Source organism: Spermophilus citellus (assembly GCF_964194105.1).
Source record: "Spermophilus citellus genome assembly, chromosome: 3".
NCBI classification, from domain to species: domain Eukaryota; kingdom Metazoa; phylum Chordata; class Mammalia; order Rodentia; family Sciuridae; genus Spermophilus; species Spermophilus citellus.
Window position 1 is genome coordinate 51,704,917 of NC_138184.1, and position 72,089 is coordinate 51,777,005.

Below are 72,089 nucleotides of genomic sequence, written 5' to 3' on the forward strand. Positions count from 1 at the left end.
GGGAAGTGCTGGGGACTGAATTAGAGCAATATATATCCCATGTTTTTGTGATTATGTAAAAATATGTGTATTTATATATGACTAAAAAGAATCAATAAAAAATAAATAATTAAGAGAGAAAGGATTCACAGCTTAATAAACAATAAAATATTTGAGAGGGATCCAAAAAGTTCTCTTTTCACTTTATATATGTGTGCCTAATTTACTTAGACAAATATATTTAAATGCATATTTATATACCCGACCATAAATATTTGTCTGTGAATGAATGACTATACATGTAGGGCAAACTAAATATCATGAGTGATTGCATCTAGTATCATTTTAATTCCTCTGCATATATTCACTCTTTCAGTCCTCAAAAGAAAGAAGCCTCTATGAGCATGAAGTCCTACATGAAAAAGTCGCATGAGAATACATAAGAACATGAACACAAGCCACAGAGACTCAACCAGGGGTGTATACTTTCCAGAGAGTTTATAAGGGCTCAGACCCCACTGTGTACCTGCTGAGTCACCTCAAGGATTAAGACTCAGCAGTTTTACTTTTAACAATTTCTCAGATAGTGCTAGTACTCACCAAAATTTATGAATCACTGTCTTGTACAGAAATTGTCTTATTTATTTCATATTATTTTTTCAATAGCGATTCTAAAAATGGTAGTTATGTGTTTCAGCATCATTGCATTCTGTGCTCAGGAGTGCCGCAGTCTTGGCTGGGCACAGAATCACGAGCCACTGAAGCAGGAACAAAACTTTATTTTGAAAAAGCCGCTAACACTCTTCGCGCCAGCGAGTCAAAAACCGGTCCTCCCACGAGGGTGTCCGACCGGAACCGCGCGTCCCGGAACCCCCCGTCTCCTCCGACCTCCTCCGGAATTCCCTCCTACTATCCTTCCCCAACCAATGGGAACTCTCCAGCAGTCCCGTAAAGTCCCGTAACTTGAGTCCGGTAGCAGGCCAAGGTGAACAGCGGGAGTCCAGTTTGCATATGAATGTAAATTTTAACATAATCATCTCAGTGGCTAGCTGGCGTCACTTTACAACCAAAGGTGCCATACATCGTATATATGCTTGTGGCTCCTAGCATCTGCCCCCTTCTGTTTAATTAAGCAACAAGCAATGTGGCTAGGGACCGTGCCTGGTAGGTTGTCCAATTTAACATATGGTTCTTACCCGTCATGGGAGAACTGACCTTTAGGCGTCAGCTTCCTGTCTTAGGTTGAATCCACTGTAATCAGAGCAACCCGTCGCTGACTACCGGTCCAGCATTCAGCCATGCTTGTGGATAGGCCTATGCACCAGTGGGGGGGTGAGGTTCTTGCCTCACCTCTGTTGGCCCCCAAATTTAGCCTTGGTGCCAGTGGGGGGGTGAGGTTCTTTGCCTCACCTCTGTTGGCCCCCAAATTTAGACCATCACTAGTAGAAGGGAGGAGGATACAGAAATGCCACGACACCAAGCCAATTGACGGCTCCTTTGGAAAAATTGCGTCACTGGTGACACCATCAGCAAAGATATGCCAGTATTACCACAATAAACATGGGGTGAGCTGGCAAGGAAATTGCATCACTGGTGACACCATCAGCAAAAATATGCCAGCAGTACCACAATTCGGTGCACCAGATGATATTTCACAATGTATGCAACTGATATATAGTCCAGGCAAGTTCTGCAAGCAGTTCAAATTGGAGGAGTCTATCAATATGTCCATATCCTCCCAAAGTAAATCAAGTCCTTGATAGCATTACTTGTTGAGTTATATTCATTGATGCATCAGTTTATACAGTTTACTGTGATAGCTATCATAGAAGCTGTAGTTTGGTTTTATCTCAGTCTTCACTGGAATTGGGATGGAGATGAAAATTCTGGCAATGATGGTAAAGAGACATTATCCTGAACAGAATTATTAAATATAATAAAAAGAAAAGGTGAAAGTAAACAAACAGATCTGTTAAACTCCTTTAAAAACAATCCTTAACAGCCGTTTACCAAATTTAAATTAGTAAACAAACAGATCTGTTAACCATCTTTAACAACAATCATAAACAGCTGTTCACCTAATTTAAATTAAACCATATAAATCACGTGAATAAAGAAAAAATTCGGATCCATTTTTTCATGAGCGCTCCTCATATAAGAAATATGGACATACACACATACAGACATACAACACAAAACAGAAGTGTGCACACAACATACAACACATAAGACAATAGTAAATAAAGGCCTTGTAACTATACTTAGGTGAAATCTCCATTGCAATGTTTAAAAACTCCACAGTCAAAAAAAAATAAATAAATAAATAAATAAATAAATAAATAAATAAAAAATAAAACACAGTCAAAAAATAAAACTGATCAGAAAAACATTAACCTAGGTTTGTATGAGCTCAAAAATAAAATAGAACTTTATGATGTGGAAAAATGCAATAATAAAATAGATACTGAAAAAAAAAAACCTTGGTTAATCACTGTCGCAGATGTAAGAATAGCCAAGCTGGAGCTCTGGATGTCAGCTGTTATGGATTTGAGTCAAATCATCTTCTTTTTCTGTAGAAATTGTTTTAGTTAATCTCTCTGGAATCCAAATCGGTTGCTGTTCATCCTGTGGGAAAACACAGACAGCGCCCCGATTCCAGACTATCACTGGATCCGGGCCTTTCCATTGTCCTGTTAGAATATCTTTCCAAAGTACCTTAGGCTTATGTACATTTTTGGGGTACAAATGTCTTTCCGCAGCACTAAGTCCCGATGAATCTAAATTTAAAAAGTTTAGAGTAAAAAGGGTTATTTTAAGTTTATCTTTGGGGGATATATACCCCTTTCCAATTCCCTCCTTTTGTTTTAATAAGTACATTTTAATAGTTTGATGAGCTCTTTCAACTATGCCTTGTCCTTGTGGATTGTATGGAATTCCTGTTATGTGAGTAATACCAAATGATGAGCAAAATTGTTTAAAAGAGGAGGAAGTATAACCAGGACCGTTGTCCGTTTTTAACTGTTTTGGAACGCCCACAGTGGCAAAATTTTGTAAGCAATGAGCTATAACATCTTTAGTTTTTTCTCCGGCATGAAGGGAGCCCATCAAAAATCCGGAAGAGGTATCAACTGTAACATGTAAATATTTTAATTTTCCAAATTCTGGCAAGTGTGTGACGTCCATCTGCCAAATATGGTTAGGTATTAGTCCTCTAGGATTGACTCCAAGATTAACTTGTGGTAAAAATGTCACACAATTTTGACATTGTTTTATTATATGTCTGGCCTGTTCTTTAGTTATTTTAAAACGCTTTTGTAAAGTATTAGCATTGACATGGAACCTTTTATGAAAATTTATAGCTTCTTCTATTGTGGAGAAAATATGTATGTCATGTGTAGATTTATCTGCTAGTTCATTGCCCATACTAAGGGCTCCAGGCAATCCTGTATGTGCCCTGATATGACCTATGAAGAATGGATCTTTTCGGTCCCAGATTAGACTTTGTATAGCGGAAAACAAAGAGAAAACAGTAGAGGAAGGGGAAATCCTACCAGCATCTTCAAGGGAATTAATAGCATTAACTACATACTGACTATCAGAAAATAAATTAAATACAGAATCTTTAAACATCATAAAAGCTTGTAATACTGCATTAAGCTCTACCTTTTGAGCTGATTGTTTGGGTACTAAAAATGTAAAAGTTTGATCAGGAGTAACTACTGCTGCTGTACCATTGTTTGACCCATCAGTGAATATATTTGGAGCATTTATGATAGGGGTTTTTCTTGTCATTTTTGGAAAAACTACAGGATGCTTAGACCAAAAAGACAACAAAGGATTAGATGGTAAGTGATTATCAAATGAAACACTAGTTTTACACAGGATTATTGCCCAAGTATTTAACTCATTAGCTAACTCATCAATTTGATCCATAGTATATGGAGTAATAATTTTATTGGGAGAAATCCCAAACACTCCCTTAGCTGCTTTTATTCCTTTGAGTATTAATTGTCCTACAGCCTCAGGATATCTAGTAAGAATAGTGTTAGGGGAATAAGATAAATGTATCCACAATAATGGACCTTCTTGCCAAAATACTCCTGTAGGAATATTTTTTGTTGGTAGTACAATAAATAATAAAGGCAAACTTATATCAATTCTATCCAAATGCATATTTTCCATATATGTTTCAATGATTTTTAATACTTTTCTTGCTTCAGGCGTTAACATGCGGGGTGAATTTGGATCTGATGGACCTTTTAGAATATCAAATAAAGGTCCTAACTCTCCTGTTGGTATGCCTAGATAAGGCCTTATCCAATTTATGTCTCCCAATAACTTTTGAAAGTCATTAAGTGATTTGAGTTGATCTACTCGTATTTGAATTTTTGGTGGACGGACCATGGTTGAGGATAATAGAACTCCTAAATAATTAATTGGAAGATTTAATTGTACTTTATCTATTGCTATCTCTAGATTATAATTTTTCAATAAATTTGTAAGTGTGGCATAACATTCTAGTAATGTGTTTTTATCTTTATGTGCCAGTAACACATCATCCATATAGTGAAATATTTGTAGTTCAGGATTTTGGTTTCTAAGTGGCTGGATTGCTTTATTAACATAAATTTGACACATAGTTGGGCTGTTAGCCATCCCTTGAGGGAGTACTTTCCATTCATATCTCTGATCAGGACCTTCATGATTCAGTGCAGGGATAGTAAATGCAAAATGTGGACTATCCTCGGGATGAATTGGAATTGAAAAGAAACAATCTTTAATATCTATAACTAAAACATGCCAGGGTTTTGGTAAAGCAGACAATTGAGGAATCCCTGATTGAGCAGGTCCCATAATAACCATCTCATTATTAATGGCTCTTAAATCTTGTAATAATCTCCATTTACCAGATTTCTTTTTAATGACAAAAATGGGAGTATTATAGGGGGATACGGAAGGTTGTATATGTCCTTCCGCTAACTGTTGTCTGACCAAGTCATGGGCTACTTGTATCTTTTCTTTAGTCAAGGGCCACTGAGGAACCCACACTGGTCTTTCTGATTTCCAAGTAATTTTGATTGTCTCAGTGGCCCTTTCTGAAAACCCAATTCATGTCTATTTATTTCTTGATCTATTTGAATAGGTGCTGTCATACCTTGTTCTTGTTCTCTTAATCTTTTTTCTTTCCTAAAGCCTTGTTTAGCCCTAGTAGTGGGCGCGTTAGGATTGATGTTATTTGTTAATGTCAATCCTAATTGATCTAGGACATCTCGTCCCCATAAATTTACAGGAAGATGATCCAATACATAGGGCTGTATAGTTCCTTCACATCCTTCAGGATCCCTCCAATCTAATACCATAGCACTTCTATGGGGATTTGTTGCCACTCCTAGGCCTCGAAGCGTTTGAGTGGCTTGTTGTAATGGCCAATGTTTTGGCCATTCTTGACGAGATATTATGCTGAGGTCAGCACCTGTGTCCAGCAGCCCATTAAAGTCATGTCCTTGAATTTTTAATTTTAGCATTGGGCGAGAATCTAAATTTAAAGACAGCATAGCCCAATCTACACCTGTGGAGCCTAATCCCTTGGAACCTCTTTCTACATTACAACTGGAAAATTTATCATGCAGGCTGGGTATTATTAATAACTGTGCTATTCTATCTCCTGGTGAAATTACTGATATACCTCTTGGAGAACTAGCTATAATTTTTATTTCACCTTCATAATCGGGATCAATTACCCCAGGACTTATCATAAGTCCTTTTAGTGTAGAAGAACTGCGTCCCAATAATAAGCCTACTGTTCCTTTGGGAAGAGGTCCTTTTACTCCTGTGGGAATGATTTGAATTCCCATCTCTGGGGTTAGTACTGCTCTGGCAGAGGCGCAGATGTCCAGCCCTGCGCTCCCTCTAGTTTGTCTGATGAGGGATTTAATGGATAATGCGTCCTGGGCACTACCTTGATGGGGCTGTTGGGTTCCTCCATTGCCCCATATATTTGTGGTTTGGGGCCCCGGGGCATTGGGCCCTCTAGTCCGTTTTTTGGCAATGGAGCTTGATACCTTTCTCCACGATATCGTGGGTAAACACTTGGTCCTTGTCCGTTTTTTGATAACGGAATACCCTCTATGGTGGTTTGAGAACGGCATTCATTAGCCCAATGTCTCCCTCTACGGCATCGTGGGCAAATACCTGGTATTCTATTCCTTTGATATCCAGCTTTGTTAAACCCTCCTCTTATGGGGCAACTCCTTTTAAAATGTCCTGTTTGATTACAATTATAGCATGTTCTTGGCCTGGCATCTAAAGCCTGTTGTACTGCTGCTAAGACTTGCCCCTGTTCATTAATGTCTCTACATAATTTAATATATGTGTTTAAATCCTCATGTCTCCATGGTCTAATGACCTCTCTGCAGCAACGATTTGCTTGGTCATAAGCCAGTTGTTTTATAAATGGCATTACCTGTTCTGTATTTCCAAATATCCTAGAGGCTGACTGAATAAGTCTATCTACAAATTCAGCATAAGGTTCATTAGTTCCTTGTATTACCTTAGATAATTGACCTTGTAAGTCTCCATGCCCCTGTAAAGTTTTCCATGCCCTAACTGCATCTACAGCAATTTGTGCGTATACGCCAGGGTCATATTCAATTTGCTGTCTTTGACCTTCATATGGTCCCTTTCCCAATAGCATGTCCATATTTCTTTGAGGGTACCCAGCTTCTGCATTTCGCCTAGCTGTCTCCATGCAAAATTCCTCATTGGCAACCTTCCATAACAAATATTGTCCTCCGTTTAGCACAGATCGACACATGTTAGCCCAATCTGCTGGTGTCATGTCCAAGTTGGTAACAGATTCAACCATGCTTATTGTGAAGGGAGCTTGCGGCCCATAGGTCGTTACAGCCTCCTTTAATTGCTTTATTGTTTTGAAATCTAAAGCACGGTGAATTCGTTGCCCTCCTGCCTGCTCAAGTACAGGGCATGCTAATCTTTGGGGTCCTGCCTCAGAATTCCGTCCATCAACTACGGTAGTTGAGGGCCGCTCAGCGGTAGATGGAGCTGTTGGCTGAGTTACGCCCTCTGGTGATAGAACGGAGTTGGTAGCAACCTCCTGTTGTAATTCTCCACCTGATGGCTGCTTGTCCTCTAAGCTTGCTTTCTTTAAATTCTCCTCTGTCTGACTAGCTTGAGAGACCTTCTCTTTTGCTTGACCTAGCGTTTTTTCTACCATAGTCTGGACCTCTAACAATTTACTTAACAGTTTTTCGGTTTGTTTTTTATTGGATTCTAATCTACTATAACCTAACCCAATAAGGTAGGATAAAACAAAGCCGAAGCAGAATGAAACAAAGACGGAGCAGACAATGGTTGTATCAATTTTCTCTTTCTCAGGGCTGAATAACTTCAAACCTTGAGCCAACCATTTTTTCCAGTTCGCCTGAGAAAATTCTAGGGCTAGGGAGCTCGAAATAAAAACAAAATAAATCAAAACAAGAACACATTGTTTTCTGAGAAGGTCATCCATCCTGTCGCCTTCCCTCAGGGGCGAGCAATTTACTCACCTCTAAGCTTCAGGCGTTCCCCGTACGGGCCGCCAAATGCCGCAGTCTTGGCTGGGCACAGAATCACGAGCCACTGAAGCAGGAACAAAACTTTATTTTGAAAAAGCCGCTAACACTCTTCGCGCCAGCGAGTCAAAAACCGGTCCTCCCACGAGGGTGTCCGACCGGAACCGCGCGTCCCGGAACCCCCCGTCTCCTCCGACCTCCTCCGGAATTCCCTCCTACTATCCTTCCCCAACCAATGGGAACTCTCCAGCAGTCCCGTAAAGTCCCGTAACTTGAGTCCGGTAGCAGGCCAAGGTGAACAGCGGGAGTCCAGTTTGCATATGAATGTAAATTTTAACATAATCATCTCAGTGGCTAGCTGGCGTCACTTTACAACCAAAGGTGCCATACATCGTATATATGCTTGTGGCTCCTAGCACAGGAGATCATGCTCTCAGTCACTCACTGCTAATATTTTCTCTAAGGACACTGCAGCTTCATCACTAGCTTGTGATCACTCATCTTTGCCTAGCACTATGGTCTTTATAGAGACTGGCACATCTTTTTGTCTGAAAAGATTTCCAGATTTACTTGTTCATAAGCATTACTTCATTCCTTTCTGTCAGGCTGTATCATACAGAAGAAAATAGACCTTTGTTATCTCCAGTACCGTGTTCCCTCCTCCAGCTGGTCAAAGCTCTCGGTGGTGTTCTGACACTTGGATGAAAACTTCTGATCTAAGAGATGCTCTATCTTGCACATCCCAAGGATCCCTGAGCTCTCTTTGCTCAGCATGATGGGAGGGTATTTTATCTGCCTTTTCAGATTTGGAAGAGAATGAGCAGCATCCAGGCAGGTTCACTCCTAGAAAATACAAACAGACATTTTCTCTATGATCTTTTTGGTTTCATTTTCAGATTTATTTTTATAGACAGCTTCATCATAGCATCTTTGGAAATAACTTTTAACAGTGAGATGCAAAAAATAAAAGATGTTTACCACATTTATATTGCAAGGTATAGAGTTTTAGAAGCTGATATTATAAAATATCAAGAATTGGATCCCACCTTTAATTTTTCATTTCCTTGATGCCATAATATTAAATGGAGTAAAATGCACATACATCTATTAGTATAATGTATAAATCTGAAGAAGCCCTATGAAGGTCATTCAAGGTTATTGTAATTTATAAATTGAAATCCTATATATCACATGTTTGCAGTCATCCTTAAATGGAGATTTGGTTAATTTATTACATAGCATATCACAGAATGGAAGAATTGAGATGGACATTCAGGAAAATCCATCCCAGTACCTTTATTTAAAGATGAATAAATGAAGTCTAAAGAAATTATATTATATACCCAAGTGCATTAGTTTAGATTTTGATGTACGACAGATGAGACTGGAAACCCAAGGAATTGTAAAGGAAGCAGGTTTATTTAAGCTGCGGTGGTCCAGAGGGACAAATGCCTAAAAATCTCTAGATCCTGGGTCTGGAAATCCTTTTAGAATCACACCCAGTGAGGTGGTTAGAGGACAGTGGGTGGGTATATAACAGTTATTCTTTGTCCCATATTTTTAGGCTAGATAGAGGTTTCACAAGTTTTTACCAAGAAAACAGAGACAGTATCTTCTGCACAACAACAACTTGATTGCAGACCTAGCTTTTACAAAAAAAGAGGAAGCTCAAACCACAATGAGCGCTCTCTGAAAAAAATGCTGCTAACATTCTTTGTAAAATCTAGTTGTGGAAAAGCTTAATTATGGTGAGGGTCCTTGGAGAAGCTTAATTATGGTAAGGATCTTTTGGGGGGGGCTACTTCAATATGAGGTGTCCCCAAAAGCTCACAGATGGGAAAATGTAAGAATGTTCAGAGGTGAAATAATTAGATTAGGGGAGGTATTAATTAATGAGTGAATTAGTTCACTGATAGGGATTAACTGGACAGTAACTGTGGGCAGGTTAGGGTGTGACTAGAGAAGGTAGGTCACTGATGGGGGAGCCTTTGGGGTTTAAATTTTGTCTCTGGTCACTTGAGCTCCCTCTCTGCTTCCTTATTGCCATATTCTGAGCTGCTTTCTGCCATGATGTTCTGTGTCACTTGGGCTCAGAGCAATGGAGTTGGCCAACCATGGATTTTACCTCTGAAACTGTCAGCCAAAATAAATGTTTCCTCCTTCAAGTTGTTTTTGTCTGATCTTTTGATCACAGAAATGAAAAGCTAACTAAAACACCAAGGTCACAGACACAGTTTAATTACCATTTCCATAAATATGATAAATCTGTATTTGTAAGTAGCACTCATTTCCTCACAGACAGAATGTATAAAAAAAAGCACTTTGTAATTCATAAATTAGAGAACATAGGGGCAATATGTAAAAAATGAAAATTGTTGCTAGAGAAGATTGAGGATATTTTCAAAGTCATCATTGGTGTTCTATAGTTTCATTAAAAATGTGAATTTAGAAGTTGTTATTTAAATATATCTATATAGATGTTTAAGTGAACAACTTTTCTGTGTAAGAGTTATTATTTTTTTGCGTAGATTTTGTTATACTGCATTTTGTTGTTGTTCTTGACATTACAGGGTCACAGGGGGAATCTGATAGCTGTTGACAGAATTTCTGAGAAGCACTTACCTTCTCAGTAGGGTAAGGGCAGCTGGTCATGGAACCTAAAGTTAAGATTTCCAATACTGGTGCTAAGAAGAATGTGAGACAAGGTGAGATGAGAACAGTTCAACAGAAAGTAAGACTGTTTCTAGCAATCTTTTCTTCAACAAATAAAAATATCCCTGTAAGATTATCATCTGCTTCTTAATCTTCTTAAAACAAAAACAAAACAAAATAAAATTTAAAAAAGCTTACCATATGATGTTATTGAATTCTAAATCTAAACTGTGTAAACTTCAGCAAATTATTCAAATTTTTTGTCTCACTTTACTCATGTAAGAAATAAATGAATGCCTATAAAACATCCAGAACATCGACTCACATTCTATCCATCATCTCTATAAACTTCCACAATAATTATTAGTGGTAGCTCTCCTCAGAATTATGTACAGTCATAGAAATTTCCAGAAAACATTAAGTTCCCTGGCATATTAGTAAGCTTTCTGTCACTCTGACAAAAATACTGGAGGTAATCAATTTAAAAAAAGAAAAGACTTATTTTGGCCCATGGTTTCAGAGATTTCAGTCCATGGTCTATAGGTTCCTTTGCCATTGGGCCTTGACAAGGCAATGCTTCATACAAGGAGGGTATGGTGGAATGAGTTGCTCACACCATGGCAGCTAGAAAGTGAAAGAGAGAGTGGAGAAGAAGAAGGCTGGGGCTCCAATTTCCCTCTAAAAAGCATTCCCCACAATGACTGAACTTATATCCATTAGACTCCACCTCCTAAAGGTTCTACTATCTCCCAGTAGGACCATGGGCCCATAAGTAAGTTTTAACAAATAGGCCTCTGGGGGATAATCAGGAACTTTATTAGACAAGGTTCTCTACAGGAACAGAATCATCAGGAAGTATAATTATAAAAAGGGGACTTATTAGGTTTGCTCACGTAACCAGAAGCTGGATAGTCCACAATGGCCCTCTGCAGGCTGGAGAGCCAGAAGAACTAGTAGCCACACAGTCCAGGAGGCTGGAGCCCCAGACCCAAGGCTTCTGGAGAATCACTGGCAGAGTCTGCATTGGAAGAGTGAAGACACAAGAGTCTGATATCTTCAGAGGATGACAGCAGCAATCAAGAACCTGTTCCAGGGCTGGGATTATGGCTCAGTGTTAGAGTGCTTGCCTAGCTTTTGTGAGGAACTGGGTTCAAGTCTCAGCATCACATAAAAAAAATAAATAAAAAAAATAAAGATACTGCATCCATCCACAGCTAAAAATATTAAAAAACAAACAAAAAGTTCCAGAAGAATTGAGTTTACATCTGCTGCTGCTTCCTTGGTCTTCCAATTTTTATTTCATCTAAGCCATCAACCTATCAGTCCGAGTTGCCCAAGCTTAGGGAGGGTCTCCATTTCAGTTGGCTATCCCACATGCCAATCATTCCTAGACACACCCTCATTAAAACACCCATTATCCGCTTAATCCTAGGCATCTCAATCCAATCAAGTTGACAATTCAAATTAATCATTACAGGAACCAAATTATAGAATTTGAAAAAGAAATATTGTAACTAGCTAGTGTTGGTTATTTTCTCTTATTCTGTTTCATTTAAATTCTATTCTTTTGAGAGCTTCCCTCAGCAATCTTTCTTAACTTGAATTCTCATCTCTTACCTGCATTCACATTAGTGGTAACTCTGAGTTCCAAGACTATTTTCAATAGAGTATTTTGTAATATTAATAAATCAGGCATCAAAGAAATAAAGCAGGCATGTAAGTAGACATTGGCAACAAATAGATAAAGAATACAGCTATAAGCATGTTCAGGTGAAACACACATTGAAGATCTACATGCTTGTTATCCTGCATGTAATTTAGAATTTGGATCTGTGGTTCAGGCAAGAAATAAAGATAAGAGTGATAACCTTTTTTCAAATCATTATTAAAGAAGCAATATTTTAATTTATATGATAAATAAAATCTCAAGAAAGAAAGCATGGACAGACACAAAACCCCACATAATAGGATTAAATAGATTTAGCAGGTAAAAATGCAGTATTATTCTCAGATGCAGTGAGTATAAACCAGAAACACATGATAAAGAATCTGAGACTTCTCTTCTGGAAGATGCCTTCAGGGATTTAAGAATGAACATGACATCAGACAGTACCAACCAACCAACAAACAAAAAACAATAACAACAACAACAACAAAAAAAAAACTGTAAAGTTTATAGATGGGCCAGAAATTTACAGAAAGCCAAAAGGCTAGCAATACTGAAAGGTCTGAGAAGGAAAAAAGAAATGCAAAGTTGCAGTGTGAATTTTCACTAGAAACAGAAGAGTAGTCTCTCACCTTGTGTTATTGCCTTCAATTTATGTTTATTTATTTCTGTACTCTCTTCTCATTTTCAATCATACAGACTTCAAATTCCTTGTGTTTTCATATTACCTTAGAGAGCGCATAAAACAAATAACAAAGAGTTAGAACCATGGCTTCCTCGTAGAGCATTTGTGTAGCATGTGCAAGGCCCTGGATTCGATCTCTATCACTGGAAAAACAAAACAAACAAAAACGATAGGAAAAAGAAAAGAAAAAGATAACAAAAGTCAATCCCTGAGAAACCACTACTATAAAGTTACTAAATATTGTCTATAAAATATGTTTAAAGAGTTAAATACAAGATTAAAGATGAATTGCATGCAAAAAAATAGAAATGCAAATAATATAACTAAAATTATGTAGTAAGTCATCAGTTTCAAAGCAGCATAGACATAGCTGAAATAATAATTAGTTAATTGGAAAATATATCAGAAAAGATAATCCAATAATGCAGTTTAGTGATGCAAGAAGATGAATTAAAGTGTAAGAGACAAAATAAAGTGAAAATTCTAATGAGCATTCCAGTGGAGTCCTAGGAAGAAGAGCAAGACTAAGAGATTGGATGAGATTTGGGAAATATAAGGACTGCTATACATCTAGAATGTCATAAAATCAAGTATTCAAGTAGAATTTTGAACAGCTGGCTGGAAAATATAATAATAAACATAATAATTACAAAATAATATATAAACTTTGTAAAATAAAGAGGAAGAAAACATTTAAGTAGAGGAGAAAAATATTACTTTCAAAAGTAAAATAAATTGACTGCTGTATTTTTTTCTTTTCTTTTCTCTTCTTTTTTTTTTTTTTTTTTGCACTAGGAATTGAACTGAGAGGCACTCAACCACTGAGCCACATCCTCAGCCCTATTTTGTATTTTATTACAGACAGGGTCTCACTGAGTTGCTTAGTGCCTGAGGCTGGCTTTGAACTGGTGATCCTCCTGCCTCAGCCTTCCAAGCTGCTGGGACTACAGGTATGTGCAGGGTGATACCTGTATTTTGACAGATGGAATTAGAAGAAAATAGAATGATATCAATAAAAATCTTGGGGAAACTTTTCTGTCTATAATTATATTACAAGTGACTATGTCCTGTAGGAATGAAATTCAAATAATGACATTTGCAGACTAAAAAAATAATTGAGAGATTTCATCACATCTGACTCATAATTTTAAGAAAATATACATACTTTATTCAGGATACAGTAACATGATTACAGAAGAAAAGTTAGAGATTTAGGAAGGAAAAATATAACAAGAACAAACTTAAGTGAAAATTGAAAGGAGTGAAAACGGATGTAAAAAGAGAACACGCCTCACACAATAAGAAAATGTTTACAAAGGACTCATATGCAGGGTACATGTAATACTCTTAGATGTCATGAAAAGATAAGTAATATAATAAACAAGTGGCCAAAAGAATTGAATAAACATTTCAACAAAACTTTCTCAGCATCATTAGTTATTAAGGACATGGTAATTAAAATAACAGTGAGCTATATATCCACCAAAAAATCAATATTAAAAAGTCCATTCATACCACATGACAAAAGTATAAAGCAAATAAACTCTCTAAATTGTTGGTAAGAATTTAAAAGTCATAATCTTTTTTGCATTTTCTTCAAAAGTATCACAACACATTAAGTAATATAAAAGTATATAATAGTAAAAACTGGAAAATATCACACTATGATTCAGGCATTGCAATCCAAACAATGTAAGAGAAGTGAAGATATATGTTGACCTAAAACATATTCATAAATGTCCATAGAAGCTATACTTATATATAATAGCTAAAAGAAATAGATAATTATATAACTGTAAAAATGAATCCTAAATTCATGTGACAATGTAAACTAATATCAAGGTAATTAAGCTGAGCAAAATAAATTACATGAAAATAATATATAATTTATGATTTCATGTACTACAATTCTAGAATTGTTGACTATTTTGACAAAAAAAAAATGCTCACTAGTTGTTGGTGACTAGAGCCCATGATTATAATAAGGGTGGACTTTATAGCTGGGTCGAGAAATTTAAGGAATGATCACTATGTTCTTTATCTTGATTATTATGATTCATACATATGTAAAAACTCTCTAAACTTTAAACCTTAAAAATGTTCATCTTACTACAGGCCAATTATACCTCAAAAATCCTGTTTAAAAAGGAAAAAAAATAAAGAAACAAACAAATGTACTAAATCTTGCTATTTAATGACAAAATATCCAGACTAGATTAAAAACAACAACAAAAAGCTAGATAGTATTTAAAGAAATATAATGAAAGAATAAAAAAGCCTACATGTATAATTAAAATAAATTTTAAAAAGTGCTGCCAAATAAATCCAAATAAATTAGAAGACAACAAATAAAACAGGAGGAACTAGAAACCCATTTCAAATTATATTAATTCTAGGGAAGAAGAGTTGATGTAACATTTAAATGACAGAAAACATACTTCAGTACATTAATGGAATATAATATGATCATTTGAATTATACAGAGCAACATTTAATAAAAATTCTTTGGAAATAGCAACAAAATTCACAAATCTTTAAGTATATTGCTCTAGAAAAAGAGAGAAGATGCAAATGTACAAAACAAAAATAAATGATATCACCAGTGAATCTATAAAAATTAAAAGAATTATAGAATAAAATATTAAATAATCTCATTATTACAAATTGAAAACATAAAATAAAGCAGATATTTATGAATACAACTTATCAAAACTATTCCAAATAGAAATGGAGACTATAAATGGATCTATATCAAGTAAAAATATTTAATTATTAACTAAAATTATTCCCCAAAGAATTGTCACATGATTTCACCAGTAATTATTAGCAAATATTTAGTTCAAGAAGTGATTACCAACAATCTTCAGAAATTCTGTCAAAAAAATAAAGAAGGAATGTCAGGCACAGTAGCACATATGCATATTTCCAGCTACTCAGGAGGCTGGAGCAGGAGGATTGTTTGTGCCCAGGAGTTTGAGACTAGGTTAGACAATATAGCAAGACCTTTCCTCAGAAATAAATAAATAATAAATACACAAGGAATGCAGGAACACTTTTCAACTCATTCTGTAAAGCTGATATTGCCCTGTTACTAAAACTAAGCAAAAGACAACAAAAAACACACAAATTATAGAGCTGCAACCTACATGAATGTACATGCAAAATACTTACAGAATATCAACAGATAAAATCCAATATCTTATCAAAAGAAATATAAACCATTTACAAATGCAGCATTTATTTCAGATATAAACAACATTTAATGAAATACACTATAATAATACAATAAAGAATGAATGCAACCTTATCATCTCAATGGATGAATAAAAGCATTTTATAAAATGAGATTTCATTCAATTCTCAGTGAACTAGCAATAGAGAGAAAATTTCTCAGTCTCAGAACACTGTAAACACATTCTGAGGGATGTGAATGTATCAATGATTTCCCCTTAGAACAAGATGAGGATGTTCTCTTTCATCAAAACCAAAACCAAACCAAAACAATGATGATAAATTGATTTTATTAATAAATGCTAAAATTTTGAATTTTAAATGTATAAAATTTCCAGCAATTCATGCCATATATTGCCGCAGTCAGGCTGAGCACAAAATCACGAGCCACTCAAGCAGGAACAAACTTTATTTCCAAAACTCCCATGAACACCACACACACGGCCTTCTCCTGGGACACAACACACCAACCGGAAGTCCCTCCTCCTGAAATCCCTCCTACTGCACTTCCCCAACCAAAGGGAACTCTCCGGGAGTCCCCTTGAGAGCTCCAAAGTAGCAGGCGGAGGCGGACAGCAGGGGTCTAATATCCAAGTGAATGCACATCTTAACATAATCATTATCATCTCATGTCACCTTTCAACCAAAAATGCCATGCGTCATTCCTACTGGGCTATGGCTCTTAGCAATATATACAGACATGTACATAAAATTATTAGAACTCAACGTTCAGTAGTCTCAGAAAATAATACCATACAGATAACAATTAGTTATCTTAACAATGACAAACAGACAATGACATTAAGAAAACAAATTCAGTCAAACTAACATTCAAAAAGTCAAAATATGTATAAATAAATTTTTATAATAAATGTAAAATATACAGTAAAAGGGGCAAATATGATTTAGAGAAACCAAATGTAGATGCATTACATGTTTATGGGTTGGATAACATATTTTCCCCAAAATTAATTGTAAGTCAATGTAATCACAATAACAAATATTCTAAATGCTACTCTTTTTTTGCTAAGAATTGCAAAACTGATCCAAAATTGTACTTGAAAATGCAAAGGACCCAAAATTGCCCAGTTAATTTTGGAAAAGATGAAAAAAAATTGGGACTTGAACTATTCAACTTCAAAATTTACTCAAAACTGAGGGTTGATTTTGACACAAGAATAAGCATAAATATCCATGAGAAAGGGTTGAAAGTCCAGAAATAAAGCCTCATTTTTGTGGTCAATTGAATTTTGACAAAAGGGCCATGAAAGCTGAGGGGGAAAGGACAAACTTTTTCAAGTAGTGTGGAGGCAAATGGATATTTACATTAAAACAAGGACACTCGGATCCCTATAACACACTGCTATGGGTTGAATGAGTTCTCCCGGTTCCATGTGTTGGTGATTTCACCCCTAGTAAAAGGGTGTTGGGAGGAAGGGCTGATTAAAGGTGACTTTAATTTTTCAGAAATGAGCTAGTGTTCTGGAGAGCAGTTTTTTTAATACCTGAAGTCTTGGACTCCCAACATTACCTCCTCTTGTTCTTCCACCTTCCCGTTTGAGATAATGAAGCATGAAGGCCCTCACTACATAAAAACTTCTGATAGTAACAAATTACTTTGTCTGTGGTGATCTTTTAGAGCAGGAAAAAAATTCACTAATTCACACATAGAATATTGACCTAAATGTAAAAGCCAAAGGTCTAAAACTCTTGGTAAAACATAGAAGAAAACCATGATGGCATTGAGACGGGCAAATGTTTTCCACTATAACAACGAAAGCCTGACTCATAAAGGAACAAATTGATGAAACTGACTTCATTCAAATTAAGAACTCTGTGCTCTAAACACACTAATAGGAGGAAAAAATGACAGAAACTGTGAGAATAAAGTTGCATATTATATACATGATTAAAGACTGTGGTCATGAACACACTAAGAACTCATAATTCAATTACAAGACATCTTTAATATATGCATAAAATACTGAAATCAGCATCTCACTAAAGAAGGTGTATAAATGGCTAATGCAATATATGGAAATAAAATGTTCAATATCATGAGTCATCAGGGAAATGTAAGCAGAAATCACAATAAGACATCCACCACTACATACACACTACATAGAATACAATTATAAAAGACAGACAACAATGAATATTGAAAATAAGAAGAAAATGGAAACTTCCTCTTTGCTGGTGAGAATGTAAAATGATAGTCACTTTAGAAAACAGTTTGTAAATTTTTATAAACTTAACCATAAATTTTATATATTACTCAGCCATCCTACATTGGAAATCTTCCAAAAAGAAGTGAAAACAAATGTTTACACAAACATGGGTAGCAAATCAAATATTTTTAGCAATGTTATTCATAATAGTGAAAATAGTCCACATATCCAACAGCTGGTAGTCTTAACATGAGATATCTCCATGATATATCCATATCTTCTTCATTGGTGAAAAGGAAGTACTGATACCTGATTTGGCATGGGTAAAACTCGTATGCTGTATGTTAAGTAAAAGAGTCAGACAAGGATTATATGTTATATGATTCTATTTACATACATAAATGTATACAGAGATAAATAATTAGTGATTGTCTGTAACTAAGGTAGGTATGACAATTATCTAAGAATAAACCTAAAGAAAATTTTGGAGTTATGAAAATTTTCTGAAACTGTATTTAGTGAGATTTATACAAGTTTATAAATTTACTCAAAATAATTGAATCATGCATCTATAGTCCATGAATTTTATGATTTATATTTTTCATAATAAGGTTATTTTTAATAATATAAAATAAATAAATATAAATATTTAAATGTCAAGTATATATATTGGAGGAAAAATAGTTGCCACATAATAATAAAAATAAAAAACACCTTCTATTTAGTATATTTTATTTTATACACAAAAATTACAATCAATAAATGAAGATAAAATAAAAAATTATATAATAGACTAAAATAAGTATTTGACAATAAACTAAAATAAGTATTTGACAATAAATGATATCTAGTTGCCCAGTAACCATAAGAAAGAAAACCCCTAATCTCCTTACTGATCAGAGAAGTGAAGATAGAAACCACATTAATATATTATTATACTCACACAAGAATGGTTAAAAGTTTGGAAAAAAAATCTCGTTGTTGATATTTATATGCCTTTGGAACTTTCATACATTTTTGGTATATCCACTTTGAAGACTGGTAGATTGTGATTTTTGAAAATATTTTTATTAAATATTTGTTGATAGACCTTTATTGTATTTACTTATTTATATGTGGTACTAAGAATTGAACTCAGTGCCTCACACATGCTAGGCAAGTGCTGTACTACTATGACACAACCCCAGCCTAGATTGTGATTTTTTTAAGTATGGAATGCTTCATAAATTTGAAGGACATCCTTGTGCAGAGAGGATGCTAATCTTCATATCAGTCCAATTTTAGTATACACGTGCTGTCAATGGATGAGCAGGTGGACAGATCTTACAATATGGAACATACTTGAGATGTTTAACAAGAGAAGTGAACAAGTTTGATATGAAGAGCTTCATTACTAACAATCAAAATCTGGTTGTAAATCAGATGCTTATCCACATTATAATAGATAAGTCATGGCATCTATAGTCAGGAGACTGTAAGAACAAGCATAAATAATTTACAGGTGTATAACAAATAAGGTCAAATCATAGAAGAAGGATGTTGAGTAAAAGAAGATAGGAATAAAAAAAAGTTGTGTGATTCTACTCCAAAAGTTTAAAAAAATTAGAATAGTATACTTTAGATCTCAAAAATGATAGTTACTGTAGCATAATTATACAGAGATCAAGTAGATGGTTAATAAAGATTGGATTAAGATGGGAAAGGGAATCCATTGTCAAAGATTTAAGGGGGCTTCTGACAATTGGCAATGTTCTAATCTGCTTTTGGATGTTAAGTACATTGGTTATAGTTTCATGAGAAATATATATAGTTGTACATTGATTCTGACCTTCTTTTATGTTCATTGTATATGTATGTGTGTGGTGTGTGCTATTTTAAAATGATCGAGAATAAAAAAAAAAGAATCAAGAATTTTGGTTAGCAAATACAGTGTGGTAGATTTTCTTTATAGAAAAAAATAATTTATTTTAGAAAAGGAAAATTATATCTAACGTGTTGTTCTTGAATATTTTTTAGAAAATACCAATTATTGCTATATTCATAACTTATTAATCATTTTCTCAAAAGTCTCATGTATTGTAATATTCTTTTGGGAAAATATAGAATATGAAAAAATAATAATAAACATTCTTAGACATTCATCTCCAATAATACATTAACCTATGCTTCAATTTTTATTTTGTATATTCCTATCAGATTAGGGAGACTGGTTATTAATAAACAAAACTATAGTATTATCCAAATTTATTATTTTTGTCTTAAGTAACATATCCTGGCATTACCAATCAATATTTGTTAATAAACCTTATAAATAGAAGTTCATCTTATTATTTCATCATACTTTTGGGAGCAATCTCATAAGTGTAGGGGTTCTGTGTTTGGGATCTAGTTCTCTGATAGCTTTGAGTGTGGCATGCTTGGTGGCTAGGACATCTCTGTGCAAAGACAAAAAATGCTTGGCTGCTGGGAAAACTTCTGTGCAAAGACACAGAATGCCTGGCTGCTATAGCAATGTCCTTCATGGTTAGGCTCTGTGTTAGAGTCTTATCAGCCTTGACCTTGATCTCCAGCACAGAGCTCCTGGAAATAAAAGAACTCTTTTGTTAGACAACCACAGTGTTTCACTGAGCCTACACTTGTCCACATAACAGTAATTTTATACAATGGACTCTCTTGAGAGCTACACAAAGCTCCTAACTTTACACATTTCAACTTAGTATGTAACTGAGGAATAATCTGCAAATGTTGCTAAATATGTAATCTGCCTAATAATACAATGAAGTATATGTACTAATGATGTTAATGACCTAAAGTAAACTATTGATATAAATAAAGCTTGGCAGCTTGGCTTTTCTGCCATTCTGCTATCTTTTAATCCTGCCTTTGCATCTTGTCTCTGTGTTTCTTTTTATTTTTCTTACACATAGGCTTAAAAATATGATTTGTCTCCCCTAATATTTCTCCGTCTCTCAACAAGACTGATCTTCACAGAATATAAACTAGTACTGGATTGCACACTCTAACACTGCCTTCTTCTTTTACTTTTTATTATCATCAATATTTGAAATCATTCATGGATATATGTTTTTCTCCGTCTTTTCCATAAAAGTTTAAGTACCAGTAAAAAACATGGGTATATAGATGATAATTGTAGCAGGCAGAGTGACAACACATAATGCCTGAGAATACTTAGTGACTTAGTAATTTAATATTAATATCCCTTCTCTTTCCATGGCTGAATTTAAAAGTTATACACACACACACACACACACACACACACACAAATGGAACTCACTATAATTTGTCTGGCATTAACATTGATAAATAAAGAACTTCTCTCTAACAGTTCTAAGTTTTCTGGGAATCTTAGGAAACATTTTTCTCTTGGTGTGTGTCAAATATGACCTTTAATAGGAAAGTTGTTAAACCAATGGTATATAGCAATTTGATTGCAAGCAGCCGGAATTCAAGCAGCCATTTTTAACAGCTTATATGTCAATACTGTAACTAGTTAGCTATATTTCTTCAGTTCATTAAAATTCTAAGTGTCTGAAGAAGAAACACATATGAAAAGAAAAGGAAGCATATTTTAGCATCAGCATATATACATTTCTTATGTGGTAATACAGACTGTTAGAAACATAATTTGTATAGCAAAAATGACATTAAATTAAATATGGACTATAGGTGCCTCCCTGTGTAACAAACTGTAACATAACTGAATATGTAAACATAGTTCAACCTATATTGAAAGTGTATTCTTGTTAACAAGTAGCCAAATCTCTGTTAAAGGACAGCCAAGCTTTCAGCCACTCACAAGCTATAAATTGACAAAGCATGTTCAAATAATGCAAACTTTGAAGGGTAACCAGTCAGGTTCTTTTTTTAAGTCATTTCCCTTTTCTTACTAGAGATATTTCCTGCCCATGTTGTGGACTCAAGCTCTCAGAAACACCCTTGGACCTGCCTGCTAGTGGCTCCTGAGTCTGTTTTTTGTTTTTTTTTTTTTAAATCTATGTTAAATTTAAGTTGAATAAGCTTTTTTTTAAAAAAAAAAAAAAAAAAAAAGAGCATAAAAAATCATTAACTATTTTTACTCCTCAATCAAACATGTTGAAACCACCCAAACTCCTGGATGTTAGAATCAAATAACTCAAGAAAAATTCCACAAGAAAAAAAATTTTAAATCTCAAACAAAAAGAATTCTATATGCAGCCATCTGAGAAAAAAATTAATTCTGCTTCTTACTTTTTCTGACAATCCCATGTAACTGATTAACAACTCAGTAGAAGAGATAATTTTTTGAGATTCAATTAAAAACTTAACAAGTCAAAAAATGAAAAATTTTAAAAATGATCAAAAACTAGATTAGATGTTTCTCTAAAGAAGAAATACCAAGAAACAATTAGAAGGTGAATAGATATTTAATATCACTAGTCAGTCATTAGAGAAACACAAGTTAAAACCAGAATGAAATACATTTTTCATACCTATTAAGATGATCTTAATGAAAAAATAAATAAAACAGAAAATATCACATGTTGCCATGAATATGGAGAGGATGTGGCCTTTGGTGAAATGTTGATGGAAACTTAAAATGGTGCTGCCTCTGTGTAAAACAATGTAAAACAATGTGAAGATTCCTCAAAAAGTTCAAAGTAAAATTACCATATAATCCAGCAATTCAATTTTTGTGTAAATACCTAAAATAAATAAAAGCAGGGATTTGAACAGACATGTGTCCCCCCATGTTCATAGAAATATTATTCAAAATAGCTAAAAGATGGAAACAACTCAAATAATCATCAATAGATGAGTGAATATACAGAGTGTAGCATAAATATACAATGGCATTTTATATTCACTCTTACAAAAAGAAGAGATACTAGTACAATATAGACATTAAGACAGAGACATTAAGCTAAATGAAATAAGCCAAACAAAAAAGTGCAAATAGTATATAATTTCATTAATACAAGATACCTTTAGTAGTGAAATTTAGAGACAGAAATTAAAATATGGTTTTCAGGGTTTTGGGAGACGTGTAACAGCAATTGTTTAATGGCTGCAGAAGTTAGAGAAGTTGAAAATCTTTTTCTGGAGATAAATGGTGGAGATGGTAGAACAACAGGATTAACATATTAAGGAAAAATAACTGTACACTTAAAAAACAATGCAAATATAATAACAGTATAAAATTTTCTCTCAAGTAAGTTTGCTTGTTGACAAAAAAAATTGTAGTCAATGTGTATTGTGTATATCTTCCAATTGTGGTGTCAACTGACTTCTTATATTTCTCATTCTTGAACACTATGTATTCATCTTGTTCTATTTCTTGTTACTAGATACTTTTTTATTATCTTCTTCACAGATACACAGAAGGGTTCTAGTTCCTATCCTCCTTGAATTTAATTATGGGCATTTTACTTACATTAGCTACTGGACTACATGTGTCACTTTTAGGAAAAACATTTAATTTGCAGTTTGATTTCAAACTTTGTATTCCAAAGCTGTAGTAAATATGAATAAAAACACTGGTGTGTGTATATGGAAAACTGGAGCCATCAAACAGAAAATAGGTACTTTGAAAATCACCCAAACCTTAATGTGACTGAAGATGGAAGAAACAAACTTTGATCATTTAAATACTTTTTAACTTGACACAAAGAATTTAAACACATATATTGTCACCAAAAATTAAAACATTTGATGGGGTATATTTGAGCAAATTTGTTAGGTAATGGATGATTTCTCTATATGCCAGTGGTGGTAGTAAAAATAAATGCATATATGTTGGAGGGCCAATTTATATTATAAAATTTAGAATGCATATATCCCTAGGTGGCTAAATTTCAACAAGACATAAAAATGAACATACAAGGATGCTTTAGCACAGCATTGTTTTAGAAATGGAAAAAAATAAATTGGGAAAATATCAAATGTGTATTGGTCAATGACATAAAAGTATGATTCATAAGTAATATAAAATACTATGCGGCAACATAAGAAGCATGAATAGCTTAGTTTATTGTTTCAGAAATATATTCATATATTTATGATGTATTAACAATGTAATAACCTATGATTTCCCTTTTACTGATGGAAGACCAAGTAATTCAAATCCAATTAGACCTCTGAGAAAAACTGCATAAGCCAGAAACAAGCAAATAACTGCTTTTTTGATATCATCAGAGAGGTAAAAGGAATTGAAGAATTATACAATCAAGATCCAGCAAAGAAAAGTACTAAGGCAAGTTGAGCATTTGTTTTAAAAATAATAGAAGCTGAGAATCAGCAGGATTTTGGAAGTTTTGTGAGATGTAGACATCACTGATGGAAGCATAAGACATACCAATTCAAGGAAGACCTTGTTATTTCTATGTTATTTGAGTCGAGATAGTTAAGTTTAGTGCATACATAAGGGTTCAAAATCTAGCATTGAAACCTCATATTGGATTAAGTGGAGATGAGATTATTGACACCTCTTAGATCTCTTCTAGAAGCAAAACAAAACCAATTATAAACTGAGAAATTGGATACCAACATAATGTTCAAATAATCTCCACAAATACTCATACACATTATCTGTGATGTTATTAAAACTGTCCAGGCACATAAGGAGTAAAAATCTGTGACAAAGTAATAACAGGAGCTATTATGCAATAGATATAGATCCTTAAAAATCTATATAATGTAGTTTTCAGATACAAATTTTAAAATAAATATGCTAACATGATAAAAATCTGTTACTCAGTAGAATACTGGAAAAATGGAAATGGAAACACTAAATTAATAATTAAGATAACTGAAATGAATCAGTAGAAAAGTTCAATAGCTGATTGGACCTACAAATAAAAATAAAATATACTGAAATAAGAAGTATAAATATTACTTTATGTTAAATGTGAAGAGAAGCAAATAAGATGTGAAATGTAAACTAAGAGACTAAAATCATAGTGGATCATAGAAAATGCTTATAGTGAAATGTGAACAGGAAAGGGGAGGATACTTCAGTGGCAGTACTTGAATATAAAATTGTTGAGGTAGTCCCATAATTGAAAAAAATAAAAAGAAGATTTCAAGCCAAAATAGATGATTCTTTATGAATTACAATTAGGATCCCTCAAAACCAAAAAATAAATAAGCACATAACAACATAATAATACAGTTAAAAGTCAAAGTTTGTGAGAAACTCTTGAAAGCATTCTGAATTTAATTATGGGCATTTTACTTATACTTTTAAAGTCACTGCCTTTCAAAGACAAGTGACTTCTGAGAGGGAAGGAAAAACCAAAGAAAATGGTATGAGATCAGCACATGTGGTAAGCAATGCTAGCAAACCTAACATGCTAAACCAATTTTAGGAATGAAGCTAAAATGGAAAACAGTGATTAAAAACCCTATGCTAAAAAAAAAAATTACTCAAGGTTTTTATTTAAGTTTAAGAAAAATATCTGTGTTAAACAAATACATAAATCAATATATCTACTTGATCTCATATATAAGAATAAATTTCAGGGTAGTTTTGATGTTGGGAAAAACAACTATTAAAACAATAGTGCATCTAAGAGATAATAAACTTAAAATGCCAATGTCATTCAGGCTGAGAAAGTTGTCTAAACACACAAGTGCTAACACAAATTAAAAAAAATACAGGAAAATTAAAAATTTTATTCAATAAAGATATTAAAATGAAAAACTACCTTCAAAGTTGGAGACATATACTCATACAAGCAAATGGCAAATTTCTTTTTCATAATACATAATATTAATCTTCCTAAAAAACAAAGCAACGGGGGGGCTGGGGTTATGGCTCAGCAGTAGAGCACTCACCTCACATGTGCAAGGCCCTGGGTTTGATCCTCAGCACTACATAAAAATAAATAAATAAATAAATGTATGTTATTGTGTATGACTACAAAAATATGCAAAATAAAAACAATATGACAAAACATGAATTTCAGAAAAAAGGTGTCTCTGGTAGGCACCTCAGAAGATGACTTCCAATTCTCTCTCTTCCCTGTGGAATACCTTCCTTTTGAGTGTGGGTTAGATCTAGAGACTTATTTCTGAGTTAAAACTACAGCAATATTGATTGGAAATCAGTTTCAAGAGTATGTTATAAAGATACTCACTCTTACTCTCTCTAGATCTCTCTGAGGAAAGCCAGCAGGCATGTGCTGTGAATGGCTGGCCATGCTGAGAGACCCACATAATAATTGGCAGGAAGACCCAAGGGCTGCCAATAGCAATGCGGATGAGCTTGAAATTGGATCTTCTCCCAGCTCAGCCCGGACAAAATGTATGAGACCTTACAGAGACACATTAAACTGTGTTCAAATTCCTTACCCCAAAACTATGACATGACAAATGTATATTTTTAAGCCACTCAAATTTGGGCAATGTCTTCCAATAGATAATTAATACATAATTCAGTGTTCAATAAATATTTAAAAAGTAACTCAAGATAATTTTTTTATTAAGAATAACTAAACTCATTCATTTTTGTCTGGCAGCCATCAGGTAAGTCAAGATGGGTATATACAAGTACATCCAGGAGTTATAAAATGAGAAGCAGTCCTATGTGATATGCTGTCTTCTGAGGTTCCTGGGGCTGGCAGTATCACCAGTTCTCTGTACTTCAGAGGACTCCCTGTCCCATTTGGCCTGATAAAGAGCACAGAACAGAGTACAAGGTCAAGCAAGGTTATGTCACATAGAGGATTCTTGACTTCCATGAAGGCCATAAATGCCTAATTCCTAAAGGTACAAACTGTGGCCAGCCTTATGTCCAGATCTCTTACCAGTTGAAGTTTACTCAGGGCCTTCATTCTGATGCCAAAGAGCTAGCTGGATGCCACAGTGTGGCTCTAAGACTCCTGGATTCTTACTGGGTTGTAGAAAGTTCCACATACAAATTCATTTAGTTATCCCTCATTGATCCATTCCAAAAGTCTATCAAAAGAAATCCTGAACCCCATGGATCACCAAACGAGTTCACATGCACAGGGAGATGTACTGGCTAACATCTGCAGGCCTCACATGGTGGGTGGGCTTGGAAAGGATCACAAGTTCCACCATACTATTGGTGGTTCTCACCATGCAGCCAAGGAGCAATGTACACCAGTTCCACCATGACTGTTAATATAAGCAATTTTTGTAATACTCAAACCTCATAAAGAATTTAGAACAGAGATGTGTGCTTAAAGGTATTATCTGTAAAAACTAGTCTGCAGATTATTTTGTGATTTTTTTTTCAAATTATGGAATTTAATGTAATACTGTTTGAAGACTATAAATGATGTGGGGTTTTTTTTTGCTTTATGTTATTAGGGAGTTATATGTTAGTGTTTAAAACATGCTGAGTATAATAATAGGTGTAAAATAAATCCTTTAAAACAGGAGTGCTGAAACTAGGTTGGTAGATTTGTTTGGTGTATGCGATAAAAACCTATAGTTTTATTTGGATGATGCAGTGTTCTGCTGGTTTATATAAAAGTTGCTGGTTGTTTTTTTTTTTTGTTGTTGTTGTTGTTGTTGTTGTTTTGAGTTTTGCAAGAACAAACTTTTAAAATTGGATTTTGATTAGAATTTTTTAGGATAAAAAGAAGATAGCCTAATCCTATGCTATGGTCATATGTAAAAAAGTGTAAGCTCAACTAATGCACACATTTAAAAATTTAATACAGTTTTTCATTTGTGAAATTGCTGTTTCTGAAAATAAAAAAAAAGTTTCCAAAATGCCACCATTTCAGAAAAATTGAATAAACCTGTGTGAAGAAGTTTCTCTTTCAAGTTAAACAAATCCAGGTAAATTACCTAAGAGTCTACAGTACTGGATAAGTTCACATAAAAGGTAAAATTTCCCAATTTATTACTCTGGCTCCATGGAATATAGAATCCTAAATTCATTGCACAGTGGTCAGTAGTGATGTTTTACTGATATGCTTGGAAACTAAGAATGAATTAAATAAGAATTATATGACTTAATATTTGTAAGCTAGTAACAAATGTTATGATGTGAAGTCGATAAGATAGTAGACTCTCAATAAGTGGCTCTCAAGTGTGAATTTTGAAAACTAAAGTGAGTTTTAATCAAGACTTCAAAATACTTACGCTAATTTGTGACCTTTATGAATCCTCCAGTTACAAATGAGCTAGCTATGTAAAAGTGCATCATCTTTGCTTAGTCCGGTCAACAAATTATCTTGGGCCAACTTAGCTTACTCTTTCCCTTAAAGGTAGTGAAAAAAGTCAACTGACATCAAAGCAGTTTCCATATGTGTCCTCTGCTGTCATTTTTTTTCTCTTCCCTGCTCAAACTACCCTCAAAATCCTCACCATTGCACAAGTTTGATCCATCAGGTAAGCATACCAACACATTATTCTGTTTGTGTCTCATCGTCCAGTAGACTAGGCTACAATTCCCAGGGTTCATTTGACTGTGGAAAAAATACAGGAGGAATTGCCCTTATAATTTTAAATTCGGAGTGTGGTGACTTAAGATTAGATCTTTTGATTTCAAAATATAATTAGTGCTTTTCCTGTACTGGCGTTTCTTATTTTCTATAGAGGTTTCAAAATAGTAAATTAATTGATTTCCAGAAAATATACCATAACAGACTCATAGAACATTGCAAACTTTCTACTTAACAAAATAACAAAACATAAAGTTTGGGGGTAGAAGTTGTTTAACTAAAGGAATAAATGTCTATTAAATAACAACCACAACAGGAGGGGATTCAAGATGGCAGGCCAGAGGTAAGCATCCTTCTATGTTGCTTGGTGACCTGGGACTCAAATAGTGAGAATACTGTTTCTCTGAGAGGAATATTCTTGCTCCAATGCAGGAATCATGGCCACCATGCCTGGGTGGGGCTCCAGGCCTCAGCGTCAGAGTAAGTTTCCCAATTACTTGCCCACACAAGACTACAAGGTGCCTGAGAGGGACCATCGGCATCAGCACCAGCATAGAACTTTTAGCCATCAAACTGAGCAGGAATCCTGGACACCGCCTCCATGCAGGACACCCAGCAGCTACCCATGTACAGGAACTCTGGCAGTCACTCCCATGTGGCCTCCCATCTAACAACATGGGGCTCCCCCATTGCCTCCATCTTGGAACTCTGCAGCAACAGAGATAATCTTCTACTCTCAGTGGCCTGCCTGTACCTAAGAACTTTGCACAGTCTCCAAAGATAGCCGAAATCACACACTGCATGCCACAGAGCTGTCTCTGAACATATCATTTACATTCAACCATCACCCAGCTTCTCCCACCCAACCCAACACCTCATCACTGAAAGCAGATGCCTCCATCTTGGGTCACAGTATGACCATCTTCAGTGGGAGTAACTCCCAGTTTGGAAATCCAGCTGGCCAGGTATCCAGTTTCTAACTCCCCCCTCTCCCTAGCAAGCTATAGCCGAGCACAGTAACACTCTTACCTTCACCATCATGAGGGCGTAGATACCAGCTAACAATAGACGACCCCCCATTCAATGAGAGGGGAAGCAGGAAAGATACTGATTTCCAACTAAAACAATTCTTGTTTCTTCCTTCAAGATTTTTTTTTCTTCTCCTTCCCTATTTTCCTGCCTTCACAACCCGAAGATATGTGAAACTAAGCACTTTACCTGAATTAGTATTTTGAGGACTTGGACTTCTGAATAGTACATTACAGTTGTATATTCTTTTTTTTCCTCCAATTTTTACTATTTTAACATTATATATATATATATATACTTATTTTATGTACTCTACTGTCCTCCCACTTACTTGTCTACCCAAAATTACTTCCTCTCTATTCTCCTGCTACTAACCTTCTTCTTTAGATTTCTCTTCCACACTTCCTAAGATAAGATAACTCTATATCCTCACCTCCTAGCTTCTCAGTGTATCATCTTACACCTCACCTCTGATTCTTTGTCTACTATCAGAAGTTGTAAACTCTTTAAAAAACTTACTGATTATATTGTAGATAATAATTGAATTTACCCTTTCTTTATATTGTGACCAAATTGTAAACATCTTAATAGCAACTAATTGTTTTTAATGTTGTATATTGTTTATATTAGGATCTGTTAACATTGTCCTTCCCCTCAAAAGAGAGGCATTGAAACCCTAAAGGGACACTATAAGCCCATAGGGTAAAAACAATAATGCCACGGATCCACAGTGCTAGAGGGGAAGACACATAAGCAACATGAAAGGACAAGGGAGGAAAGTGCCCCCCAAAAATAAAGATACCAAATTTTTAGAATCCATGGTGAGCACAGCAGAAGAAATGACAGAGCAAGAGTTCAGGATGTACATAATTAAAATGATCTGTGAATTAAAGCATGATATAAGAGAGCAAGTAAAGGGAGCAAAAGATTATTTTGACAAAGAACTACATAAACAAATACAAGTAGCAAAATATTACTTCAATGAGGAGATAGAGGTTCTAAAACAAACAAACAGAAATACTTGAAATGAAAGGAACAATAAACCAAATTAAAAGTTCAATTGAAAGCATCACCAATAGATTAGACCACTTGGAAGACAGGACCTCAGACAATGAAAACAAAATATATAATCTTGAAAAGAATGTAGACCACATGGTGAAAATGATAAGAAACCTTGAGCAGAATATTCAAGAAATATTGGATAACATAAAAAGACCAAATTTAAGTCATTGGGATAGAGGAAGGTTTGGAGTTCCAAACCAAAGGAATGAGCAATCTATGCAATGAAATAGCATTAGAAAAAATTCCAAATATGAAGAATGAATTGTAAGTAATTCAGGACACTTACAGGATGCCAAATGTACACAACAGATTCACACCAAGACACATTATAATGAAAATGCCTAACATACAAAATAAGGAGAGAATATTAAAAGCCATGAGAGAAATGAATCAGACTACATACTGGGGGGAAGTCAGTTAGGTTATGTGCTGATTTTTCAAACCAGACTCTGAAAGCTAGAAGATCCTGGAACAATATATATCAAGCTCTGAAAGAAAATGGATGCCAACCAAGAATCTTGTATCCAGAAAAATTCTGCTTTATATTTGAAGCTGAAATAAAACCCTTTCATGATAAACAAAAAAATTTACAGCTAGAAAACTTATACTACAGAACATCCTTGGTAAAATATTCCATGAAGAGTAAATGAAAAACAACAATGAAAATCATCAGAGAGAGGTATTACACTAAAGGAAAAACTAATTAAAAGTGAAACCAAGTCAAGTTAAATAACACAAATAAACAAAAATGGTGAGGAATATAACTTATGTCTAATAATGACTCTGAATGTTAATGGCCTAAACTCACCAATCAAAAGATATAGGCTAGCAGACTGATATTAAAAAAAAAAAGACCCAACAATATTCTGCCTCTAGGAGACTCATCTCATAGGACAAGACATCCACAGACTGAATGTGAAAGGCTGTTAAAAATCATACCACTCATTTGGACTGTGGAAGCAAACAAAGGTTTCCATCCTTGTATCAATGAAAGTAGAGTTCAAGCTAAATTTAATCAAAAGGGATAAAGAAGGACATTTCATATTGCTTAAGAAAACCATGTACCAACAAGAAATAACAATTATAAAAATATATGCTCTAAACAATGGAGCGTCTGTGTTCATCAAACAAATTCTTATCAAGTTCAAGATTGAAACTGACCACAACACAATAATTTTGGGTGACTTTAACACACCTCCTTCACCATTAGATAGATCTTCCAACAAAAGCTGAACAAAGAAATTATAGAACTCAATAAAACAATCAATAACTTAGACTTAACTGACATAAATAGAATATTTCATCCTTCAATGAGTGAATACACTTTCTTCTCAGCAGCACATGGATCATTCTCTAAAACAGACTATATATTATGCCACAAAGCAACTCTTAGCAAATACAAAAATGTAGAGATACTACCATACATTTTATCAGATCATAATGGAATGAAATTAGAAACCAATGACAAAATAAAAAATAAAGACTACTCCAACTCCTGGAGACTAAATAATATGCTACTAAGTGAACAATGGGTTGCAGAAGACATCAAGGAGGAGATTAAAAAATTCTTAAAGGTGAATGAGAACACTGATACAACATATCAAAATCTCTGGGACACTATGAAGGCAGTATTAAGAGGAAAGTTCATTGCATGGAGTTTATTCCTTAAAAGAAGAAAAAGTCAACAAATAAATAAACTAATTTTACATCTCAAAGCCCTAGAAAAAGAAGAACAAATCAACAGCAAAAGCAGTAGAAGGCAGGAAATAATAAAAATCAGATCTGAGATCAATGAAATCAAAACAAAAACTACAATTGAAAAAATTAACAAAACAAAATGTTGGTTCTCTGAAAAAATAAATAAAATGGACAAATCCTTAGCCATGCTAATGAAGAGAGGAGAGAGAAAACTCAAATTACTAACATATGTGATGAAAAAGGTAATATCACAACAGACATACAGAAGATAATTGGAAATTATTTTGAAAACTTGTACTCCAATAATAGAGAAAATATCAAGAGAATTGACACATTTATAGAATCATATTATTTTCCCAAATTGAATTAGGATGATATACACAATTTAAGAAGATAAATTTCAAGCAATAAAATAGAAGATACCATCAGAAGGCTATCAACCAAGAAAAGCCCAGGACCTGATTGATGCACGGCTGAGTTCTACAAGACCTTTAAAGAAGAACTAATATCAATACTCTTCAATTTATTTCAGAAAATAGAAAAAGAGGGTCCACTCCAAAACTCATTCTATGAGAATAATATCACCCTGATTCCAAAACCAGGCAAAGACATATCAAAGAAAGAAAACTTCAGACCAATATTTCTAATGAACATAGATGCATAAATTTTCAAGAAATTCCTGGCAAATTGAATACAAAAACATAGTAATACAAAAACACCATTTGACCCAGCTATCCCACTCCTCCATCTCCACCCAAAGGACTTAAAAACAGCATACTACAGGGACACAGCCATATCAATGTTTACAGCAGCACAATTCATAGTAGTTAAACTATGGAAGCAACCTTAGATGCCCTGCAGTAGATGAATGGATAAAGAAAATGTGGTTTATACACAATGGAATATTATTCACCAATAAAAGAGAATGAAATCATGGCATTTGCAGGCAAATTGATAGAGTTGGAGAATATAACGCTAAGCTAGTCAATACCAAAAAACCAAATGCTGAATGTCTTCTCTGATATAAGGAGGCTGATTCATTGTGGGGTAGGAAGGGGGAGCATGGGAGGAGTAGATGAACTCTAGATAGGGCAAAGGGGTGGGAGGGGAAAGGAGAGGACATGGGGGCAGAAAAGATGGTGGAATGAGATGGATATCATTACCTTAAGTACATGTATGAAGACATGAATGGTGTGAATATACTTTGTATAGAAACAGAGATATGAAAAATTGTGCTCTATATGTATAATATGAATTGCAATGCATTCTGCTGTCTTATATAACAGAGTAGAATAAAAAATAAATTTTAAAGAAAGAACTTCCCCAGTTCCCAAGATAGAAGTTCTTGACAATTGTTGCAGTTAAGATTTCATACTTGGGTAGTTTTGTGACTGCTGAGTGCTTCCTATTTTTCCTTTATTTAAATGAGAGCTCTAATTGCATATACTCTACCTCTGTTCACCTATGGAAATTATCACACATTGTTGCCTGCAGTATAAATTGATAACATTAACTTTGAAAAATAGATTCAATACACGTATGTGGTATAACCCAGAAATTTAACCTAGGTTATATAGCACAAACAAAAGCAAGGTATATATTCAAAGAGAGAACTGATGATGCTTGGATTAGTATTGTGTCTATTCATAAAATCCCTAAACTAGAAGCACTTTAAATAAAGATGAAAGTTAGAAAATAAAAATAAATATAACCACAATGAAATACCATAAACTATCATTGAAAAAATAAACATACATGGAGGTAGGAAGCATAGTAGTATGAATTGTACATTATAACCCTACGTGCAAATATGATTACACCAGTGTAACTCTACATCATGTACAACCAGAAGAATAAGAAGTTATACTCCATTTATGTATGATGTATCAAAATGCATTCTATAGTCCTTTATAAATAATTAGAACAAATAAAAACAAAAGAAAAAAGTAAACATACAGGTATATTCAAGGGCACAGAGAAAATGCACAAAAATAACTCCCAGCAAAACGAAAGGATTTAACTCAAGTCCCTGGGTTCAATACCCAGCATTACAAAAAAAGAAATGAAAAAAAAAAAAAAAGAAAAGATTGGTCCAGAGGTCTACAATGGTTTGATAACATAACATTGATAAACAGGTGCTCAGCCATCTTTTAATTTATTAACAGCCCAAATAGAACAACAACAACAAAAAAAGAAAGGTAAAGTGGCTCTCACTTCTTGAGGTGGGCTATCCATCTTCTCTAGCCTTCTACATTGGTGCTCCTAGTTCTCTGATCTTCAGACTTATGCGAGGGCTCCCCTATTTTTCAGGCCCTTGAACTTGGATTTGAAGTTCACATTTACTTCTGAGTCCCCAGAAGATTGTGGAACTTTAGCTTCTCTAGTAACATGAGCCAATTCCTGATTAAAATTTATATCTATATCTAAAAATTTATATATATATATATATATATATATATATATATTTATATATATATATATATAGATTTAGATCTAAATATCTTCCTGATTCTGTTCTTCTAGAAAACCCTGACAAATTCAAATATTAAGTGTCATTTTAATGGTTCCTTTCTGAAGGAGCAGGGTCAGAAATGGAAAGACTTAATGGCCCTTTAAGGTCTTCAAAGTAGTAGTCCCTCATCTGCATAAGGTGACATGGGTATTCTATGGACTTCTTTGTATGTAGGCCCTATGTGATATTTCTAAAGGTTAAAAATTAAATAAAAATTAGTATTTAAAAATATAGGGCAAAACTTTTCTCTCACATTTCTGTTTTGGAGAGGAAAGCTTATTTTCAACTACCAAGAGCATTTCTAAATTGAGATCTGTCCACTTTTGGTAAGAAGACATTTCTCCAAGACTTTGACAACATTGACTGCCTTTGTTTTATTGTGTCAGTTGTTACATTTTTGTCAGCTAATAGAGAAGTGTTAGTAGAAGACACTAATTTATTAAAAATACTTTATCATTTTACTAAGATCTCAACATCTTTTTTCTAGATTCGTAGTTGAAAACGAACAAGGGAATAAAGAAAGTAAGATGCTACTCCTTCTCAAAATGATGAAACACCTAATTCTGTTAAGATATAGTAAAATTCCTAAGTTACATATTACATTTAGAAATTCATGAGTGTGATAAAATTGTTAGAGCTCTTTGTATAAAAATTGCAATCTGCAGAAGACTATAATAGAATTTAATCTCTTTCTCAAAAAATGTAAATTTGGTGAAATTTGTTATGATAAAATTGTTCATTAATATGAATAGCAAAATAATTTTAAAAAACTCATTTTTAATAAACTAGCAAATAGATAAATTATCTATTTACTTTAAATTCTTGAACTACAAACAGAAGAGCAAATGGGAATGTAAAGGATGTTGAGAGAAAAAAATAAGTCAGAATTTAATGTATAAATTATTGAACTGAGTAAAATGTGAAAGCAAAAATTATTGGTACAGCCAAGGGGGTGGTATTGAATCAAAGGAGTGAGTATGATATTGTGATTTGATATATATTTTGTTCTTTCTGAAATTTCCAAATTAGAAAAGTTTAGATATTACAGTGTAGTGCAAAAATAGATGTCTGCATTTTAGAAGAACAAAGTTGACAGGTGAAGATTGTTTGGGATCAGATTCTGAAGAATCAAACAAGAAATTCACTGAAAAGTGACTGTTATTTTGATTTCCAATTTAATTTTTATGTTTCTATGGCTCTGGCCATGCGTAATAACCATATCTCACTGGTAGCAATTTGTTTTCTAGCAACTGGATGAAGGGTAAAGAGACCTATGAACTAATCCTGGTTTTGTCAGTACCTGACTGTATGATCTATAATATAACTTCCTCTTTCTTCCTTTATTCCTTAAAGAATGAGTTACTCCAATGGTACAGAATAGAGGACACAGAGACTAATCCACAAAGTTACAATTATCTTATATTTGATAAATGAGCTAAAAACATGCAATGGAGGAAGGATAGCATCTTCAACAAATGGTGCTGGGAAAATTGGAAATCCATATGCAACAAAATGAAATTGAATCCCTTTCTCTCGCCATCCACAAAAGTTAACTCAAAATGGATCAAGGAGCTAGATATCAAATCAGAGACGGTGCGTCTGATAGAAGAAAAAGTTGGCTCTGATCTACATATAGTGGGGTCAGGCTTCAAATTCCTTAATAGGACGCCCATAGCCCAAGAGTTAATAACAAGAATAAACAAATGGGACTTACTTAAACTAAAAAGTTTTTTTCTCAGCAAGAGAAACAATAAAAGAGGTAAATAGAGAGCTACATCATGGGAACAAATTTTTACCCCTCAGACCTCAGATAGAGCCCTAATATCCAGAATGTACAAAGAACTCAAAAAATTAAACAATAAGATAACAAACAACCCAATCAACAAATGGGCCAAGGACCTGAACAGACACTTCTCAGAGGAGGACATACAATCAATCAACAAGTACATGAAAAAATGCTCACCATCTGTAGCAATCAGAGAAATGCAAATCAAAACCACCCTAAGATACCATCTCACTCCAGTAAGATTGGCAGCCACTATGAAGTCAAACAACAATAAGTGTTGGCGGGGATGTGGGGAAAAGGGTACACTTGTACATTGCTGGTGGGGCTGCAAAATGGTGAGGCCAATTTGGAAAGCAGTATGGAGATTCCTGGGAAAGCTGGGAATGGATCCACCATTCGACCCAGCTATCGCCCTTCTCAGACTATTCCCTGAGGACCTTAAAAGAGCACACTATAGGGATACAACCACATCAATGATTATAGCGGCACAATTCACAATAGCTAGACTGTGGAACCAACCTAGATGCCCTTCAATAGATGAATGGATAAAAAAAATGTGGCATCTATACACAATGGAGTATTATGCAGCACTAAGAAATGACAAAATCATAGAATTTTCAGGGAAATGGATGGCATTAGAGCAGATTATGCTAAGTGAAGCTAGCCAAGCCCTAAAAAACAAATGCCAAATGTCTTCTTTGATATAAAGAGAGCAACTAAGAACAGAACAGGAAGGAAGAGCATGAGGAAAAGACTAATAGTAAACAAAGACGAATGGGGGGAGAGAAAGGGAGAGAGAAGGGAAAGCATATGGAAATGGTAGGAGACCTTCAATGATACACAAAATTATAAGAGGTTATGAGGGGCAAGGGGGAGGGGGGGGAAAGGGGGATAGAATTGAACAACAGCAGAGGAGGTAGAGAGGGAAGATGGGAGGATAGGGGTGGGGAGGGGGGATAGTAGGGGATAGGAAAGGTAGCAGAATACAACAGTCACTAATATGCCATTATGTAATAATGTGAGTATGTAACAGTTGTGATTCTGCAATCTGTATGTGGGGTAAAAATGGGAGTTCAAAACCCAATTGAGTCTAATGTATGAAAGATGATATATCATGAGCTCTGTAATGTTTTGAACAATCAATAAAAAAAAGAATGAGTTACTTAGAATAGTTTGTTTCTAATGTAACTTCATACTTCCATTTATTCTAGATCAGTGCAAAATTTTATCAGCCAAGAAAACTTGTTATATTAATTTAGTACTTTTATAATACTATGATTAAAAACTTTTTTTCTAGTGAATAGCAAGCTGAAGCTTATTTACAACTCATAGGAAACTCCCTTGAGACAGTAGTTGTAGTGGCAATTAACACTATAATTGAATTAATTTGATCATTATGTAAAAAGTTACCAGATTTACTAAAATTTTAGATTTACTTTCTAAGATAGAAGCTTCCTCAGACATGTTTAAAATTATTGTTGTGAATCACATAAGCTCACCCTCAATTTTAAGGCATTTTAGTCTAATTTTCATGGCAATACAGGATTTAGATTTTTTTATAATTTTCTAGTTAACCTAATGGAGCATGTTTTGATTTTACATTCTAACTAATTGAGAGGAATATTATTACAATTTATGCATAGAATTTCTCTAAAATATGCTATCTTACCTTGATGTTTTAAATCTTATTGATATGTGTCTATCTGTTGATTATTTATAGTACAATATGATTATTCACATGTGTATTTATAGTTCTTTTGTTAACTTCTGTAAAGCGTATATAACATGAAGACATCATCTATGAAGTCATGTTTTCACATAAATAATGTAATAATGGCGTACAAACTAAAATTATTTGACTAAAGTTATGTAATTAAAATGACAAACAGCATGCTAGACTCGGAAACAGTTTATCATATTAAAAGTTGTAATCTCTGCTTCTAATTGGTTCTTTGTGAAAACTCTCAGTCATATCCTCAAATACTTTAACATGAAGATACATTTTATAGTTACCTGCTTCTTATATAGTTTATTTTAAGGGCCACTGGACATGTAATCTTATTTGGACTAATCATGAAACCTGAAGAAGAAAAAACAATTTAGAGATAAAGACATTATCTGAGGCTATGGATTCTGTGGGGATGGAGTAGCAACTGTAGCCTGGACCCTGTATACAGGGCAAAATGGATACATAATTTTAAAAAGGGTCACAAAATTCATTAATTCTTTCTTTGTAGAAGTGTTCTTGTTTTTGTTTTTGTTTTAGGAGCTTTCTGCTCGCCATCTAAGTGGAAAATTTTACCTGAAAGTTCATTTGTTTATTCATCCAGAATATACCACCACTCAAGCTTCTAAGACCTATATAAATTCTGATAATACAGAGATACTGATGAACCTATTTTGTTTCAGGGAAGCTCCTGATGCAGAGAGGAAACAGACCAGAAACCAATAAATCCCAAAGAAGTTTCTGCTGCCAGCACACTGGGATTCAGGGTAGCAAAATGGGTATCTGTGGAGCTCTCACTGCTCTGCAGGAGTCTGGTGGCTGCACACTGGGCTCCTGCTAGTGCCTGTACTGACACAATTTCTCTACCTATCCTTGGGTCCCTAAAAGTGATGATAGCAAAAAGCAAAATTTGAGAAGACTTTTTATTTAAAATAGGTCAAGTATAATTGGGAAAAGCAATATATATCTAAAATATGTTATCTGACTTTCCACAGTAAAATGTGTTTGTTTGAAAATATCTAAAACTGTGTTTGTACTTTTCTTCCAAAAGGAGTTGCTTTAAAATATGGGAATTATGAATCCAATTGAACAATTACTAAAGTTCATAGTCATCCAAAATTTTCATTGTTCACCAGAACAATGCACAGTAGAGAAAAATGTAAAAATCTGACTTTCTCTGCAGCCACCCCATAAATGCTGTCTCAGTATTAATATTTTCCCCCTTGATAACATACATAATATAGAGCCTTGTCTTCTTTCAGCAGTAATGTTATTTCTATGACATAGTTTTCATGAAATCACATCAAAAACATTACCATCACGTTACCTATTACAAATCTAACGAATTGAAAAATTTAGCAACATGGAAAATTAAACACCAAATTAAAAACCAAGATTTGGAAATATTTCTACCTCAGATATCAATTATTTTTTCTAATCATATGGTCATCTTTCTTTATAAAATAATGCAAAAAATATCATTAGGTTTCATTTAGTTTGCATTTTCTCTCTCATATAGTCCCTTTTTTATGCCTGAACATGTGATACTTTACTTTTTTATGGTCGTGTGATTCCAAGACTGAATTCTGTTTTGGAACCTGAATTTTTTCTCCAACATGTGTATTATTTCTGTTTTTCCTAGTCTTAAAAAGATTCTTAAATTATTGTGGATGAGAAAGACTAATTATGCACAAGTATAATTTTATATACAGTACTCTTCATTCTTAGAGTTTCTCTATATGGTTATATAAGCTATAAAGATGCAGTAAATTTCAGAGTTGTGCAAAAAAACACTTAAGTCAGACTACTTGGATTATCATTTTTACTCTTCTACTTATAAGTTAGTTATCTGACCCTGGGAAAGTCATTTAACCCATTTGTGCTTGAGCATTCTCATCAGTAAAATGGAATTGAGAATAGAATTACATCATTCAGGCTACAATGGGCAGAAACCAATTGAGTTGTTTCAAACATTGGAAACAACACAGAAAATTGGTCACACAGTTAGTGGAAGTCTGAAAAATCAGAAAGTAATATTGAATACTCAAGTAACCCAGGAATAATAACCTCAGGAAACATTTATCTCACTAGGATTTGAGGAACAAAAGAATTTTCAATTGGCAGAACCCTTCAAAAAGTCAACAGGCAAGGAATATGGTAAATACAGTGTGCCACCTTCCAGGACCAGCATGAAAGCACATAATATAGAATGGAATAGAAGCAGAGAGACTGCACATCAGTAGAAGTCCACTCCCTGGGAATGATGAGAGAATTCCATGAATTGATTCACATAGAACAGTTACAGCAAATCCTGGTAACAGAACAAAAACTAAATAACTGCTGACTGGTTTTTATTAGTATCTGATTAACTTAAATACAAGTATCCTCTCATCATTTCTTTATTTTCTTCATCATAAATTCCAAAACTCCATAATGAATTCACCAAAAAAATATTACACTGTAAAAGCTTAGACTATCAGGTGCAGGTACTCTAGCAGTCATTTAATTTAATTGTGTTTTCCCTGTAAGAATGTGCTCCAATTTCAATTTTCTTTACCCAATCAAAATTCTCTTCATAAACTTTTTCCCACTGTCTGTGGGTTACATGCTTTCCTTTTGCATGAATGCTTGTAATTCTCCTCTGGAATTTTAAAAGCAATGGACATGACCATTGGTTTTATTCACTGCAAGGTAGTGAATATGCAAACAGATGTGTGGAAGTATGAACATGAAACATATTACAGTTGGAAAATGGGTTTGTACGTATACCTATCCCTCAGATGTCTGTTTATAGACTGTAAAATAATACAAGTGAAGAATCAGAGAAGATTTGGAAATCTTTCGAAGTAATCTAGTTGAGAAATGACTGTAATAAAACTCAGGTGTTGCCAGTACATATGGATGGAAGAGAAAGTTTCAAGATATGCTTTTGAGAAGGAAATGCCATGTAGTAATGAATAATTGCTCGAAAAAAAAAAAGAAAAGAAATAGTCTTGTTGGCTCTCCAATTTTTATATGTTTTAATTGCATGTATTATACTGAAACATTTTCTTTTTAATTAATTAACTGGTACTGAGGATTGAACCCAGGGGCACTTTACCAGTGAGCTACCTTCCCTTTCTTTCCTTTTTGTTTATTTGTTTGTTTGTTTGTTTTCATTGTGAAGCAGTTACTTAGGGCCTGGCTAAATTGCTGAGGTTGGTCTTGAATTTGTGAATTCCCTGCCTCGGCCTCTAAAGTCACTGGAATTGCAGGTGTGTACCACCATGCCTGGTGAAGAGTCCATTTTCTATAGAAAGGATCTACATTTGTTTTTTTCCATATTTGAGAATATAAGCGAATGTATATTTTGAGTTTACAAATATTAGCACATAATATACATTAGTTCTTACTTTTATATATTCTAAAATATTTTAAGCTTTTCCACTTTAATACTGAAAGTTAGTTTTTGTTATTACAGTTTAAACATATATACCAATAATCTTAGAGTTTGACTGGTTATAATTCTATTTGACTAGAAGAAAAAAAGATTCAGAATGCCTTCTCAAACTTTTTAAATACAAGAAAACAGACACATGAATGAGTGAATTCTTAACCTTTCATTTAGATGATACTGCAACCTAAATTTTAGACATAAAATTGCCAATATTAACTCATTTTGGTGCCTTTCCATATTGATAGAGCCAAGAAGGGAAATTTCGTATTCAGAATGCTTAATAACTGAAATACAACTTGAACTAGATTGAGAAGAAATGTTTGTTTCACTATAGTTGATGCTATTTCTTTTGAAGGTTTGAAATTTCCTCAAATGTGTTATTCACAAACTGAGAAATAATTGAAGTATTTAAAAAATAATGTTGAACAATACCATGAAGTTCTTAAATAATAGATGCCTAGTCTGAATTTCCCTTTGGACATTGAAAGCTTAACCAAGTTTTGCCAAAGTAGGAAGTAATCTAAATCCTGGTTGCTTTAGACTCAGCCTATGAATTAGATAAGAGTGTGATGAATCTCCTCTCCTGTATACACTGTTGCTGTAGCTGCTAACAGAAGGTAAGAGAATAAAAGAACTTGCTTAAAAACAGACTGCAAATCAATGATCTAGTCTGGCATTTTTGTAAACAAGGCAGGAAAAGCAACACAGCAGTTTTACAACATCAGAAAACCATTAGAAAATGTAAAAATATAACAATCAGTAGTATTGCTTTTGAGATATGAGCATATTAGTTTATTTCTCTTTCTAAAAATCTTTAAAAATATGAACATTTCCAGTGTTCCAATTGTCTAGGGATGAATGCACATTTACCCATTACATTAAATAATGAACATACTGTAATTTGCATATAACAATTTGGAAACTAGTGATAACAGTGGTTTCAAGATGTCACCTTGAAGGAAAAGGCCAGCACATTGCTTTACCACCTCATAGAAACAAATGTTACTTATGATGCATTGTTAGATTTACTTATGGTAATAATAACGTAAATGGTTCAGTCTTTCAAATGAAATGAGAAATGAGATTTCAAGTGAGTTTAAAAAACATGCAAAATGTCAAAAAAGATAATTTTTTGCATGATTATTTAGACATTCCAGCTGTGCATATGTTGATTTGAGGAGAGAATGCTGAGAAACTGAGAGGTACATCAGAATTTTTGGCAAACTTGCTGAGATAAGAAGACAGCCTGCAGTTCAGGGCTTGTCTTTGAGAGATCTGATAATCCCTCTCACACCTATGGTCCCCAAATGAACTTGGTCCACTCTTACATAGATAAAAGTTAAAACAAAAAGGACAATCTCAAGGAAATTATAACATGTGCTACAATATGTGAGAACCTTATAAACAATATGCTAAATGAAATGAACTAGTCAAAAAAAGAAAAATACTATATGATTACAATTGTATGAGCTATCTAAAGTAGTTGCACTAATTAAACCAGAAAGTACAATGGTGAAATGATGAGTTGCTGTGCATTGAGTCTATAATTTCAGTTTTTTAAGTTGAGAAGAACTATGGAAATGAATGTTAGTGATAGGTAGAGAGCAATGTGAAAGTACTTGATAACAGTAAGATATAGATACAAAAGTAGCCTACATGGTGAATTTTATGTTGTGTGTATTTTAGTGCAACAGAAAAAAAAATCAGGGAGGAAAGGTCTAAATATTTTAGTTTCTAATTGAACTAAGATGATTTCACTTTACCAGATTTTCCAGACAGCACTGAAGAGGAAAGTTAAAATCCCCTATGAAGAGTATAACATCATCTGAGTTTTAATTATTTGTAACATTTTAATAACCATTGTCCAGCAAAAATAATACATAACAAGAAATTGAAGGAGAAAATACTATATTTAAACAGGAATAACAAAATTGGAACAATGTCACAGGGGATCCAGCTAAAAGTGTCATCAGACATGACCTGGAATAACTATCCTTAATGCATTGAGGAAATGGAAGATAATATTGAGAACTTAGGCCAAGAGCTTAAAAATAAAAATATACAGAGTGACTAAATGGCAATTTGGAAACAAAAATATAGAATACCTGAATTAAGAACTAGAATGAGGAATTTTAATAACAGACTAGGAAAAAACAAACAAAAAAGATAATTGAAAACTGGTAGACAAGTTAGAAAATATATTCTGAATGAAGCAAATGAAGATTAAGACTAGGGAGAAAACAGAAAAGCATCAGAAAGACAGAGTACCAGTGTGAAAATCTAATATGCAAGTAATTGATGTTCCTGAAGGGGAAGGAGATTGGGCACAAAGTCCACAGGCATGTTGTGTTAGTCAGCTCTGTGTCACTGTGAACTAAATACTTCAGAAGAACAACTTAGAGGAGGAAAAGTTTATTTTAGGCCCAAGGCTTGAGAGTTTTCAATCCATAGCTGGCCAACTCCATTGTCCTGTGCCTCATGTGAGGCAGAACATCATGGCAAGAGGACATGGAAGAAAGCTACTCAGCTCATGGTGTCTGGGAAGGAGAAAGAGAGATAGGAGAGGGAAGAGAGAAGAGAGAAGAAAGAAGAAAGAGAGAGCAGAAGAAAAGGGCCATAAGGAGATGAACCATTCCAGGGCACACCCCCAATGACCCATCTTCCACCAAACCCCACATCCCTACAGGTACCACCCAGTTAGTCCATATAAACTGGAATGGACTTATTAGGATACAGCTTTCACAATATAATCATTTCACCTCTTGAATTAATGCAGGAGATTTGGGGGAACACCTTATATCCAAACTATAACACATGGATTACTAGAAACCCCCCGGTTGTTAAGGAAGTCAGTTCCTGTGCTGACATGTTGGAACACTGGGCATACATTATAGTTTTAGAAGTTGCAGGGGTTCTGATCTAATTCCTAGCTCTTTGATACACTGTGAGTTGACTTTTGTGCAGGATGAGAGATAGGAGTTAAGTTCCATTCTATTACACATATATTTCCTTCCAGTTTTCCCAGTACTGTTTATTAAAAGGCTATCTTTTTTTGACTTGTGTTTTGGGTACCTTTGTCAAGTGTCAGATAACTGTATTTATGAGGGTTTGTCTCTGTCTTTTATTCTATTCCATTGGTCTTCATGCCTGTTTTGGTGCCAGTACCATGCTTCTTTTGTTACTATAGCCCTGTAGTAAAATTATTATTATTATTTTTTAGGATACAAGGAAAACAGTACTCCCATACATTCTTTGTGGAACTGCAGATTAGTGTAACCACTCTGCAAAACATTATGGAGAGTCCTAAAAACCTAGGAATGGAACCACAATTTGACCCATCTATCCCACTCCTTGGTATTTAGTAGATTCAAGTATTGCGTAAAGCACAAAAAGTAGTGATAAATTTTACCTAAACACAATTTAAATGTTTAATTCTAAATTGAAAAGCAACCACTGGAAAAAATGAAAAAGAAATCTGTATGTTTAGATTATATATTCTACACATACCTATATACACAAACACAGATTTATAATACAGATGTGGAAACTTAAAGAATTTGTCCCAAATATGCAAAAAACTGTTACAACTTAATTATAAAAAATAAACAATCTGTTAAAAATGGACACACGACTTGAGCGACAATTCATAAGAAAATATATATATATGGTCATTAGAAACATGTAAAAGCACTCAAACTAATGACCCATTAGGAATATACAAATGAAAACCACAAAGATATACCACTACAAACTTACTATAATGGATAAAATTTGAAACTATGAGAAGTGAGAATTTCATAAGATTGTGGTGCCAAGTGAATCTCTCATGCATTATCGATGGGCCTACAAGCTAAAATTATCAATTTGTAGAAGTGTTTGACAGTTCCTACTATTGATAAATACAGATAAAACATACAGCTAAATAATACATTTTCTAAGCATTCTCCTCCTTGATATCTAAGATGAACTAAGTCATATAAAACACAAATACTTGTAAACAAATATTCATATTTTTTTTATTAATAGCAGCCATAATGGCCAAACACTAGATACAACCTAAATGTTAGCCAGCAGGAGAATATATAACCCAAATGTGTTATATTCATGTAGTGTGCTATGACTACCATAAACAAATGAACAAAGAAAGCAAACATTGGTATGCACAATGATAGATCACTTTTCAAAAATGGTGGTGGTTGGAGAAACTTAGACACAAAGTTTCTACTTCATGATCCTATTTATATGAAATTCAATGAATGGCAAATCCAATCTCTAGCACTAAATATCAGAACAATGGGCAAGAATTATTAACTAGAGCGGGCCATGAGAAAAGTTTTCAAGTGATTTCTTTTCTATAACTTGATTTTTATATGGTTATACACATTTATCAAAATTCATCCTTATTATTCACTTAAGATCTATGTAGTTGTCCATGTATAAATAGGTAAACTAGACAAATGTTAAGGGTATTTTTCTATGATACATCATACAGTTTGAAAATAGGCAACCTGAATTTGAATAGTATGCTACTTCATTGCTGAGAACTTCTCTCTCCTTAGCATCCTTCATATGGACTTTCACTCTCAAGGTTGCCTAATGGTGAATTGATTGTTAATAGAGCTTCAGGAATAATTGTCCCTTTTGTGTTAAGAATACAGAATAAAGAAGTTGTTCAAGATGAGGACTCTCAGAGTATAAGCACAATTTTAAGATTTGGGGTATATGTTTCAACTAATAACTATCAATTCCCATGTCGTTGGACAGTTATCCATAAGTGAGCTGAGCAAATACAATTTTAAAAATTTAAGCCCAATGCCACTCCCCACAGCATAGAAGTTCTATTGTTAAAAATAAAGTGGTGAATGGATTTGGGAAAGCAAACACTAGTCTCTATCATCGTCTCTCCACTGAGGCTTATGAATTTTCAGAAGTTGCCTGAAAATCACAGTTTATAGATAATGCATTTCCACCATCTCTAAAGATGATTAACTCCTAAGCCTCTCTGGTTATTACATTCATTTTTGACAAAACAGCCCAAATATATGCTGATATAAAGACCTCTCTGCCATATACAGTTAGATATCCTCACTTTTTAGTAGCCAATTATTTTATGATATATACATTCTATACAGTAGTTGAAAATAAACCATACGAATACTATAATAGCTTCATTTGGAAAGTGGAGAAGTGAAAAGTTCACAATAGTCACTGGCTCATAGCAAGCATCACCATCTGGGAAGAAATAGCAAACATTCATTTGCTAATTCTTTTTTTTATTATTATGATTCACATTTGATCAAAACCAACAAATTGATGAAGAACAGTATGGACAGGACAGATGGTGTTCTGTGTCTTCTACTATAGGAGGAAGTTTTTGTTTTTCTTTCCTTCTCTCAGATCTTAGGTTCCCTTTCTTGAATAAGATCCATGAACCCACCTGCTCTCCTTGTAAGAATATGGTGATTGTTATTCCCCATCTCTCTCATTCTACTTCAGCTCTGCCCCTAGGTGGTCATACTTAATAAAAAGTGGGTATTGATTTATTTCTATTTAAGTTCTACCTCTGCCTTTGTCCTTTATTTTGAATATCCTCTAATTTGCATTTGATATTTCTTCTATTGACCCAATTAATAATTTGTTTGATGGAACTTATAAAGCAATAACACTCATTTTAAAGAATCAGTATTTTTTTAAACATTCAAAGTAATATCCATTAGTCCAAATTTCCTCCTGGACTCAGATCAAAATCAATCAGTATTTAATAGGATTCACTTTATGTCTTTGATGGGGGCTTTATTTCCTAAATTCACAAAGGTTAATTATTTATTTTTAATATTTTATTTTGGATTAGATTCCAAGAGAAAGAAAAAAGTTGTTTTTCCCCCATTGTATTAATATTAAATGGAAGACTTGAGAGATCCTTAGCACTACTTAAACTTTTGGATGGACAGGCTTTCTGTCTTAATAATATCAGGTCACTAACATATCTGCAGCATGTCCATGGTAAATGTGCCCTAATTGTGCCATGCTTGTGGTAATGACAGCACATCAAGTAGGCAATAGGAAAACTATTTTGAAATATATTTAGTTAAATATTTTAAAGTACCTTATTTCCTCAAGAAATCTTGAGTAAAACAAATCCCAGTGAGAATTTCTTGGCTTTCCTATTAAGGCTATTAATAAATATAGATTCCAGGACAGAGTTGCCTCATGGCTACAATAAGAGTGATTGTACAAGTACAGATTCCTATCGACATCTGGTTGCCCTAATTCTCCTAGTTTTATAGGAATGAATACCTGAAGGAAATTTAAGAGTGCCTGCATATCCCTCAATGATACACTTCATAATGATTTCCATGAACCTAATCCTCTTCCACAATTTCAATTGATTAAAGTCTTTTATTGAAGAAAATTTCTTACTCTCACATTTTGACGCTTCTTTAAAATAAAAGCTTGCCCACTATCCTATCAAATAATTCAGGTTAAATAATTTATAAGTTCAGTTTCTCTCTAAGCAACCAGAAAACTTCTCTCGTCCAATTAAATTTTTTTTCAAAATGTTCTATAAAATTTTAAATTTCACATTTGTATTTTCAGATAAAATGGAATTTTAATCTATAATATTCATGGATTCTGAAAGAAGGAATATGAAATTTTCACAAGAGAAGAATGTGAACAGGGTAGGTATGAAGAGAGCCATTTTCCCCTACATAAAGGAAGAGGCCAGTTGCCAATTCATACTGCATCTAGGGGTTGAATTAATTTGTCTTTATTTCATAGAAGCAAAAAAGGGTATGGCTTAAAGCAGTTTTTGACAGGGTCAAGAATAAGCTGCATGTTTGCTCCATATGGCTGTATTTATTGAGATAGTAAAAATGTTTCCTCAGCAAAGAATTAAAGTAGATTATAATATACTGCAGATCTGTAGATGACTGACATTAAAACTTAAGAAGATACTCTGGAACAAACCTCAAATCACTAGCTTCATATTCTGAGATGTTTACTCACATCCTTTTAATTCTGGCTCAAAGTTCTGTATAAGCCTTCAGTTGCAGGTTTTAGAAGCCCATGTCTACCATATGTTTCCTAATATCATAGATGTTCCATTAGGGGGGTCCCAATAACAGAAGGAAAATGGCGATTATAAGAATTATTATGACTTCAAACAATAAGAACCATAATTTCAAAGCTGCAATCAGTTAACATGAGAAATGCAGGGTTGAAAGTACAAGAAGGGAATTTTCAAAATGAAGAAGTAAATTAATAGTTTTATTAAAAAAGTGCTGGTAGCCAGATTTTAAAAAAATGTAAGTGTTCACAACTTCATTATTATATTATAAAATAGGGCAAAAAAGTTTCCAAAAAAGCATACATCAATTAACATAAATTATATTAAACATAAATATTATAATATTTCTAAATGTTTTGCATTTTTTAGTAAATTATGATAAACTTGATAACTGGCATGTGCTTTTGGAGCATGTGCTGACATTGATGGTAATTGACCTGAATTTGGTCTTCTTTATGCCATCTCCTTTTTGCTTCTATGAAATGAAAACAAATGAGTTATTTCTGTCAGTAATTCTTCCAGGAAGTATCAGAAATGTTGCTTTAAGAATAAAAAGTAGGTAAATTGTAATAATAAAATAGCTTTTATTCTGTTTATAAGGTACTTGACAATAAAACTAGTGTATTGAGCCTGTTGATAGTAAAGATCATTTAATCTGCCTGACAACCTCATGATGAATATGGTGCTGTCATATCCATAGCTGAACATATAGTAGGTCATCAATAATCACTATCTGCTACTAATTTGATTTTTAGTGACATTGTGATTGCAACAAATATAAGATTATAACACACCTCCCCCCCCACATAAGAGTGAGCCTAGGTCAAAAGTTGTTAGGACCTTCAGAGGATATGAAAAGTAGAAATAATATTGAAGTAAAAATAAAATCTAAGAAAATGATTTAAAAAGCTTCTTTTTTCCCCTATGTTTTATTTTGCCCTTTAGACTTATTTTTGGAGACAGTGGAGAAGAAAGGTTAGAAATTGCCTGGATTTAGCTTCTACCCGGCCATTTACAGTTTTGTAATCATAGACAAACTACTTAATCTATCTTTACATTGTGGGGTTCTCTTTTAACACCTGATATCTCTCCTTTCAAGTGTAGGAGAAAAAACTTTTACTCTCCAAAATACAATTCTATTTTCTATTTCTCCATCTTATGGCTTTTGAAGGACATAACTTGAAGGTGCAATCTGCTGTGATCCTTGAGCATCCCTTTGCATTCTTATTCAGTGTTTCAAGACCAGACTGCATTTCATCTAGATCATTCCACAAGACTGTTTTTGCTGAACAAACCTGAAGGATTATGTAACAAAAGAGAAAGCTGATTTCATTCACTATAAAACTTTGAAATTTCTAGCTGGATCTTAATGTTACACATGGGAAATGATTAACTATCATGAGCATCAAACCTATGTTCCAAGTACTGTGTTTCTGTGTGAATAAAAGTTCTTTGTCTCTGACTCAAGAATTTTTTATCTCCATGGAACTTATATATGGCAGACTATCTTGTTAGCTTTTATATAGGGTAAAATTTCATGTTTTCTTACTCTTCATAATTGTTGACCATCACACCCTGTATTAGTCATGGGGTTCTCTAGAGGGACAGAATCAACAGGAAGTATGATAATAAAAAGGGAATTTATAAGATTGTCTTATGTAACCAGAAGTTGGATAATCCACAATGGCCATCTGTAGGCTGGAGAGCTGGAAGAACCAGTAGCTGCATAGTCTAAGAGGCTGAAGCCCCAGAACAAGAGGGATCAATGGTGCTACCCTTATCTGAGACGGAAGGCTTCTGGAAACTCTCTGGAGACATCGCTGGCAGAAACTGCTTTGGGATACTGAAGAAGCAAGAGTCCAATGTCCTCAAGCAAATGAAGCAACAATCAAGAACCCCTTCAAGAAAAATTGAGCTTGCATCTGGTGCTGCTTCCTCGTTCTTCCAAGCCACCATTCTTTTGGATGGTGCTGCCCACACTTCAGGAGGGTCTCAACTTCAGTTTGCTATTGCATGTGACAATGATTCCTAGACACACCCTCATTAACATACCCAGAATCCTCTTAATCATAGTCATTTCTCAATTCCATCAAGTTGTCAATTCAAATTAACCATTACAAACCCATAGTGATAGATGATATATGTTTTTCAAAAACAGGGAGAAAACCCCTTTAACTGACAGAAGATAAACAATGTAAGAAAGATTTCATAAGAGCACATTGCATGAACTAGAAAAATATGGTTGGTCAAAACAGAGACTTTGAGATGTGAAAAGGAGGGGGATGTAAAGTGGGAAAATGTAAAGATATGTAAAGACATGAGAACTTAGGTTGTTGAATGCAAGAACTTTTATCTGTTTTTAAATATGTGGGCTTCATGTGAACTCTAAAGTCTCCAAGCCCACATATTTAAAAACAGATAAAAGTTCTTGCATGATGACCCATGGCAGGTTATTGCCTCTGGTTAATGCAAAAATCCTTTAAGTAAAAACAATTAAAAGACTGATGAGCATTCTTTATTCAGCAATATGCCCTAACTAGTAAAAAAAGTTAATAAAACCTGTAATTAATGGTTCACACCTATGATGATTTGATAGGATAATGTCCTTTGAATTGTTTGTTTTAGAGATACAGATTTAGCACCTTTAAAAAATTTGGTAGAAAAAGAAATATGCATCTTCTGCAAATCTATGTAATATCCTAAATACAAACTATTTGCAAACCGATAAGTTTAATCTATGTTAATGATTATGGTATAGACATGAGGTGTTCCCCAAAAGCTCTTGCATAGAACAATGCAAGAAAGTTTAGAGGTGAGATGATTGGGCTTTGAGAGCTTCAACCTAAACAGTGCTTTAATCCCCTAATGAGGATTAACTGGGCGGCAACCATAGGAAGGTAGAGTGTGGCTAGGGAGGAGGTGTGTTTTTGGTGGTGTGCCTTTCAGGTGTATGCTTTTGGGGTATATATTTATCCTTGTGGAGCAGAGCTCTCTCTATTCCTAGTGACATGTTCTCAGCTGCTTTCCTCTCCCCCATTTTTCTACCATGATATTCTGCCTCATCTCCAACATGGAGCAATGGAGTTGGCCATTTAAAGACTGAGACTTCTGAAGCCCTGCACAATGAATACACTTTTCCTCTTCTAAAATTGTTCTTGTCAGGTCTTTTGGTCACAGCAGTGAAAAAAACTGATTACAATTGTATATGAATAGAAAAAATATGGTTAGACTAGTTTCATTAGTGTATCACAGAATAAGATAAATTAATACAACTGCTCTAAGTCTTATAAAATTAGCAAACTTTACTTCCAAATTAGCATAAGTAGAATAGAAAGAATGATTAAGCTTTCATATATAATAGAATGTAATAGTCTATGGCAAGTATATTCTCACTCATATAAGCAAGAGCAGCTGGATAAATTATGAAAATCATAGGTTTAAAGGTGTCTGAACCTCAGAATACATTAAAGAAGGAGAGACTCTTTTATAGCTGAGCTGAGCTAATTCAGGGAAAGGATAGTTTCTGAAAATTTAGGCCAGGCTTAGGTCAACAGATGTTACTGGAAGACATAGAGGTGATGTAGTAAGATGGCAGATATTAATTCAATTAATTACATTTATTAACTAGAAAGTGTAATATAAAATATATATAAGCAGAGATAATGCCAAACTATGAACACAAAATAAGAGATATCTGAATAAACCATGGTTCAAAATAATAAATTAAAATCCAAGTATAAAATATATTTCCAATTGAATGATAATTCAAACATATGAAAATTTGTAGAAAGAAAAAAGTAACAGAGTATGTATTTTTTGAAGAGGAATTACAACATTTTAAAAAAATCAATGATCTAAACATTTATCTTACTAAAGTAAGAGAATAACATATCAAACCTAAAAATTAAAGTAAATTAGATAAAGAAAAATATAAAAATAATTGCATAAAAACCAAATGTTAAACATAGAAATATCAATAAGTGAAAAGTTTTCCTTTCAAAAGAATTGATAAAATTGATACACCTGAAGCTAAATTGCTTAAGAAAAAAACTTTTAAAAATGTTTACTACTATATCATGGACATAGAAGATAAAAATCACAGTTGATTTTGCTATTTTAAGAAAGCAATAAGGTAATTTAAAAGGATGACTTTTTTAAACTGCAAATTCAAAGCATGAAATACATTAGATTTCATAATTTATTATCAGTAAATAAAATTAATTTCAGTTTAAAAGGCTTCTCACAAACAAAAATATAATACATATATTCTATCAAACTTAGCTTCTGTGTGGAGACAGCAGGAATCTTTTGTCTTGTGTGGAACAAATTCTTACCTATGTCTACTAGCCAACTGGACAGGAACATATACACTGGTATATCTAGCTCCAGCAATGAGAAATAGCATCTAACAATCAATCTCTAATCATAATTTTAATAACATATAGTATAGCCAAATGGACTACACAGCTAATTCCTCTCCTAATAGGATTAGAAATGGCTGCTGGAGTTGGTACAGGGATAAGGGTAGGGGGCTAACCTCTCCTATTTTAAAAGTTTATTTATCTGATAACCTATTCAGTTTATTTATCTGAAAAGCATAATTTATCTGTCAAATCAGATAGATTCATTAGTAGTAGTCACTTTCCAAATCACAAGGGGACTATAAGTGTTAATTGCTGAGAAAGGGAGATTGTGTCTCTTCCTGAAGGAAAAATGCTATTTTTATGCAAACCAATCTAGGATTGTTATGGATCCAGCAAAGAAATACCAGTCTGCACCTCCAAAATTTAGCAGCAATTGTCAGAGTCATGGGGATGATGGTCAAAATTGTGGAACTGGATGTCTTGATTACTGTTTGGCAGGACACCTTTTGATGCTTCTTCTTGTCTTTGTTGTTTGAATCCTGTCTGTTAAACCTACTAACAGAGCTTGTCTCTTCTCATCCTGAGGCCATCAAACTCCAGCCAGTACCACAGCAAGGCTACAAACTGAAACTCTAATGGGCAGATGAAGTCCAGTGGGAGGACTTTAGGTTAACTGGGGACATGCCCTCAAAAGGTGTTTCTCAAGGTACCCTCAACAGTGTTCTTTAAGGGAAATGCCTGATTCTTTTCCCGCCCAGCACTCTGCCTTCCTGTGTGGAAATGTAATTACTTGCTCCCACCCATGCTCCCACCATTTAGTTGGCTATGATGTGACTCAGCTTAGAGGAACTTCACCATTACTGAGTCACTGCAAGTGCCATTGGGTGCCCTTGGACACCCAAAACTATAAACTAAATAAACCTCTTTTCTTCATGAGTAGCCTGCCTCAGCAATCTATTATAGTGACAAAAGCTGGCTGATATAGTGCATTGGAGAAAAACTGTGAAATATTATACAATCACAATGGATGGTTATACTATGAAAATAGTTTGGAAGACATGATATTATAGAGTTCTTCCAAAAAGATTATACTGTCAGTATAATTCCCAAGCAAAATTCTTGAAGGAATATCAGTGAGACTGTATGTGAATGTGTATGAGGGGTTGGGATAGTTATTCTAAAACTATGGAAATGCAAAGAACAAAAAAAATTCAATGCAATCTTGAAAAGCTATGTTTTTGTAAACAAATTGTACACAAAAATGTCATAGCTGTATTCATAAATGTCTAAAACTTAGAAGCAATAAAAATGTCATAAAACATATGAATGGGTAAGGAAATATGGTACATGCAATACTGGGTATTTTATCACTGTACAGTGTTAAAAGTAAATGAGCAATCAAGCTGAGATGACATGGAGGTATCTTAAATGGGTATCGCTACATAGAAAAAATCAGTGGAAAAATCATTGATTAGGTTAAAACTCTCATATGGAAAAGTTTATTTATATGATTTTAGTTATATGTCATTCTGGAAAATGGAAAACTATAAAGGCTATAGAAAGTCAATGATTGCTATGGTTTCAGGGATTGGAGGATAAATACATAAAACAAAAGGGATTTTTAGGATACCAAAATTAATCTGTATAATGCTATGCTTATGGATATAAGACATTATGGGTGCAAAGTGTTTACATTGTGTTTTCAAATTTTATATATCTGAGGAAACTCGAAAAGATACAGATTATATGTAAGAATATTCAATTGTATAAAAACAGCAAGAAGCAACTGCATTGAGGGATATGGATAATGGGGAGATAATTGACCTATAAACCATTGGAAATGAGTTTAATACTATAAGTGAAAAGAACTGCACATACTGTACTCTAGTTGCTAAAGTTGTTTCTCACAGAAATATGCATTAATAATTCTGTTATTTCTATAGATGTTCATTGTAATAAATAGTCACAGGAATGGGTGACAGATGGTGGAGCCTCATTTCTCACTGTTGAAGTGGGAATTTGTAATAAGAGGAGGAAACCAGAATAATCTATGTGGATATGAATAGGAATTGAAGATGTCAGGGTAAACTTAGACTTATTATAATATGTTGCATGTGGTAACATATATTTTAGATGTGTGTATATACATGGATTAGTATATACATGTACATTTATTGTTTTGACAGCTGAAACAAATTAAGATAAATGTCTGGCAGTATAAACATGCCTCACACTTAGAGCTCAGTTCCAGATAGCATTTTATGATAAAAGGAGCAAGGATTTCTTGAAGATAAGAAATATACCATATAAGAATTGGACACCCAGATTTCTTTCCAACACATAGAATAGAATAGGTGAAGAAAAAGAATGATTTTACAGTACAAAAGTCTGACAAACTTGACAAGCACCACTTTAGACACTTGACCAAGGCCACCATCAATAATCATACATCAGTTCAATACTATCTATATTCAAAATGATGTGATAAATGTAACTTCTTATCTTCATAATCATTCACTTAACATTTGTTTTATTCAGCTTTTTTGTAGCTCTGACCAAAAACAATTAGAGGAGGAAAAGGTTATCTTGGGGATTATGGTTTCAGAGGTTTTTGTCCAAAGACAACCAACTGGTTCCATTACACTATCCCAAGATGTTGCAGAACATCATGGCAGAAGAGTGTGGTAGAGAACAGTGATTCAGGACATGGGCACCAGGCATCAGAGATAGGCTAAGCTCAGTTCACAAATACATACACCAAAGGCACACACTCCCAATGACCCACCTTCTCCAATTCCCTGCCTAGAGTTGGCACCCAGTTAATCCCTATTAGGGGATTAATACATTGATTAGGTTAAAATTCTCATAACCCAGTCTTTTAATCTTTAAACTTTCTTGCATTGTCTTACATGTAATCTTTGGGGGACACCTAGTATCGAAACTATAACATTATCTTATAACAACAGTCTTAGGATAAAAACAAATTTAAACAGAGGTGCACTCTAAAAAAGCACCTATTTGTCTTTGAAAGTGTCAATATCATGAAATTGTAGAAATTGTAAGAAACTGTCATAGTCAAGGGGAACATAAAAATCCATACAGGTATGAGGAGGGGAGGAGAAGGGGAAGAATGAAGAAAGCTTAAAGCATTCATAGATCACCATCAAGTGAACCAATATATGCACTATGGAAAAAGACTAAGAGAAAAACAAAAGGGTAGAAAACACATTTAAAGAAATATTGGCTAAAAGTATTTCAATTCTATGGAGAAAAATGAATATCTAGATCCAGGTAAACCAAAGAACCCCAAAACATATTGACCCCAAAGATATACATACAAATATCCAAAGGGGGCAAACTGAAACTTTTTTGGAAGAAATTGGTAATTTTATGACATTAATAGTGGCAGAGATAAGTTAATGGTTTTGATAGTTTTGATAGTTTCATGGGTGCAACTACCTTCAAGTGTATCAATTTGTGTACTTTAAATGACTACAGTTTTTTTTGCATGTCAATTATATCTCAACTTAGTTAATAAAACAACCATGGACCTTAGTTAACAATGATGAATGCATATTGGCTTATTAACTACAACAAATGTATCATACTTAAGTCCAACATTCATAATAGGGGAAACTATGTGAAGTGTATATGAGAAGTATATATGAGTTATGTTCTCAATTTTTCTAAAATCTGAAATTTCTAAAAAGTATTTTATTTAAAATAAATTTGAAGCCAAATCCTTCATACCTATTTCACATCATTTTTACAGAGATAAACTTGCCTCCTTATGACCGTGAGAAGATTCCATCAACAGGCTGATTGATTTGATAGATATTATAATAAGGTTTTCTCCTCTTGATAGTTGGTGTTTATGATGGTGTATAATATTGAACATGTGGTTGTTTATTGATGTTCTTTCTAAAGTTGTTGTCATTACAGACTGGCTACCCTGAGAAAAAGTTTGAAGTTTTAAAACTAGTTTATAATATTGAATGAATCTCTTTTAGTGATGTTTATTATGTATGAATGTTAACCAAATAGCATAAAAATCAATAAAGGAGGTTAATTGTGTGTTTTTTCTCCTCTCTATAGAAATATCACAATTCTAAATGTTACACAGTACTACTTCAGTCAACATTATCCAGCTGTCTACAATGTGTACATTAATGTGTACATATATGCATCTATCTGCCTAATAACTCTCCCCTACCTATATATTAGATATCGAATACATGAATGGTCACCTATAAAATATTTAAAATAGTGATAAAATAATTAAATTAAAATGCATTTTGGTGTGGTTATTGTAACTACATATGAATTTATTAATTAAAAAAACAATCCTTGAATGTTTATAACATGTATAGCTAAAATTAAGTTTCTTCACATCCTATTTTCTTGATAGGACTAAAGGCAGTTTGCTTGTTTTCGTTTTGTTCTTGTGATGTACAGAGACCATCATATAGTAGAGTTGGGATAGGAAGTCTTTTATAAAGTATAAGGTACTTGTGTGTCACTCTCTCTTGGATAAATAAAACCACCACACCATATTAGTTCAAGTCCCTACAGCATTGATGACTCCACCATATGCTGTCAGCTCAAAAAGACTGATTGGTGATGGTTTATGAACACTTAAATACCATTCAACTAAATTGGAATATTCTGAGGAACATGTGAGCATTAGCTCGCAGAGATTACCAAGAGAGTATAGCTTCAATGGTCTCTAGTGCAAATGCCTTGCTAATACTATTCTGTTGGCTACTTTATCTGACTCATTTCCTAAGTTCATCTCTCAAACAAGTTACTGACTATTGGGTCCTTGTCTTGGAATTTGCTCATGGAAACTATGATATATACTTTATGATAGGTACCAGTAGCAAGCCAGCAGGAAGGCAGTGTCAAAGGAAAACACTTGTTAACAAGGACTGTGTGTGTGTGTGTGTGTGTGTGTGTGTGTGTGTGTTCTGAGCATTGTTAGTTAAACTATAGCTAAGATGTCTGTTATGGTTTGGATATGAGGTGTTCCCCTAAAGTTTATCTGTGAGACAATGTAAGAAGGTTTAGAGGAGAAATGATTGGGTTATGAGAGTCTTAACCCAATTAGTGAATTAATTCCCTGATGGGATTAAGGGGGTGGTAGCTGAAGGATGTAGCTGGATAGGGTAGGTCATTGGAGCATGGAGTTTATATTTTGTATCTGGCTAGATATATGTATGTGGATACATGTATATGTGTAAAATGCATAAATATCCATTTCATATTGGCTTATTACTACTATTTTCTACTAAAAATATATTGGGATCATATCTATATTAATCAACACTTCAAATTATTCATATTTCAGAATATGACACAATATATTTACTTAGTTACCTACTATAAGGTATTTAGGTCATGTAGTAGTTGAATCTTTTGATCATGAGTGGGAATTTTTGTGATAAAATACATAGTTTAAATTATTTCTATAAGATATTTTTATCAAAGGTAGCACATTTTGGTCTTTTAATTAATTGTTCTTCATGAAAAATATACAATTGATATTTTCATCTTGAATATTTGAGAGTGTACTCTCCCTCAGATATAAATCTATACCTGGCTTTATCATTCTTTTAGTCATTATCAGTCTAACAAAATAAGTACATATGTCATATATTTATCATAATTATTGAGGAAAATTCTTCTTTTGTGAATTGTTTTGCCTCTCATTGTAAATGCTTGTCTTAAATTCTGTCCATATATCTTTATATTTACTAAAAGATAGTCCTCACTCTTTTTACATCTTTTCCAAGTATTTTTTTCTCAATTCTTATTTTTAAAAATATTGTTATAATAATTACTTTTCTTTAATTTTCTTTATATATCTTCCTTCTTTCCTTCCTTCCTTTGTCCCCTTTTCCTTTGTTTTTTCTTTTTCAAATTTTCATTGTTTCATTCCATTGTGCTTCTTTCTCTTAAAGATAAGATGCTTTAAATTTTTAAATCTATCAATAATTTGTAGATTAATTAATGAAGTTAAATTAGAGACTCCTCAATCTTGTTAAATGATATGAATTTCATCTGTATTTTATTTTAGGATTTTCATGTTTTTACACATTCACTTTTTAATTCATTTTGAGTGCATTATTCTATAGCATTTTTATCCATTTTAAGAGGAAATATTAGAATTACTGATTGTAAAAATACAGTGCTTCTAGTTTGGAAGAGTAGTTTGAGAAAGTAAGTTATGTACATGATCTAAACAATTATTTTTAAATAAGATAAGAGCAGTTATCTCTGTAAGGAAATCATTTTGGAATTTAGATTAATTCCAGTTAGCAAAGTAGGTAGGAAGTTTATGCTATATCTGAAAATGATAAGGCAGAGAGGGATTGATGATGAAGATTGTAAAATGGGTGAATGATAGTTACCAGTAGCAAGGCAGTAGGGTCAAAGGAAAACACCTGTTAACAAGGACTCCATTATTCAATCATGAACATTATTCTGGTAGTAGTGAAAAAATAAATAATTTATAGATCGTTTTTTTTTTTTCATGTCATAGATCCCTTGTAGTGCCCTCATTTTTTTCAAGTGTATTAAACATCAACTCAGTGACAGACCTTCTCAGTTGTATCTTGGATAATGAAGGAATACTTATACACACACAAGGTGAGGCAGCCACAATGGCAGTATTCAGACTATTTGAAGCCTGCTAGATACACCTGAAGCCAGAGCTGGAATAAAGGTTATACATGACAATATGGACACCTATGTGTTATTTGGCAATCTCCTAAAACATACTGAAATAAACTGGATCATTTGATAGTCAAACAGGTTGTGGCTTGAGAAGCCAGAAAATTGGTGGACACATTGCATGACAGTAAACAGATAAAATATTAGTTAGGTCAAGAGCTTTTCTTTTGCTCTTTACATGATATATATGTAAAAACAGTACACATGCAACTAAATACATTTTAAAGTCATTTAATCATGAAAAATACCACTGAAATCTGACTGAACGTATGTTCTATTTAAAGACTGATTTGGGGAGAATTTTACTATTTCAATATTCATTTTTTTTCCTAAAAAATAGGGTAGGTTCTCTTTCTGTTCAATATTTATTCATATTTCCTGGTGGCATTCTATAATATTTTCAGAGATGTCCTGCATAGTAAACATTTGTTCTTCATTTTTGAGATATTTGTACATCACTATGAACAAGATTTGTAATTCTGTACACCAGTATTCTATAATACTATAAAGAACATAACTTTTCAAGTTTTATTATGTCATTTTGCAACTTAATTAAATCTCTTTTTAGTTGTAATGTATTTCAGTAGATTTGCTTGAATTTTTAGTTATAAAATATTTCTACTGGCAAAAATGATATTGATGCTTATCCAATTTTTATGGAGATATTTAAATTCTTTGTGCAGACTCTATTTCAATGGCCAAAATAAAAGAAAAATATTGACTGGTACTGGTGATAATGAATAATCTTGTTTTCTTAAAGCTTTTTCTGGTAAAACTTAGAGTGCTTCAACACTTTACAATTGTTTTCTATTGACAACATGTCCTTCTATGGATGTGAAAATCTATTAATTTTCATAATCATTTATTTCATGATAATAAGGGAGTCTTAAATTTTAATGGCTTTCCTATATTTCATGTAATAATAAGTTTCCTTGTTAAAAATTGATTAGTAGATTAATACTAAATTATTACTCTTATAGTCTTATTACAACTTTGGGTATCATAGTAATTTATTTAGACATATGGAAATACAGAATTCTTCATTACAGGGTATGGAATACTATGATCAAGGGTCAACATGGTTTTATGGTGACTTTTTTTATAAGTTCATCAGAATTATGCTGATCTTATAAATTTAATTGGAAATATTTCTGTCTTCTGTTTCCAGAAAACCAAATAAATCAATTGAAAGTTATTATAATAGAAATGATTACATTATGTAGAACTCTAATTCTTTTCTAGCTCATGTAACCATCTGGCCAGTATTTCTTTAAGAGACAATTTTACAACTTCTTTTTTATCTGTTCAATTTTTATAACATTTTGAGACAAATTTAGGAATTATTAGTTTTCATAGAAATTTGTTAGGAAAAAAAAACCCAGAATCTAAAAACATAGCACTAACATTATAAAACTAAAATTTTGTAAGCCCAACTAATTGGGCTTATTTCTATATGTTCTATTTTTCCTCTTCATCATTTTTTCAGCTTCAATAATTTTTATTATTTCTTTTAAAATAGTCTGATTTGATCATGAATTTCCACGAAGTCTTCTAATTAAAATTTTTACTCTTATTTTTCTCAACTTAGTTTTTTTACTTTTCAAAGTTTGTTTTATTTCAGATTTTAACACCCTTTTAGATAGATATACAATTCATTTGTTTGTTATGTGTGAAAAACTTCTGTTATAATATTTCTTCTATATGCATTTGGATGAAAACCACTGCACATTTTCCTCCACTTTGTCCACTGAAGAGCTTGAGTTACATTTGTTTACAATGGTGTTAAATAAATTGCACTACTGTTTTTGCCAACACTTGTACCTGGAAAGTTCCCAGATGTCTTGTGACCTTGATCTTACCATGTTAAATAAAGTAACTTCTGCTCTCTTTTTTCTTTGAAACTATTGTGTTACTGTAAGCTACAATTTTCTGAGTGAACATAGAAAACAAAATAGATCATTAGAATCTCTTCAGAAGGAACTCTGTGATTGATAAATTCAGAGCTTTCTGTTTCATTGCCAGTCTTAATCCTGTGATAGAGATTGGATGTGGACATGGGTAGTCGCTAAAGCCACATTTTTTCTTTCTTTTTTTTTTCAAACAGTTATGAGTGACTTGGTTACCAATTACTTCTTTCTATGGCTCATTCTTTTCAATTAGTGACAATTTTTCAGGAGATTTGGCACACCCTTGAACAATAGCTTTTCCAATAGATTCTTTTTCTTGTGTTCTTTTGAGTGTTTTAATTTTAACAGGGAGATTTTGAAAAGATGTCTCAGTACAATGTGATTAACCAAAGATGCATTACATACATCTTATGGATTGCTGATGTGTGAGCATCCTCATATACATTGTAAAAAGAAGTTTTACCGGTATTACTGATAAATATTATATTAAATATCAAATTAATATTTTTCTGATTTTTCTATTTGAGAAAGATCTTTTTTAAAGAGAAAGCTGTTTGAACACAGTCTGCATTAAAGAAAGAGATACAATTGCTAAAACTGTTTATGCATTTCATATAATGACATATCAGCAAAATGTCTAACAACAGGTTTTAGTCAGCTTTTTTGCAGCTGCAACTGAAGACCTGACCAAGTCAATTGTAGAGGAGGAAAAGTTTATTTGAGGGCTCACAGTTTCAGAAGTCTTAGTCCATAGAAGGCTGTCTCCATTCCTCAGGTGTGGTGAGGCTGAATGTCATGGTGGAAGAGCGTGGCAGGTGGAAGAGCGTGGCAGAAGGAAGCGGCTCACATGGTGATCAGTAAGCAGAGAAAGACTATGTGATCCAGATACAAAATATATACCCCATAGCCACGACCCCCAGTGAGCCACTTTCTCTAGCCACAACACACCTGCCTCCAGTTACCACTCTGTTAATCCCATCAGGGATGATTTTACTGATTAGGTTAAGGCTATAGCCCAATTATTGCTCCTCCAAAACTTCTTGCATGTCTCACATGTGAGCTTTTGGGAGACACTTCACATCTAAATCATAACAACAGTTTATTGAATAAACTATATGTATATTTAAGTTTATTATAAATTTCACTTGTATAAAATATGCATAACACAATTTATGACCAACAAAATTATTGAAGAATATGTTTTAATTATTCAATTTAGCCACCAAATCTCACAGAATGCTTTCAACTGTGTTCTGCCAAGGTCCGAGTTTGTAACTAATTTGTGGTTGAAATTGTCACTGCTGTAGTTCCAACATGACTGTTAGTGGATTGTGTTTATACACTAATGAGAAAGATGAACATACACAATAAGGGTGTACTTGCACAGGGGCTTCCCTCATCCACTGATGGAAGTGACTTTATTGAAGTGGCTAATAGTTTTCTAATATTAAAAACAAACTTTCCTCAATATTTTTGTGTTATTTATGACATAATAGGTACAGACATCCTGCACCTCTGACCTCAATCTGCATGTTTACAGCTCTCTAGGAAACAAACATCACAGCCAGATAATGAGCACTCTCCTGGCACAGGCAAGTCTCCTCCCCTACATCTTTAAATAGTAAACACAAAAGAGCCATGTTGCACAGTGCTGATAGTTAAACATGAGGGAAGATGCAAAAGAAAAATATGAATGCAAAAAATGTAGGAGTATTTAAAATAATATTCTAGCATTACTGGTTTTCATACAAACATTTTATATACATTTTTCCTTCTAATGTTTTTGCATAGGTGTTATGGATTTTTTTGTGTGTGTAAAACTCAATGATGATTTGTCAGTTTAATGTAAATCAAGTCTCACTGAACTAACATGATTATAATTTTATTTCAGTTTAATAATACAATTGAGGTTCTTTAATGGTTCATTAACTGAGTGAACTAGATTTCAGTGTGAGCCAATCTATTGATGTAGGAATTGATTTACCACGGCATCGATACATAAGTTAAGTATGGCTTGTAATGTGTGGCCAACATAGTCCTTGATATAACTTTGAATATAACAAACAAAAATATACACTATTTTCTTATATAATCTTTATTGCGGGGGTGTCTGATTGACAGGGAAGGAAGAGAAAGAGAGAGAGGGGTGGGGAGAGAGAGGGAGAGAGCAAAGTAAGGGGGAGACATGGAGAGGGCCTGGCAGGAGAGAGTTTTTATAGCCCCTCCCCCTACACACTGGGTATAAAGTTCTAAAACTATCTGAACTTTGCAGTTCAGGGGGACTAATGTTTGCAGTGAAAGCTGTTCCCTCTGAACCTGGTTACCACCATAAATAAACAATAAATATGCTTCCTGCATATTGGTGTCTTGTCTGGTCAGTTCCTACAACAGTAAAGGTTCTTTAAAGAACAAGTTCAAACGTGATGTATGGTGTCCTAATCCCTGCTAACCCCCAGATTGACATCCAAGAGCCGGGTTCATATGTTCGTGGGCATTTACTACAACATAAACTCAACAGGGATTTTACTAAGCCTCATTTATTCCTCCCAGCCATCCAACTAGGCAAGGATTGTCGTCTTCAAATGAGAGACATATTTAGGATAGGTTAGAGTCTCACGTAGCTGCTTCAAAAATCAGTGATCTACCTAGGGCTGAGTGCTTCTGAAGGGACTGCCACTATTGCACCTGAACATGTATCTTCCACCTCTTACAGAAGGCTAGGCGATCTGTTTGCCACACAAACAGAAGGGCCAGATGCCCGATACAAACAGCAGTCCAGCAGCAGAGCAGCATCTGAACATTTTGGCATGTTTGAGTTGGAAGGACACCTCCATTCTTTTTCCTCCCCAGCCCATAGCCACATACAGGTCCCTTCACTGAGTTGGCTCTCAATCAAGAAAGTCAATAGAAGCACAGTAGCCGAGCACAGTGGCCCAGTGGCCCGTGCTGGTCATCCCAGGTACTCAAGTGGCTGAGGCAGGAAGGGAATCTCAGCTTTAAGGACCAGCAGCAAACAAATCACTGTGAGCAGAACTACAGACACATACAGGGTATGTTCATGTCTTTCCACAATGTCAGAATTTATCAAATAACAATAAATTCACAAGCTGCGCCAACTTCATCAGCTTTAATTCACCAAGTACTCACGGGTCACCTGGTATCATGACTGTGGCAATCACAGGTTCTTTTATTCCCTTCCAATCTTAATTCACACATCAAGTCACACAGCGGACTTTACATGATTGTTCATAAAGCCCAGAACGCCTAAGAAAAGGTTAACTCAGGCACTTAGAGCTGTTCAAGATAAGGATCTGGAGGGAGGCCGTTTTGAAGTGGATTGCTTCAAGCAGGAAGATCAAGCTAAGCTGAAGGCCTAGGGACAGTTGGAAGTTTGTCACCTATTAATCTCAAGTTGCATTCACCAAGTAGTCTTGGTAACAAAATGGGCTGGTGTGAACTGCCAATTCTACGTTCTTTTATGTACTTCAGTGAGGCATCAATCAGAGGTCCAGTGAGTTTGATATGCTGACAGGCCGAGTTTCTCTGTCATGGGTTTGATATGGCCATGCAACCACGTATCCCTGATTTAATTTGATAAATGCACAGGTGATAGTTTTTTGTTAGCATACTTAATTTACTTATAATTAGCTTTAATTTAAGCTTTCTGATTGTGCTGTGGAGCTGGGGTTATTCTTTTAAGTAGGTTCTGTATGACTAATATCTGGTGGTTATCTGCTTGCTCAGGTAAGTTACCAAGTCATTCTGCCTTAGCACTTGAACTCAAGATGGAATAGCTTGGGACAAACTGGTGCTTTATAAAATGGAGTAACTCAGGTCTAGGCTCAGAGCAGGGCACAGCTGGCTGCCCACACAAATCAACTTCTCAGTTCAGCATACCAGCAGGGTGTCCTGCAGCTCAGCACAATCCTGACACTGTCTTTCTTGAAATAGGACCAGCTCCCACAAATTAAATCTCAGATCTCATAACCGTTTTTATTTGTGGTGCTAGGGATCAAACCCAGGGCCTTGTGCATGTAAGTCAAGCACTCTACCAACTGAGCTATATCTCCAGCCCACTCATAACCTCTTAATATGCACACAGTAGCTGCTAGGGACATTCAGTTTTCTTTTTCTTTGTGGTACTGGGGATTGAACTCAGGAGCATGTAATACAGCCACATCCCCAACCCTTTTAAAAATTTAAAAAAGCATTTTTGAAACAAGGTCTTACTAAGTTATTTAGGGTCCTTTTAAGTTGCTAAAGCTGACCTTGAACTTCTAAACCTCTTGCCTCAGCCTCCAGAGGCACTGGGGTTATAGGTGGATGCCACCTGGGGTATTTTCTATGTCCTGAATAATTGGAATAAACCATGACTTTCAAAGGCATTCTCAAGGGCATAATGTTGGGTATCCTTCATCAAACCATCATCCAGAATGCTTCAAACCCCACCCCCTGCACCCTTTGGCCTAGATAATCTCTAGTTTTCCCTCTCTGGGTGTCATGTGAAGAGTGGGTCATGCAGTGAATAGCTTCTCCAAACTGCCTTACCTCACTCAGCAATATGCAAGCAGGACTTATCCGTGTCTTTGCAAGGTTGATAGTTCATTCCTTGACCTGAATTACTCCATTTTATAAAGCACCACTCAGATTTTCTTACAAGGATGATGGTTTTACAACTTGGGCTGAATTGGATTTGGGTAGATGTGGCCTCTATAATAAAGCTTCAAGGTCAGCCTCAGCAACTTAACGAGGCCTAAGCAACCTAGTAAGACCCTGTATCCAAAACAAATAAACTAATTAATTAATTAAAAAGGGCTAGGGATGTGCTCCTGAGTTCAATCCCCAGGACCAAAAAGAAAATGTCCCTAGTAGCTACAGTGTGCATATTAGTATTAAAGGCCACAGCGTGTATTAGTGGCCACTGTGTGCACAATAAGTTAATATTAGAGGACACTGGGGAGATAATGTCTTAGTAATGAGAATTTATCATATGGGGCTGGGGGTACGGCTCAGCGCTTTGCATCTCTACACCATTCGAGGCTACAGTGAGTCAGGACAGGTACTTCACGCCCTCTGGTGGCCACCATGCCTCAGCACAGGCTGCTGGTAGTTCAACGGCGCACATGCGCCCCCTCCTGGCGTTCCTGCAAAAGGAACAAATTCTTTTTTTTTTTTTTTTTTTTTTTTAGTACTAACAGGCATGTTTATAGGAATGAATGCCTATATTAAAAAATTTTAAAAATAAAAAAAATCATGATTAATCATAATATTACAAAATATTACAAAAACAAGAACAAACAAAATCCAAAATCTATGGAAGAAAAAAATCAGTAAAGATCAGAAAAGCAATAAATGAATTAGAGACTAAAAGAATAATAGAAAGCATCAATGAAACAGTTGGTTTGTTGAAATGGTAATATTGACAAACCCTTAGCTAAACTGACCAAAAAAATGGCCAAAATAAACAAAATTAGACCCCCTAAAAATAAATCTTAACAGCAGGTACAGTGAAATTCAACAGGTACAGTGAAATTCCTGCAAAAGGAACAAATTCTTTCCCTACTGTATTTAGATTATTCAATGCCATAATTTTGGAAATTCAAACTGAAATGAAACTCACTCCCATTCCTTTTTCAAAAAGTGATGATGGAACAAGTATTTGGAATGAAGTAATGTAGACACAAACTTCAAAGTTTACACTAATTTATTAAAAATATTTACTATTTACTAAAAATATTCTTTAAACAAATTAGAGGAAAAACAACTTTTAAAACTCTAGAAGGAAAAGAAAAAGAAAATCTATGAGACCTTGGACTTGATGAATTTTAACATACAACAACAAAAGCCAATTTGCAAAAGAAAAAGTACCGATAACTTGGACTTGGTAAATTTAAATGCTCTACTCTGTGAAAGACTGTTTAGAGAAGAAAGACATGTCACAGAGGAGACTAAATTATGTACAAAACATGGATCGGAAAAAGAATTTGTATTTGAAACACACAAATCTTTTTTTTCTTTATATACAAAAAACTTAAAAATGAGCTGAAAACAGGTATTCAAACAAAAAAAAAGTATGCATTCTTTTCATCTGTCATGGTCTTTAAAATGAGGGACAGGCTCAGGAAGAGTTCCAAAAAATAAATCTGGATCCAAATAGAAAAAGAATTTCTCCCAGAAGTGGCAGGTGGTGAAAGTGAAGCGAGCCTGTGGGTTGGATTATCATGGAGAAACCATGCTGATTTCCTGACTTGGAGGTTATGTGTTGATTAGTTGTGAGAATTTTTCTTTGGGCAAAATATAAGCACCAATTTAGGTGAAACTGCAAATCTGAACAGACACCTGAGCAAAGGAAAATACAAAGTTGGTGGTCAACATCATATATCATTAGGGAAGTGAAAATTTAAAATATTTATGCCAGGTGGGATGGCACGTGCCTGTGATCTCCCTGGCTTGAGAGGTTGAGGCAGGAGGATCACGAGTTCAAAGCCAGCCTCAGCAACTTAGGGAGGGCCTAAGCAACTCAGTAAGACCATGTCTCTAAATAAAATAGGGCTGGGGATGTGGTTCAATGGTCAAGTGCCCCTTAGTTCAATCCCTGGTACCCAAAAATAATAATAATCATCACATTTTGGCAATTTCCCAAAGATATATGATATTGAGCATCTTCTTGCATGGTTATTGGCACAGCTACTAGAACTGGCCTGTTCTTGTATGATTAATGGCACCTATTAGAACTGGTAAACTCTTTTAAAAAACAAAAAAACAGCAGTTCCAATTGTTAGAAGATGAGAGGCAGTAAGCACTATCAATCATTGCTGGTAGAATGCACAAGAGCACAGTCACTTTGGAACACAGTGTGTCAGTTTTTTTCCAAAGCAAAAACAAGTCTAACCTTATGATTCAATAATGACACCCTTAAATGGTCTATATTTAGCAACTGCTTTAAAAAACTTGTGTCTAAATATAAACCAGCGTGTAATTATGTACCACAGCTCTATTCCTACTGTTCAGAACTTGAAGTAATCAGAATGTCCTTCAGCAGCTGAATGCACAACCAAATCAGAGTACATCCATATAGTGCAGTATATTCAGCAATATCCAGTGGAAAGGAATGAACTGTCAACCTTGCAAAGACATAAATAAGTCCTGCTTGCATATTGCTGAGTAAGGTAAGGCAGTTTGAAGAAGTTATTCACTGCATGACCCACTCTTCACATAATACGCCGGAAGAAGGAAAACTACAGAGATGATAAACAGGCCAATGGGTTCAGGGGGCAGGGTTGAAGCATTCTGGATGATGGTTTGATGAAGGATACCCAACATTATGCACTTGAGAATGCCTTTGGAAATCATGGTCTATTTTAATTATTCAGGATATAGAAAATACCCCAGGAGTCTGGCTTGGTGTTGTATACCTGTAATCCCAGAGGTTCAGGAGGCTGAGGCAGGAGGACCATAAATTCAAGGCCAGACTTGGGCAACTTAGTGAGACTCTGTTGCAAAATTTAAAAAAAAAAAATTTAAAGGGGCTGGGGCTGTAGCTCAGTGGTAGAGCACCCGCCTCGCAAGTGTGAAGCACTGGGTTCAATCCTAACACCACATAAAAATAAATAAAGCTATTGTGTCCATCTACAACTACAAAAAAAATTCTTTTTAAAAAGGGGTTTGAGATGTAGCTCAGGGGTAAGGAGCCCCTGGGTTTGATCCCCTGAAATCTCCCCCACACCCCTCCTCAAAAAAAAAATGAACCCATGAAACATATCTTTCCTGTAGGTAATGGCTTATTATCTCAAATCAGGTTTCTCTGTTATAAGTTATACTTCTAACAAGTGCAAAACACTAATAGGCAATAGTTATAAATTTTTCCAAGAAAAATACAAAACAAAATTAACAAGAGCAAAAAGCATATTCAGTTTGTATAAACAGTTTTGAACCAAGAAGCGTAATTTTTATAATAACACTAATAAACATTTGATATCTATTTAGCCTCTGTAGAAACTCAAAATATGTCAACCCCATCACACATAAAATCTTTTACAAGTCCTATTTATTTTAGGAACCCTTTCATAACCTTGAAATACCTTTTATAATTTACCCAAATTCTTATTTAGCTTTGCATTATATCTTTCTCTATTTTGGGATCACAGTAATCTTTATGGGAAAAATTCTTTTGAACAGAACTCTAAGTGGGCTTAATTTCAACCTGTTTTGGAGGGCTGTCCTAACATGGCGCAAGCAACAGGCAGAGCATTATCCCGGGTGAGGCTGGCCTTTTGACAGATCTTAGCTGCAATTTTTACATTTGAAGCTAATCCAGGCCTCTTTCTAAACATCACTCCATTTAGGAATATAAGATAACAAAGGCTGGGCACAGTGGCGCAAGTCTGTAATATCAACAGCTCAGGAGGCTGAGGCAGGAGGATCATGAGTTCAAAGCCAGTCTCAGCAACTTAGTGAGGCCCTAAACACAACTCAGCAAGACCCTGTCTCTAAATAAAATATTTAAAAGGGCTGGAGTTGTGGCTCAGTGGTTAAGTGCCCCTAGGTTCAATCCCCAGTACCAAAAAAAAAAAAAGGATAAAAAATAAAACAAAGGTTTTATACATTGTCTCCTGAGTCCATTTGAAGACTAGTACAATAACATCACACCTGAAACATAAATCAAACAGAAAGACTAAGAGATCTTAATTTTCTTTATGTAAAAAGTAGATAAGCATTTTTTTTGTTTCACCTTTAAGCTTTAAATCAATCAGGCTTTCCCTATTTTCTTTTCCAAAAATACATTGAAATTCCTACCCCAACATCAAGATAACACAATTCTTCATATATAACTGACCAATAACAGGTGACTTTTACCCAATTATAAAATATTAAATCAAATAAATAAATCCCCATTTAATTTTGTCTTTTAAGAAAAAATAAAATGGTTTTAAAATAAAGTCAAATATACTTGTTTGTAAATATATCCCCCAGGAGACCGATGTCCAATCTTTATAATTATCCAATTGGCATTGTTTGGGATGCCAAGCGTTTAGGCATATCTAACTATCTTTGCTCAAAGACAATAATCATGATAATTAGGAGCACACGACACAAACTGAAAAAGGCTGTCCCTTGCCAGTATGTGAGTTTGGAGGACACCAGCCTTGCAAAGTGTTTTCCTAAGTTTTGCATCTTCGGAGGTTCATACGCTTGGGGAACATAAATAAGTTTAACAGAAAGAGACCAGTACTGATTAGCATCACTTGAAAAAAAATTTTAAATCTCTAAATAGTGGTTTCTGTATATCAACGCTGTCCTTTAGGACTTAAAATTGACATGAACAGTCTGAAGAGATGGACACCATTCATTGCATAAAATTAGGCTTTTTTTTTTTTTAAAGTGCCTGGATTCTGGAAGAAAATCCAGAGTCCAAATTTAACTGACTCCAATTTGGTGGAAGAGCTACATCCAGGCTGTTTCAGGTCCCTTGATTCTTGCCCAGGACCAAGGATACAAAGCTCGTGCAAGGTAGAGCTGGGATTCAAACCCAGTGCCTCTGACTCAGACAGGTTTTCATGCTCCAAATATTCACTTCCCAGAACCGCCCACACTGTGGTCAAGGGATTGAACAGGGGACTTCCACTTCTTTATTTTGGTACTGAGGGTTGAACACTGAGCCACATCCCCATCCCTTTTTATATTTTATTTTGAGACAGGGTTTTGCTAAGCTGCTTAGGTCTCCCTAAGTTGCTAAGACTGTCTTTGAATTTAGGATCCTCCTGCCTCAGCCTCCTGAGTCTCTGGGATTACAGGTATACGAAATCATGCCCTGGCATATACCTATAATCCTAGTGGCTTGGCAGACTGAAGCAGGAAGATTCCACTTTTGATCATAACCATATGTGCATGTGTATTGCTTAAGATATATTTTTTTTTCTTTAAACAAACACATATACTTTAGTCATTGAAGAGAAAGAAGCAAATGCCAAATGCTTTTCATACTAACTATGCCCATGCAAACACATTTCTGTCTCCGGGTGCCACAGAGTCAAAGGAAGTTCCTGCTCTCAGGAGTCACTGAGAAGGTGGAGGGTCTGAGTGGACAGGGTAGTCCTGGGGTCCCAGGGAGAGAGGAGCCCTTCCTCCCGCTCTGAAGTTGGGCCCTAGTGCTGGGACTCGGGGTTCCCTGACAGCTGAGAACCTGGGAGGAAAGTTAGACACTGGCCTGACCCTCACAGACCATTCTAGGCTCTCCTTACTTCTGTCATTTAGTGGCTGTGCATGACATTTCCTGCTGCATGTACTTTCAAACACTAGTGTGCAGGATGCTCATGGAATAAAGGATAAATATGTATCGCTCCTTTCAAGAGACTTACAATGCCTATTAGTGCATCAAATGTTCTGAGATGACCTGTA